The sequence below is a fragment of the Silene latifolia genome, unplaced genomic scaffold (genome assembly GCF_048544455.1).
Source record: "Silene latifolia isolate original U9 population unplaced genomic scaffold, ASM4854445v1 scaffold_96, whole genome shotgun sequence".
Taxonomy (NCBI): Eukaryota; Viridiplantae; Streptophyta; class Magnoliopsida; order Caryophyllales; family Caryophyllaceae; genus Silene; species Silene latifolia.
The window spans coordinates 336,302-408,390 of NW_027413827.1; the positions used below are offsets into that span (position 1 = coordinate 336,302).

Genomic DNA, 72,089 nt, shown 5'->3' on the forward strand with positions numbered 1-72,089 from the left:
ATCGCTTCTATCCACTTGGAAAAGTAGTCAGTCATTGCTAGCATGAAAACTTTTTTGTCCGGGTGCTTGAGGTAGTTTCCCTACTATATCCATGCCCCACTTCATAAATGGCCAGGGTGCGGATATGGAATGTAGTTCCTCAGATGGCTGATGGATATATGGTCCGTGAATCTGGCAAGCTTCACCTTTAGAGCTAAATTCAAGGCAATCGGCCCTCAAGGTGGGCCAATAATAACCTGTTCTGAGTACCTTGCTTGCCAGGCTCCTTCCGCCTTTATGATTTCCACAGTATCCTTCATGGATTTCTGATAATATCTGTTCAGCTTCTTGTGGTTCCAGGCATCTGAGGTACGGCCCAGCCTGCGATTTCTTAAAAAGCACGTTGTTAATAATAGTATATGAAGCAAATTTTATTTTTAGTGCTCTGGCATCTTGCTTATTTAGGGGAAGGATTCCCTGTTGTAGCCAGTCGTAGTAGGGTTTTGTCCAAGAATTGGCAATATATATTGGGAAACTTTCATCTTGTTTATTTATTGCACGTTCTAATAAATGTACGATGGGTATTTTGTCGAAGTCAAGGGGACTGAAGTTGGATCCTAGGCCGGCTAAGGCATCGGCCTGGGTATTCAAGTCCCTGGGAATTTGGTAAATATTAAAATTGCGGAATTTTGATTTTAAAATTTGAACAACTTCCAAATAAAGCATCATTTTTGAGTCTTTTGCAGTATATATTCCGTTTACTTGGTTGGAAATAAGAAGGGAATCAGTACGTACCTTTAGGTTTTACACACCAAGGTTAATACATACCTTTAATCCAGCTATTAGGGCTTCATATTCTGCCTCATTGTTGGTAGCCTCAAATGCACAGCTTATAGCTTGTACTATCTTATCCCCCTGTGGCGATTTTAGTACTACCCCCAGGCCTGTGCCTCTCATGTTGGCTGCACCATCGACAAATAGGGTCCATTCTAGGTCTGTTTGGTTGCTGGTCAGTTTATTTACTTCTTTTATTAGGTCGGGTTCTAGGGTTGGACTAAAATCAGCCACAAAGTCTGCTAGTGCTTATGACTTAATTGCTGTCCTTGGTTCAAATGTTATGTTGTATGTGCTTAGCTGGACCGACCATTTGCACATTCGTCCGGACAATTCTGGCTTCCTAAGTACAGACTTGATAGGAATATTGGTTCTGACTATTATAGGGTGGCTTTCAAAGTATGGTCTTAATTTTGTGCAACTCATAATTAAAGCTAAAACATATTTTTCAAGTAGGCCATACCTGATCTCTTCATCTAGTAGACTTTTACTTACGTAATAGACAGGGTGTTGTTGTCCGTCTGCTTCTTTGACCAAGACTGCACTGACAGTAGTTTCTGTGACTGACATGTATACTGTCAGGGGTTCATCTTTGACTGGTTTTGCCAGCAAAGGAGGAGAGGATAGATATATTTTCAGGTCCTCAAAGGCAGCCTGATGATCAGGGGTCCATTGAAAGTCTTTGTTCTTCCTTAGCAGACTATAGAATGATTTGCACCTCTCTCGACGATCTTGAAATGAACTCGTTCAGGGCCGCTATTCTTCCAAATCGGCTTTTGTATGTCTTTGACCGTCTTTGGTGGTTCTAGCTCAAGGATAGCTTTGATCTGTTCAGGGCTGGCTTCTATTCCTCTTTTTGTCACCATATAGCCCAAGAATTTGCCTGCTGAGACTCCAAAATGGCATTTTTGTGGATTGAGCTTCATATTGAATTTCTCCATTATTTGGAAGGCTACTTCCAGGTCTTTGACGTGGTCTTTTGCCTTTTTTGACTTGACTACCATGTCATCTATGTAGACTTCCATGGTATCTCCTATTTGGTCTTTGAACATCATGTTGACTAGCCTTTGATAGGTTGCACCTGCATTCTTTAATCCAAAGGGCATAGCAGTATAACAATATATTCCTCTTTCGGTGATGAAAGTTGTGCTTTCCCGATCTGCAGGGGTGCATCTTTATTTTATTGAATCCGCTGGAGGCATCCATGAATGTTAACATCTCGTGGCCTGCAGTGGCATCCACCATTGCATCGATGTGTGGCAGGGGAAATGGATCTTTTGGGCAGGCTTTGTTTAGGTCGGTGTAGTCTACACAAACTCTCCATTTGCCGTTTTTCTTTTGGACGACTACTACATTTGCAAGCCGATCGGGGTACATTACTTCCCCGATCATTCCCATGTCCAATAGCTTGTCAACTTCTTGGTTGATGATTTCATGCCTCTCTGCACAAATTTTCTTCTCTTTTCTTTGTACAGGCTTAAATGATTTGTCAATATTCAACTTATGAGTTATAATATCAGCATCTATACCAGTTATATCAAAATGTGACCAAGCAAAACAGGACATTTTAGTTTTGAGAAAGCTGACCAGATCGGGTCTGACCGAGTCTGGTGCATCTGACCCTACAAGTACCTTCATGTCAGGGAATTCTGCGTCCAAAATGACCTCTCATGTTTCCATCTGTGTTTGTGCAATATATTCTTCCTTGACATGTGACTTTAATTGCTATGCAAGGGACTTACCTGACTTTGAGGGTTTCAAAGCCTGGGTGTAGCATTCCTGAGCCGTCCTTTGTTCTCCCCTGATGGTGGTTATCCCCCATTCGGTTGGTATTTTCACACATTGATGGTATGTTGATGGGATTGCTTTGACGTTGTGGATCCATGGTCTGCCCAAGATTACATTATATGAGGATAGGCAATCCATTACCCCGAATCTTTCATACGAAGCCACGCCTTCCACATAGGTTGGCAGGCTAATTTCCCCCAGGGTGTTCTTTGTTTCTCCGCTGAATCCAACCAGGACGCTGGATTTCTTGATGATCTTTCCTTCATCTATCTTCATAGCTTTGAGGACGTCAAGCATCACCAAATTGATTGAACGCCTCCGTCTATCGGATTCTTGATACCTTAGTCTGTGCCAATTTGCATGGTGATTACCAAGTCGTCATGGTGTAGATCGATATTCCCCGCAGTCCGAGTCATCAAAAGTAATAGCAGGCAATGACTTGGACTGGAAGGGGGTCAAGTCTAGACTCCTTGGATATTCTTTTGGCGTAGAAATGGTCGGACCACTGATTTCGATCCTCCATTTATGAACTTGACTTCATAGATGGGGGGAGGAGGAGGAGGATCTCTGCCGTTCCCTGAATCTCTCTTGTTTTGTCCTTCATCTTTGTTCTTTGGCTGCTGGATTAAGTCCTTCAAATAGCCTTTCTTTAGGAGATATGCCACCTGTTTCCTGAGTTGGATGCATTCTTCTGTGGTGTGCCCGATGTCCTGATGGAAGTCACACCATCTCGTTGGGTCTTTCCTGGGGTTGTCGGATTTCTTGGGCCATCCGACCGTATCTCCCGGCTTTCCAGCGTTTGATTAATCCTGCAGTATTAATAGAGAAGTTATATTCAGGAATAGTTGGAAGGCTAGAAAGGTTACCTTTGTGTTCTTGTGCCATGTTGACTTCAGATCGTTCAGGCCTGGAATAGGGTGCTGATCTGGGGTTGCCTCCTTTCTGGTAGGAGCTTTTCCTGTTAGTGTGTCCACAGCCTTGCTTTCCTCCGGACGAGTTTGTTCTGAAGTTGAGATCTTCCTCCAATCTGACATGTTCTAAGGCGATGGATTGAACAGTGTCAAAGGTTGGGCATGCTTTCTTGGTTAAATCTGCATAGATGTCATTGTCAAGCAAGACTCCTTGCCTAAAGGCTTCTACCGCTGTCTCTTCGTCACACCTGGGAATGGCCACCTTCTCTTTGACAAATCTTGCCAAGAATTCTTTGAGAGATTCTTCAGGAAGTTGTTTTACCCTGAACAGGTTACTGGGTCTCTTGGCCATATCTCTGCTGCTTGCGAATTGTTGATTGAAGGCATTGATCAGTTCTGCAAAATTCTTGATACCTCCATTTGGGAGATTAATGAACCATTGTAATGTCTTTGCTCCGGTCGGGTTTGTACCAAAGCCTTTACACATGCAGACCTGAGTTCACCGGGTATTGAGGCAACCAACATCTTCTCGTTTGAATATGGCAACGTGATTTTGTGAATCGAGGGTCCCATCATAAGTTCTCATGGATGGGACGGTAAATTTCTTGGGGAGATCAATCTTTGCAATTTCATCTGCAAAGGGTGAATCTGCAAAGTCAACAACTTCTACTTCACCACAGTCCGGCACTCTAGGTATATTTTCTATTTTGTTGTGGAGTTTTTGGATTTCTGAAGCATAGCCATCATGATTGCTTTTCTTGATTTTGTTTGTTTCATCATTGGGAATGATTTGGGTACCGGATAATGTATCCTTCTCCGGAGTTCCAAAATTGGAAAAATCAATGTTTTTGATAATGGATGAGAATGGGGTTCCTGGTTCGAATCTGGTCTTGGAGCCTGAAGCCTGATTTTCCAATTTTTTCCTCAGGCTAGACTCAGATTCCTTCAGCCTATTGATTTCTGCTTCTGCTTGGGCTGCTTTCTCTTGAATTGCCTCCAATTCTTTGATTTTAGCCAGGGCAGCCGCTAATTGTTGTTCTGGGATGAGTTCCACCATTTTTGTATGTGAATATTAAATGGAGAATGGTAAAAGGAATTTTTTGATTAAAGAACTAGATGCACCAGGGTGGGCGCCAATTGTTTTAGCAGGATTTCCCCTGAATGGATCCGGCTTGATTAAAGAATAATTTAGGTATCTAGTTCTATAAGTTTGGAATATTGTGAGTGAATAACAAGGGAAGACTGAGTATAAAGAATATCACTTGTATTATTTTAATAAGCTGAATAAATTTGTATATATAATAAGAATATGTGAGAAATAATGAAAGGTAAAATGTGGAGTAGCTAAATAAAAATCAATGAATGATGAATGAACTTACAAATGCCAGATTACAATATTTATAGTCCTACAAATGTTAACGTTGTATTGATCTCAACGTCCCTCTCTTTTCTCGGAGTTGTTGCCAGATTAATAGGGCACACTCCCTATTAATCCGGTTTGACTCGTTCTACTCTTAACTAATCTATAGCTCTTCTTCTTTTATACGTCTTGATTCATTGATGATATAGTATTATAGTTAGACTTGGTCTTCCTTGAGAATAGGACGTGGTTATTAGCTCATACAACTGCCTTTCTTGTTTATCTTCTTAATCCAGCCTGTTTGAATGTCCTGCCAGGCTATTCTGCGCTTTCCATCAGGCTTCTCTTCCAGGATTTAGTATCCTGCTTACTATAATATTCTTCAATAGCCAAATAGTAGTTAGATTTGTCCGATCTCTGGTTGCCTCAATCAGCCTAGTAAGGTCAGGCCAGGTTAGAGTCAGACCAGGCTAAACTGGGCCTAACACACGTATCAGAGGTCAAGGTGGATAAATAGTGCCTGGTTCAATTTTCAATTGGCAATATTTATAAAAATGAGATCTTGTGTGATTTGGTCTCTATGGATGCTTGCTACCTACTGTTCGGTAGACCATGGGAATTTGACAAGAATTCTATCCATCAGGGAAGGAGCAATACCTATTCCTTCAAGTAAGGTAGCAAGAAGATCATATTGACCCCTCTACCACCAAATCAGAAGAACTATGGGAGTCCAAGTGTGACTGATAGACTAAATGGGGTTTTATTTCTATCTGAAGTAGAGATGGTCAAGGAAATGCAACAAGAACAGCATGTTCTTATCTTGTTGTCCAAGGAAATTCATGAGGTTGTGGAGCATCAACTGCCAGCAGAGGTTAGACCATTACTGGAGCAATACCAGGATGTCTTCCCTGCTGAATTACCTAGTGGGTTACCTCCACTAAGAGGTATTGAGCACCAGATTGACCTTGTGCCAGGATCTGTACTCCTTAACAGACCTGCATATAGGTGTGATCCTGATGCTACAAGAGAATTGCAGATGAACAAGGGATTTGAGAGAGAATCACTGAGTCCCTGTGCTGCTCCAGCACTGTTGGTACCTAAGAAGGATGGCACTTGGAGGATGTGTATTGAAAGCAGAGCCATCAACAACATCATAGTCAAGTATAGGTTCCCTATACCTAGATTGGATGACATGCTGGATGAGTTAAGTGGTGCCAGGATCTTTTCTAAAATTGATCTTAGGCAGGCTTATCACCAAGTGAGAATCAGGGAAGGTGATGAGCGAAAGACTGCTTTCAAAACTAAGCAAGGGTTGTATGAGTGGTTAGTTATGCCATTTGGTTTATCAAATGCCCCCATCACTTTTATGATATTGATGACTGAAGTGTTGAGGCCTTGCTTGGGGAGATTTGTTGTGGTGTACTTTGTTGACATCCTAATCTACAGCAAGTCCACAGGATAAAATTTGAGCCACCTTGAGAAGGTGTTCCAAATCCTGAGAGGAAGCAAATTGTTTGGAAAATTAGAGAAATGTACCTTCTTGGCTTCTGAGATGAAGTTCCTAGGATACATCATCTCTGGAAGAGGGATTTCTGTGGATCAGGATAAGATTGATGCTATTAAAACATGTCCAATCCCTAAGAGCATCACTGAAGTGAGAGGCTTCCATGGTCTTGCTCTCTTTTATAGAAGATTTATCAAAAACTTCAGTGCTGTTGCTGCCCCTATCACAGGATGTATGAAGAAAGGAGAGTACAAATAGACAGAGAATGCTCAACAAGCATTCAACTTGATCAAAAGAATACTGTGTGAGGCACTTGTTCTCAGACTACCTGATTTCAATTGTTTGTTTGAGGTAGAATGTGATTCCAGTGGTGTTGGCATAAGAGCTATATTGATTCAGGAAAGAAAGCGTGTGGCCTACTTTAGTGAGAAGCTAAGTGGAGACAAGCTGAGCTACTCCACTTATGATAAAGAGTTCTATGCAATTGTCAGGGCTCTTATACATTGGAGCCATTACCTGAAACCAAAACCTTTTGTGCTGTATTCGGATCATGAAGCTTTGAAGTACATCAATGGTCAGTACAAGCTAAATCACAGGCATGCCAAATGGGTTAAGTTCTTGCAATCCTTCACATTCTCAAGCAATTACAAAGAGGGTAAGCAAAACATTGTTGCTGATGCACTGTCTAGGAGATATTCATTGCTGACAATAATGGAACAGAAAGTTCTTGGGTTTGAGTTCATGAAAGAGTTATACAAAGATGATCCTGGTTTTTATGAGGACTGGTTGGCTCAGACAGAGGGGACTAAGATCCAGGGAACCAAATTCTTGCTGTAGAAGGGTTTCTTGTTCCATGGGAACAAGCTATGTGTCCCAAGAGGCTCATACAGGGATCTGTTGATCAAAGAAGTCCACTCTAGTGGGTTAGGAGGTCATTTTGGGGTCCAAAAGACTCTAGAAATCTTACAGGAGCAGTTATACTGGCCCAAAATGATGGGGGGATGTCCAGATAATGCTCAGAAGGTGCTCCATCTGCCAGCAAGCCAAGAGTTCATTTTAGGCAGGCCCCTATACCTCATTACCAGTGCCAAACAAACCATGGGAAGATATGAGCATGGACTTTATCATAGCCTTACCAAGAACTCAAAGGGGAAATGACTCGATGATGGTTGTAGTTGACAGGTTCAGTAAAATGGATCATTTCATAGCATGTAAGAAGACTGAGGATGCTGTGAGTGTTGCTGAGCTTTATTTCAGTAATATTGTCAAGATACATGGGGTTCCTAAGACCATAGTCTCAGACAGAGATGTCAAGTTCATGAGTTATTTCTGGAAGACATTGTGGAAGCTGCTTAATACCAGGTTCCTATTCAGCACATCACACCACCCACAGATAGATGGCCAAACCGAGGTCACTAACAAAACCCTAGGAAGGATATTAAGGTGCATTGTTAGCAAGTCTTTGAAAGACTGGGATTTGAAACTGCCACAAGCTGAGTTTGCTTTCAACAGAGCTCCTTCATCTGCAACTGGTCACAGTCCATTTGAAATAGTTTATGGGATCAATCCTCTGATGCCCCTAGATCTTTCAAATGTACCTAAGGAGGAAGTAAACTATGATGCTAAGAAGAGGGTGGAATAGATGCTGAAACTCCATGAAGCTGTCAAGAAACAAATTGAGAAAGCCAATGACAGGTATAAGAAACAGACAAAGGCTCCTAAACAAAAGAAAGAATTCATGCCAGGTGATCTTGTATGGATCCACTTAAGGAAGTAAAGGTTCCTTGCTAAGAGGAAGAACAAGCTGATGCCTAGGGCATAGGGTCCTTTTGAGGTCATTGAGAAAATTGGTCCAAATGCTTACAAGATAGACCTTCCTGGTGAGTATGGGGTGCATGGGACATTCAATGTGGGAGACCTGAGTCCTTACTATGGTAAATATGATGATGAAGAGGGACCAGGCTTGAGGTCAAGCCCTTTTCAAGAAGGGGAGGCTGCAGCAGGAGCTGGATCAGGGGTTCCCAAGTTCCAACCCTGACCAGACCACAGTCCAAGTCCAAGCAACATCCACTGAACCACCCCTTACTCAACAAGTCAAGAGGTTCACCAAGTCTAGCTTTCAGCTGCCCATATGGCCAGCTGGAGGAGGCCTTAACTAAGTCCATCACAAGTCTCAAACATCCAAGATCAACCAAGAAATGCAGGGGAAAATTCAGCACAGAAAACAAGTAAGAACCTTAGTCACATGCTGCTAGAAGGAGTTGATAAAGCATAAAGCAGACTTTCTATTTTTGGTGAGGCCATTGTGAGGCTATTGTAGGAGGACCACTGCACATCCTTCCACGAAATCAACTGCAAGAAAACTACAAGAAGCCTTGACTTTAGGAAGTACTCAGCTAGCCAACAATAGCAACAGCAACCTGTGTACAAATGACAAAGCACCAGACTGCACCCTTGCTTTATTTTCAGTCTGTTTTCACCCATTGTTGTTTATTTTCACCTAGTAATTTTATTTTCCAGTTTGTAATATATTTAAGACAGTTTGTACACATCCTAGATTAAATCTTGGCCCTTTGATTGTTATGTTTCGAACTGTAACTTAAGAACAAGGCCTATATAAGGACCTGTGTTTCAACTGAAGAAAGCAGATTGTTTTTGAATGAAAATTAGCCTTGAGACTTCTCTCATTTCTTTCAAACTTGTGTTTAAACTGTAGTTTGTAACCCTAGCCTAATAATTAACCTGTGATCGATCAAAGTCAGTTTGGCATCATTAAGTTGAACCTGTGTCTATCTGTGGTTCAGTTTAATTGTGTTGGGCAAAGTTCAAGCTTAATCTTGTGTTCAACTGTGGATTTGAGTCTGAATTTTGTTAAGTTATAATCTTGAATTTTCTGTGAACCTTCTGTGGTAATTTAAGGTCTTAAATATATCCTTTCTTCACACAAACCAGTCACAAGGCCAGCTGAGTCAGTTGTCTGTAATCTCAGGATTTTCAGGCTGTTTCAGTTGATATTAAAAATACTTAGAATTCTTCTAAATTCATGAAATTTGGCTCAGTTTGAGTTTGATATCTAAACTAAAATATCATAAAAATTCAGAATTTTTCAAGGTCATTTGATATTTTTAAAGTGTCCTGTAAGTTCCAGTTGCATTGTTGCCTGTCCATAAGGTTTACACTGCAAGATCAACCTAAGAAACTCCAGCTTTCGTAACCCTTCACACAAAACTCCATGTTTCTATCAATCATAAATACGAATCGTTATTCCTTCTCAAGAACTAAAGGATGTATCCAGCGGCTATCCATTGACCTTCACATGGATTGACTTGTCTTGTAAAAAGCTTATTAGTGCTTGCGCATATCTTAGCACATTAGGTCGATCCAATGGCGGAAACATTGGGAATCGATTTCATGTGTTCAACAATTTCGGATTCAGTGGGTAACTGTGAATGGTTCAAAGTAATCCCACAACCCATTGGAATAAAATCCCTCTTGGATTTATCCATGCTGAAATGACGAAGAATTTAAGTCTCTTGACTTAATGCCAATATCCTTTTAGGTCTATCTCTATAGATCCGGATATCAAATATGCGATGTGCCTCACCTAAATGTTTCATCTGGAAATGATTTCCAAACCACCCCTTTACGGAGGTAAGCATCGGTACATCATTCCCAATGAGTAATATGTGAAGATAATTTTGCTCCCACTAAACTCCATGTGTAAACATGGTTCTTGGACAACTCGAGTGAAACCATTCTCTATTATCACATGATTTAGAAAAATAATTTTTACAATCTCTTAATGCTTTGCTTAAAACCACATATGGATCCCTTAAGCTTACTTAGCATGTTAGGACTCTCAGACTTAAACCTAAGATCAGTGTCACATACACATCCTCTTCTAACTACCTATTTAGAAAAGCTGTTTAATATCAGTTGCCATGTTTCATCAAAATGAAATGCGGCAATCACTAACATGATTTGATTGGATTAACATCACCATGTTCATCCATGCTATTCTATACTTGAAAGCTTTACTTCAAAGAGACCAATATCTTAAAGTAATTATTCTTAGTTTTGCGTATAGAATCTATCACGGATTGTAACACCAAGACTTCTTTGCAACAAATTTCGATTTGGATCACTAGCAACAATTCACTCGATAGATCATAGTTCTATTACTTTCTAAAAGCAACTCTATTTATAACACGTGGATGTCTTTTAGAACATTTTCTCGTGTCATTATTCTATAAAATAAGTTTGTAGCGATTTTCTCCCACTCTATCTTTTTAGAAATACACCTACTTTCCAAGAAGATAGCTTTATGAGCTACAAACAATTTTGTTCTTTTTAATGCAAAAGAGCATTAGGCACATGTTATCCTTGAGTTATCTATTAAGATATGTTACCATTTTAGAGACTAATCCCTTCCGTATCTTGTATGGAGTCTCGTTTGTGATTTATATTGCGCGTTTTCGCTTTAAACAACTCATGCTAGCATTGGATTTCTAATCCCCAAATATGAGTTCAATAACTCATTTTAACTCTCAATCGATCGATCTTACATGATATGGTGCCATGAATCTTTTAATTGGGAATCAAATTCAATACTTAGGTCTTAAGCATATTGAACAAATCATCATTTTTCAATGTGATCAATGGAGTTGAGTCAATTCTTATTATGTTATAGATATTAATAGAGAAAGAGGAAAGATGTCTTAAAACTTAAAATGCCATTGCGATAAATCAAATTGACTACAAATATGAGATGAAGGAAAAATTAACATTTATCGTAAATAAGACTTGTAAACATATTAGTCAAATTTAGCATTTATATAATGACCTCCACCCAATTATATAAACGATTCCAAGACCTAAATTCATATTAACTCGGTTGTGAGCCTACGGGCCCTCTACATCCTTATTAATATAATTTGGTGGGTTAACTCATTTAACCGATTCTACACTTAGAACTCTCGGTCGATGAAATTACACTAATTCATCTTTAGCCCGGACCTATTGAGACCACGGTCCCTCTAATACTTCCGTTTCAGATCAACCAAATTTCGAAATATAATAATATTTTATTACCCCACTTACCCAACGTAAAAAGAAAGCACCCCGGTATAGTATAATACCATATTGTACCCCTAATGAAATTGGGATTCATGGGTTCCTACTATTTGGTAAGGCTAAGTCTCAAACTTTTAAATTGTGAGAAGTCTTGTCAATTTATTATCTATCTCTTTTAAGTGAACTAAATTAGTGATCTATCGATAATTATAATTGACAAGGTCGATAATTCAATATAAAAATGCATGAGATGTTATGGCGATTTGGCATGCATGCAAACATATAAAATAAAACATGTAAAGAAAAGCAATTTCCTAGTATGGCCTTCCACAAAATAGAAAAACTAATTATCTATTACAAATTTGGAAACCAACTCCTTTGTTCCTTTGAACTTCATGTGGCTCGCCTCCCAAGGATACACCGTCTTGATCGGAACTTCTTTCCAAATGGCACCGTCTTTAGGAAACGCCGGGATAACAAAATAATAATAAAATACATAGCTATTTCTATTATATATTTGTAATAAAAAATAAATCTATTAAATTATAAAACGGTGATGCGAGATCACATTAAAATTACAACCAAATCGATATTCCCTTACATTACGGGTAATACCGATTAAAACTAAGGCCATACTAAGACAAATTACATCATTCAAAAAATTACATAACTTTAAATGACATTCATCCCTAAAATATGCAACAAAATATATGTATTCAAACATGCAAAATGAATGTGCCAAATCGTCTTACTAGATTATATCGTATATAGGTCGGTTTTTATGGAAATACGTGATATTTAACTTATTAAAAATCACTAATTAATAATTAAATCAAATTTAAGTCCAAGTTAATTATCCTAACTGTTTTAGGACTTAAAAATTAGTCGTCACTAAAATTTGACAATAATCCCAATTAGTTATACATTATAGCTCATATTTAACCCTTTTACCATAACTTTTATGAAATAAATTCAAAATTAATTACAATAATCTAAAACTTTGAAATTTAATTTTTTGAACATTCTGGAATATTACCATAACCTTCATAATGTCAAAAATATGGGTTAAAATTTTGAATTAATTTAGAGAAAAAATAGTTGCGATTTATCGGTTTTATCAAATAAAATGCCTAAATCATAAAAAAACTAATCTAATCAATTTTCCAACTTTACATGTGATATGTAGGACATAAATCCAACCTAAAATAATTTTCTCATGCCATATAAATTAATTTAGCTATTTTTTCTTATATAATCTCGATTTAATCCAATTTTAACCATTAAAATCATAAATCATGCAAAATTAATCAAATTAATCTCAAATTTTACATACAATAATTAAAATATGCACTTGAGATCATATTAAAATTTCATTGTCAGATTCGAATTTTAACTATCTTTAATTAATAAACCATCATTTTACTCATTAAAATGTTATTATTATACTAAAAATCATAAAAATGAGCAATAATTTTTTATGCATGTATACATTCGAAATTTTTGATGCATGATTAATTTTCGTATGCTTTAGGCATTTTATTTGATAAAACCGATAAATCACAACTATGTTTTTCTCTAAAATGACCTAAAACATTTAAGGACCAGAATGTATACATGCATCAAAAATTTCGTATATATCTCACTTGCACAAATTTTTCGGTTTTATTTTAGTCATCTAATAACTCGTAAAAAAACCAATAAAACAATTTGCATGCAACAACCAAGGCTCTTGATACCAATTGTTAGGTTCTTTAACCCTCTTATTAGACTCTTCTAATATAGATCTAAGTTACTTATTAAATTAGATGATGAGAATCTAGTTGCATGCAAACAAAAACAATAATAAAGAAAGAAAACAATGTTTTTCTTACATTTGAATAAATGGAAATATGGGCACAAGGAAGGACTCCTTCCAACCTTGTTCTTGAGCTATGAATATAAGGATGATCCTCCAAGTTTTAAATTAGAAACTCTCCTTTTGATTGCACCCAAAATTTTACCCAAATAATCCTTAATAATATTAACTAGATATTATTAAGGAATTAATCCCTTAATATTATTTTTATTACTACTCTAGTAATTAGATAATAATAATGTGGTTGTGTGTAATATAGAGAGATAATTGCATAAGATTAGAATGAAAAAAATGAGCAATAAACTTGCCCTTAAAAAGGCACCAAAACCATCAACCCATATCCAATAGTGGGCAATTACTTTTTCTTATTTTAATCCATGCAAAGTAGGTAATGATTATATTAGAGTAGGTTATTGTCATAAGCATGCAACTAGGTAATGATTACATGCAAGTTGATTATAAAACAAAATGCAAAAATAAAAATGTTGTCTAACAACATAAGTATTTCAGCCAACATGTATAAAATAGACCATTTTGATTTTGTAATGTTTGTCACACAAATATAAGAATCATATATTTATTTATCTTACATAAATAAGTATTAGTTTGATCATATAACAATTATATAATATAAACTAATAATTAATATACACTTAACTCTTAAGTGATAATTATGTCATTATATTAAAATATAATGAGTTCTTTAATGTCCAATTAAATTAATTTACAACCCTTTGTAAAATATAATCAACAAATAACCTCTACCTCTAAAAATACAAAACCTCGATTAATTTAACGAATTAAATTAAATCTTATTTAATCACATTATAATAAGATAAAATTTCATTAGTCAATCATCGCTGAATAATAAACTTGTGTTGACTCGAGTTCTAAACTCGAATTCAACAAACTCACACAACTAAATATATATATACATCAAATATACATATATAAATATAAGGGACTGATCAACCTGTATCAAATACATTTGATCAATTAATAATTTGGGTTCCATCCTATAGGTGTGACCTCAAGGGATCAACTGATCACCACTGTCAAACGACAGTAACTCTAGTCAGCCAATCGTTACCAATAAATGTTGATCAGTTGACTATATAATGTATCATCCCTTATGTATTCTTATTATGAGATTTAAATATGTGATCGCACTATGGTTGAGGACACATACTCCAACAGTGCATTCTTGCATTTAACCTGATTTATGAACTCTTTCACTTAGCAACCACGATCGATCACTAGAGGCCCCTATGCGGGCGAGATTGGTGTCCAATTAAAGGACTTCCCATTACGTACCCTTACCTCTTAATCAGAACCTTTAGATAGTGGACGACGTTATCCATGGCAACGAGAGTCATTCTAGGCATAGAATATTAAAGGGGGACGAGTCCTTATCTTTAGTATCTGTGTCAAGCACCGCTTCATGCTTTGTTTGACCAAGGTATAATGTGGATCTCGAACGGTGTCCAAGAACTCCAAAATTACTTGGTGGCGACTCTGAGCATCTTTACATCGTCTCGAGACCTTCACCGAGATGAAACTGTCCGATCTAAAGCGATCCGGTCAAAAACATCTTACGTCCCCAAACGTGGCCTTTTCAGACCGCTGCATGTCCGCAGGCCAGCGTGCAGTGTCCACAGTCCTGAGTACCTGTTTTACAAACTGCGGCGGCTGTTTGGTGGGCGGTGCTGCAGTGCCATCAGTGGGTTGTGGGTACCGTGGGTGTGTCCCTGGTACCGGTGAGGTGATTGCGGAGTTGTGGTGGATTGTGCCTTGTGCATTTCATTGGTGTGTCGCATAATCATATACAAGTGTCGTGTCTTGAATATTTATATTACTAAAATATACGAGCGTCAGTTGTGCGTAAATTGTTACCTATTTTCGGGGCGGCATGTGTTGATCCATATGATATTTCCGATTATATGGGGAGCCGTTTGAGTACAGGTTCATATTTGATAGCGCCAGGGATCATGGGCAGAGACATGGTCATGTATAGAAATCACTTGTATTAATATTCATTTATTCATTATGTCATTCACTAAACATGTTATTTATATAAGAGTTTCTTAATTGTAATTCCGATTTCACTGTCTCAGGAAACCGAGATGGTGACACATCCCGATTACCTTGGTCAGGTAAGAAGGGGGTGTTACATTGTTGGTCCTATCTTGTTTTGTCTATCATGTTTTTGGTCGTCCGTTTGGGAATGTATTGGGCTTGGCCTGTGCTTGTGAGGAGAGACCCGTTCATTTGATTCGGTTTCCTTCTTGTAATGATGATGGTTTTATACCACTTCTATACAATTCTTACATTTCACCAAAAAAAAAATATGAGCACATAAAAGTGATTAAATATTGTTGTTTTCCTTGCCAGTGAAATAAAAATTTTAATTTTTTTTTTAATAAATTTTCTTCAAGACGGTATAAATTTGATTTACTTGTTCCTGAAACTATTTTATCACCTAGGCGTCGTAGAAAATGGAGAATTCTAATGTGTTTGAATTCAAGTAATAATAATGGTATGTATAGGAATGCAGTATCTTATACCAGGAATCATATCCAAAACTGTAGTAAATTTTTTGATGAAAACAAAGATCTTAGGCACGAAAACAATACAGTTAAAGTTATAAACTATAAAGTCTTTCTTTGGCCTAATTATCGACTAGAAGATTTAGCCTGTATGAATCGTTATTGGTTTGATACTAATAATGGCAATATGTCCTAAGAACAAAATGGGTCAAATAACACCCTAATTGCGTAGATGGGACAAAATTTTTGCTAATCTCTACAATCTGTTTTTGTTTTATGTGTGATACTTAACTCATCTTAAGTTTAAGACGGATATGTTCATCTTAAATGAGAATTTATGATATTTTTATATGGGTTTTCCTACAAATTGAAGCTGAGGTAGATTTTTATTACTCGTATTTTTTTAAAAGCGAAAGCGAAATCCAAAAAAACAAGATAAGAGACTTCTTCAGGTCCGTTGTCCACCCAAACACTCGTACAATAATCTAGCAGCAAAAGATGAGTCATTTTATGTGTCACCCGATCTGCCCTTCTACTTAACCGTAATTTATCGAAACTCTTAGAGCTGGGAAAAGCTGACCCGACCTGACCCGCCTGAAACCCGAACCGATACAATCCGAAAATTGGGTGAACCGAAACCGAACCGACTCGACCCGAACCGACTCGATAACCGATAGCAGCATTATTTTTTCCAACCCGACCCGTGACCCGATATTTTCTCAACCCGATTGATGACCCGATAATGAACTCGCTTAATAATGGTTTAAATAACACCAAATTTACATTCATCTTAATTATTTTTACTTAAAACAACAATTATTATACCTACCCATTATTTAAACATAAAATTACCATCTAAAACCAAATATATAAGATAAAATATAAAATATATGCTGATAACCTGACCCGACACTGACCCTCTAATGACCCGACCCGACTTGCCACTCGTTGATAACCCGACATGAACCGACCCGACCGAAACTCGTTACTGAACCGACATAACCCGAACCCGATATGACCCGACCCGCTTTAACCCGACCCGTAACCGATCCGAGTGACCCGATTGCCACCTCTAGGAACTCTTAATGATTCCTCAAATTTCTCTACCTATCAACCCAATGCAATTTGTCGTGTAAATTATTTTTTCTTTATATTTGAAAGTTGCAAACAACCAGCTTCCAAAGTTACCTCTTCATCACTGGTTCAGTAGTTAGCCTCCTCTTGGCACTTCCCCATTCGCTCTACAAAGTAAGGGTAAGATTATCAGTCACTAAAACTCTGTCACGTTAGCTTTCAGCTAACTTTTATTATTTTTATATTGCTCAGACTCATCTCAGACTTTATACATTATCGATCAGACTCACCTCAAACTCTACTTTTTACCCTACTTATTTTTTTCGGCTTTTAAAAAAAATGAAAAACAACAAAAAATGAAAAACAAAAGAGGTACACATGTCAATAATCTTACCCTAAAAACCCAAAAGCACTACCACAAGTTCTATAAGGCCGCGTCAATATAAAGCTTCAAGAGCCCGTATCAGGGGGACACCATTTTGCGTCTCGCCCCGTAAACATGATCGGCAGTTTCTCATTGGCTCCGTTCACAATTGTCTCTGGAGGCCTCGTCATTATCTCTATTTCTCGGGAATCGGAATCGGATGGTCATTTGACCCTATTTCTAAAATTCTTTCCAAATCCCCTATTTACTAAATGAATAGGCGAACTCTATCATTTTCCCGCCAAAAAGCATATTCTAAAAAAAGGAAACTAATTATACTTATGTCCATTCACTAAATAAGGAAACTAAAATTACAATTTAATTCATCTATTATATTTTCATTAAAATTAATCTTTTCATCAAATTATATTATTTTCATTAAACTTTAAACTATATTATTTTAATTAAAATAAAAAATTTGATATAAAACTATAATAAATTGCTAAATCTTTTATTAATCCCATTATTAGGTGATGAGTTGACCCATATTATGTATAAAACGATCGTTGTTATTACTTTCGTGACAAAGAACAACAACAACAACAACAACAACATCGGAGCCTTAATCCCAAAATGATTTGGGGCCGGCTGACATGAATCATCCTTTAGAACCGTCCATGGGTGAACGCACACCTCAAAATGCGAAAAAAATGAGCGAAACATAATACAAAGTCAAAGTAAACTTATAGGTTTTAAAATCGAATTCCGGATTTCTTTTATAAAAACTTAAAATTTAAATCGAGAATAAAGACTAAAACGATTTTGAAAATCGAAGTAGAATTTAAGGATCCGGAATACTCCCTCCCATCCTGACAAAAGGTTACAGTTGCTTTATCACACTTATCGAGGCACGTTTTGTAACGTGTATATCTTTAGTTACACATTATTAAAAATTATAAAAATTTGATATTCTTATAGCATTCATGACGATAAATCAAACAAGATCTCACATGACTATATTTTGTCTTATAGATTAAGAATAATATCAAAGATTCCCTACGACCATGAGCCAAAAAGCAACGGTAACCTTTGATCTGGATGGGAGGGAGTACCTTAAAAGTAAACCAAGTAAAATATATAAGAAAGTGGTTGGTAAAAAGGTGTAATAAAGGAGAGAAGAACAATTTTTTAAAAAAAATTAAATAAAAACACTAAATCTGTCAAATAACATCAAATATTAAAAATCCACATGTATCCTTTCCGTCCATTGTGCCCTCTCTGTCACCATACTCTCCTCAAGCCCCAGAAATCTCATATCGTGCTCTATCACTCTCAACCATGTATGTCTCGGTCGCCCTCTACCTCTAGGGACCTTTTAAGTTCTCCAAGTCTCCACTCTCCTAACTGGTGCGTCGATAGGTCTCCTTCTCACATGGTCAAATCATCTTAGTCGATTTTCCATCATCTTGTCCTCTATTGGCGCCACTTTTACGTTTTCTCTAATCACCTCATTCCTTAATCAATCTTTCCTTGTATGGCCGCACATCCACCTCAACATACGCATCTCCGCCACACTCATCTTTTGAACTTGACAAAGAAAATTGAAAAAAAATATATAAATTGAAACTCATTATTTTTATGCTATAAAAATATTTTCATCAGAATATATTTCAACTCATGACTCAATTCTTTTAACTAATTTTCAGTTCTAACTTTTATTTATCCTAGCAAAATATAATGATGACAAATATAAACAATTATAAGGTATCAATATTATATAAATAATTTTATATTTTATAAAATTATTAAACTTTAAATACCGTGCATTATATACACGGGGTCTAAACTAGTTAGCAAGTAGAACAATAAAAATACGGAACGAGGGACTTTTGTTGGAGTATGTGTCCTCAACAATAGTGCGATCACATGCTTAAATCTCATATTAAGAATACGTAAGGGATGATTCATTTATATAGTCAACTGATCAACATTAATCAGTAATGATCAGCTAACTAGAGTTAGACATTACTGTCGTTTGACGGTGGTGATCAGTTGATCCCTTAAGGTCACACCTAAAGGACAATTCCCTTAATAGACAAATTGATTAATTGTATGATGATACAAGTTAATCAATTCCTTAAAATTGAACGATTCAATTGTAAGAGAGAATATTTTATTTCTTATTGTAATTGGATTAAATAAGATTTATTTGGTCATTTGTGTAAAATGGACCTCCATTTTATTTTGTCAATTTGTCACTTGTCACACAATATGTCACATATAGTATGTTACATGTTATTAATTAATTTAATACATATTTATCAAATAAATATCATTTTATACATTAATTAAATTACATACAATAAATTGTCTAGTGATAATTGATCACATAAATAAAATGGGTCATATAATTATAATTCACAACATATTGTAATTATAATTAACCATTCATTCTTTTTACAATTGTTTCACAAACAATAATCAATTTTAGTAATAAAGTATTTTAATTACTAAAATAAATCTTATTTAATCCAATTACAATAAGATATAAAATATTCTCTCTCACAATTGAATTGTTCAATTTTAAGGAATTGATTAACTTGTATCATCATACAATTAATCAATTTGTCTATTAAGGGAATTGTCCTTTAGGTGTGACCTTAAGGGATCAACTGATCACCACCGTCAAACGACAGTAATGTCTAACTCTAGTTAGCTGATCATTACTGATTAATGTTGATCAGTTGAGTATATAAATGAATCATCCTTTACGTATTCTTAATATAAGATTTAAACATGTGATTGCACTATTATTGAGGACACATACTCCAACAATCTCCCACTTGTCCGAGACAAGTGTGCGTCGCCAATTTTCTTGTCCTATTACTGTGACACCCCCATACTCCAAGTGCCTTAGCAGGACCACTCAGGTATAAGAACGTCACCATCTCGGTTACCCGAGGCAATGATAATCATCAGACAATAAAGAAACATACTTAAATAGTAAATAACGTTTAACGTGATTACATGCCAAAAACCAAAACTGATAAAGAGATACAAGTTCTCCAAAACTGTCTACTATCAAAAGACTATAAAACTATCAGACACAGCGGAAGACTTCTAAACTGCATCGTGGTGACTCCTCCCAGTTATCCCATACGCATCACCTCATACTTGCTCAATAACTGCTCACCACCCCTGAATGGATCACCACAGTTTTTAAAACATTTAAACGGGGTCAGTACTGATTACATAAAAACAAATGCCACAAAGAAACAACGTCACAAACAGCTCAAGCAGCTCACACAAATTCCCAGTCTCCATCTCCAAACTCCACACAACTGACTACACACTAAAGTGTGTAGTCCTGCCAGAGTACCCATCGCAACAAGTACTCCACGCCGCCAGTGGGGGACCGCAGCCGTACCCACCAAATCCCCGCTCATCTCCATCGAGCGATAAACTCAAGTTCATTAATGTGCACATCCTCTTTGTGACGGGTTCCACGGAGGGCGAATCAAGGGCGTGAAGCCACTCCCACAAGTGACTCCACTGAGCCAGGGACGTGCCCCGAAGATCACAGACAGATACACAACAACAATGATAATATTCAACAACCGTCACAATACCAACATTATACTTTAACTACAATCATCACAAAGTCACCAACCACAACATGTAATTAATACTGAGTAGGGAAACCCTACCTGGAAAGCAAACACCACAGACGATCAAGCGGCTAAGTCAGAATCTCTCCTCAACGAATCCTCCTCCTATCATACATACATACATACATACAATCACAACCATATTCACATAAATCACCCGAAACCCCCAAATCACCCAATTAGGGTTTAACCAACTTTAACAAAACATTATAAAATTTATATGAAAAGCTTACCCTCGACACAAGGATCACAACGGCATAAAGAACAAGATGATGCAACGAACGTAGCCTTGGGGATTTGCTAATGATGCGATGAGATGAACTTACGTAACTCCTTTCTTCTCAATTAGGTTTTTAGAATAGTTAAAAAGGTTTAAGAAAAGTGACGGTATCATACTCGCATCATTAACAAAACCCGTCAAAACTCAACCTGTAAACTCACTTACTCGATCGAGTAAGGCACTTACTCGATCGAGTGCCCCATACTCGATCGAGTACCCAACTTACTCGATCGAGTACCCTACAGGCAGACTACTGTTTTGCGTCAAAAACTACTTACTCGACAGAGTAAGCCCCACTCGATAGAGTACCCAAAGACTCATAAAACCGTAGTATTACAGTTTTCCCTCCTTAAAAAGAACTTCGTCCCCGAAGTTCAAACCACAACAAAACAAAAACACACTGACACCCTCCCGACACAACAACAAAAACAAAACTCAACATAAAACTCCAAAACATACTTACCAAACCAAACTCAACCCGACTCAAAACATACACTAACTATATCAAAATACAACAACGGAACTAAGAACTTAAAACAAAACTTCAACCTATAAAACGTGAACTCTTAACACCAACTCCACCAACTATGCCTACCTCCACATCACGGCTCACGATATCATATCAACTACATCATAGTCTCCCTCGACACCAACTCCAAACACTACCAACTACTATCCACAAACGCTGCTAGCTCCGTAACATATTATCCACTAGAAAATCCAATAACAAGACACTTATAAACATCAATCGGAATGTTACATTCTACCACCCTGATGTAACCATGATTAGCGCATATTTAGCCCCCGAATTAGCCTTATTCCCATGCTTTTTAGTGCATATTTGGGTCATTTATTGTCTTTTGTTCTTTGTTTTGCATATTCTTTGAGATTTTGATCCCTTGGTAGGAAAGGAGTAAGAATCTTGCATTTTCATGGCAAAACGAGACTAAATTGATCGAATCCAATGACCAAGCATCAAGGAGAGACAAGATTAGAAGGCCTTTGTACATATTATAGTAGATGAGCAATGTTGAGAAAGGATCCTTGAGTCCCCAAGAAAAACCCCAAGGAATTTATGAAGAAAAGGGAAGAAAAGAAGAAGAAATGTTGCTGAGGAACAATCCGTGCGGATTGTCTACAATCCGGCCGTCCTCCACATGCACAATCCGTGCGGTTTCTCACAAAGACGCTCGGGTTTGCAGCCACCACAATCCGCCCGGATTCACCTGAAGCCGCCCGTGTTCCACCGCCAGAATCCGCCCGTCCCGACTCCAAAACGCACGGATTCTGTGACAAAGACAATTTCGTCTTCTCCAAGCTACAAAGAAAGAAGCCCTTCCTTCGAAAAATACCGGCTCCTCCCTGCTCAATCTAAAAAGTGTAATTACTAGTTTAGCCCTTAGTTAACCCTAATGCATCCCTCTAATTTCCACTATAAATACCCCATTAGTCTAATTAGAAGAGCATGTTCTTCTTATCAATAATTAGAGTAGTTAATATCAATCAAATCTCTCTTTAGTATTGTAATCAACAATTAATCAAGTTCTAATACAAGTTTTATTTCCTTAATCTCTCTTTTGTTCATCCTTTATTTTGGGTAATTAAAGATTATTTGGGTTATTATTGGGAGATTGACAACCTCTCAATCAAGCATCAAGTACTTCTTTTCACTACTACAGAATTCATCAAGGACATCAGTGGATGGACATCGGATTTTTGAAAAAACAGATGTAATAAGTTTGCACATCGGATTTTTATAAAAGTCTGATGTAATTATATTATATGGACATCGGTTGTTATTTTCAACCCATGTCCATTATAATGGACATCGGATTAAATTACAACCCATGTCCATATAATCCTCAATTTGGGCGCAAAATGAAAACAATTCCCCCGCCCCAAATTATTTTCACTAGCATACTGAGTCAATCTATTATACTTACTCCATATCATTCTTTTTTTTAGACAAACCCAAACCCAAACCCTTAGCTTACTCATCCCTTTCTTCTCTATCTCATCGTTCATCCCTTAGCTTCTTCACTTCAAAACCCGATCAAAAACCCAAAATCCTAGCTGCTGCTGCTGCTTCATCGTTCATCCACTAGTAGAAAAATGACATTAGGCATGTACAAAAGGCTACGGTCGTTGAAAATAACCGTAGCCTTTTATAAATGGCTACAGTTGTATACTAACAACCGAAGCCATAAATATAATTCGAAGGAAAAGACTACGGTTCAAGCATAGAACCGAAGCCAAATGTGATGAAACGGCCACGGTTATTTGTAAACCGTATCCATTATTACTTGTCTTCCCATCTTTTATTTGTAAACCTAAACCCTAAGTGTCCTTCACTACCCCTCTTTTATTCTAATTCCCATCTCCCTCAACACCCAACTTCACCATTATTGCTCCTCACCTCGACATCCCATCCAAGTCTCTATCTTCCCATCCTATTTCGTTTCTGCATTATCGCCATTGAAATCGTCACTGCCATACCGAAAATGGATGCAGGTTTTTTTCTTTTTACTTCTAATCGTTGATAATGAGTCTCGTCTTAAATTATGTTTAAAATTACATTATACTGACCTACAATATCTGTCAGTTCGTCTTGTTCGTATAGCTTTATCATTTGCTTCGATCAATTAGATTAGAAGTTAGGGTTGTTAGTTGTTGGCTAATCAGTACAATCAATTATTTTTTAGATGGGGTTCGTCTTGATTAATGAATTTCGCCGTTTGGCTGTACCATCGCCTCCTACAAGACGGTGATAATGCTGCTTGTCCTTTCGCCTCCACCAACAGTCGACGTCAGTTTCCGACTCTCCATTTGTTATGAAAATCGATTTAGGATTTCAGGTATATTTCATTATTAAGGTATTCGATTTTCAATTTTGTATGTATATATTTGAGGTTAAATTGAATAAGATGTTCACTTTGCAAATCTTTCATGGTATTTCGGTATCAGGCTGTTTGAAATTGATTGTAAAATCAGTTTGAAATTACGAGAAGTGTAGTTTATTTTTAAAAAATTACTAGATCTCTAGGTTGAATTTGACTGATAGCTGAAGTTTTGATTTCGGTGTCTCGGAAGCTGATGAGCCTTCATCACCCATACACGCTTCACCAGCTCGTCTACTACACCCTCTTCTCTGACTGGGATTCCGATTGTTTTGGGCATCCTCCTCTCTATTGGTTCCCTTCTCAATATGAATCCAGATTAGATACACTAATCTGGGTCACTAATGGAAGCTAATGCCCCAAGGCTTCTAGGCAAATCATACCAGGACCCCATTTCTCGTTTATCCACATTTCATGAGAGTAAATCAAGTTGTTGTTTACTTTTGCCTTGAATTGTGCGGATTGGGTGATGGTGTATGGTGGGTGTAAAGGAGGGATACATGTTGGGTTGACAATGTGAGATAGGTGGTGGTCATAGTCGAATTTGATGGGGCGATGTTATGGGGTAGCTTTTTTTAAAACGGTTTCAAGTAATCTTTTATTTTGTTATGACTGTGAAATTTAGCATTAACTATGATTTTTACTTTGCTTTTGCCCTCTGATAAAAATCAGCAGATATGAATATTCTTCTTCTTCGCTCAAAGTTCTCTTCCATGCTGCAATGTATTTGACATTATTATGGTGAGGCTGGGACGTTTGCCTACTGATTTGCTTCTGAGGTAAATATGCCAATTGTTTAACATGGTTTTCCATGCAACTATTACAATTGTAGTTGTCTTTCATTTCATTTTTCCTTTATGTAAGTTTATTTCTAGAAGGCCAAAAAGTCATGGACACTAGCTATTACATACATCTGATGATAAAGATGCTCCAGCACAGAGTGTACTGGCCAAAACGTCGTGGATTCAGTACTTTGATTCAATAACTTGAGTTTAAATGCCTTAGTGGTTTAAGTAGTTTGTATATTTTGCTTTTATTCAGCATAACTCACACATACTGAAGTGTGGTAAGTGATGATATTTGACATCAAAATGCTCCAGCACATAGTGCCATAATTTGAATGATTTTGGTGTTTTGGTGGTACAGGTTATTCATGAGAAGATGCGATAGCTCTCAAATTGTCATGCAGTGTACGATGATATAGATTTTCGAAGGTAATTCTCGATACTTTTATACCATATCCTTTGGCATAATAGTATGTCATTTTTGAAGATTTGTGTCTGTTTATAAATCTTGACTGTTATGTGCTTGTGCTACATCAAAAGTGAAACAAGATTTGACTCTGCTTTGCTATACGCATTGTGGGCGAACTGCGCCAATTCAATGAGCTAGCTCTTGCCCTCTTCCCTTAATTATTAGCTTATATGAAGCTGCCCTTGTGAGGCCATGTCTGACTGCCCCATTGTCATTAATATGCATTACAGGTTTTTCAAGACACCACGCCATATTCACAAGAAGAATTAGATGAGGTTCGGGACTTGTGGGCAAACTATTTTCTCAATATCTAGCCGTAGATAGCTAGCTAGCGTAGTAATGTATTAGGTAGTTTCATTTTGAAAAACTGATTACATGATCTGCAAGACCATATGTTATGTTGGCTGGGATTTGTTATGCCCTTTGTTGTTGTTCGTTAGTTGTTGAATTCAGATGACGGAGACGGTTGCGTTGTATGTTGATTGGGATCGGTTTTTATTAATTGAAATCGATCATTTTGGTTGAATGGCAGTTGGCATGTTTTGTATTAATGTTTTGGCATTCAAATTGGTGTAATGAAATATGAATTGGCCTGTTCTTTTCAAATTTAAAAAAAAAAACAATATAAAGGACAGCGGATTTATAAAAGTTCGATGTAATTCTAGCTTCAAAGGACATGGGCTTTCTATAAAAATCTGATGTACATTACACATATGGACATCGGATTAATGTTAAAATCTGATGTTCATTACTCATATGGACATCGGATATATTTAAAAATCCGATGTGCATATATTAATGGACATCGGTTTAAAGTCCCGTGTCCATTACACCCCTTATGGACGGGACTGAACTCTACATCGGCCTATAATCCGATGTCCATGTGTCTAGAAGTCCGATGTCCTTCATGATTTCTGTAGTAGTGTTTATTCTTGCTTTATTATTGGAATCGTTAGTAGGTAAAATTCTCTTAATCCCTTTTTAATTATTGCTAATTACTTTCATTTGTTCATCATGTTTCATTTTGTTGGTATGATTGACAACCTTACTAGCATGATCAACATGATAATGAGTGAGTAGTCTCTTAGCTAGGGTTAATGGGTGATTAGGGGAAACCAACATGGGGAATGATTCATGCTTAAATTAATATGCTTTCATGGTTTATTTGCTTGCTTTTTTTTATCTCAACTCATGCACATGTTATGTTTGATGAAATGTGAGCCTATGAATCCTTGCATTTTTTACCCATCACCTATCTTTTCAATGAGACTTGTAAGACATAAACCAACTCGAGTCTCATTAGACCATGCATGTTGTTGAGTAGGGAGGACTAAGTCGACTTGTAGGTGTTGTACAATCTAATCGATTCGGCTCTAGGACCCAAACTTTCCTAGGATTGTAAGATATAACCCAACTCAATCCATCACAACAATAATTGCTTGCTTATAATTTGAGAACATGTTTGTATGATCAATTCCCATGATTCCCCTATGACCCCATGACACCCTAGTGCTTTTTATCAATTGTTTACAACCCTTTTAATTCATCTTGCTTGTTTATTTTCATTGCTATTTTAGTTAGTGACCTTCTACATCAACCCAAATTGTGACACCCCTAAGACACCACTAGTTTCAATAGAAATCTCATCTCAATTCCCGTCCCTTGGGATCCGACCTTTACTTGCCTCTTTACTTATTGTAGAGTTGTTTGTGAAGCTATAAATTGTGATTTGATTCGGACGTGACCCAACGACCACATCTATTTAAATTGTGAACACGAAACCGACCGATCAAAAATGGCGCCGTTGCCGGGGACGGTGTTTACTTGATTTAGATTTTCTTTTATTGTTATTAGTTGTGTCTTTCTTTGCCTTGGGGAAGTAAAACTCCTCAAGGTTTGTTCTAATTGTTTTTGAGTTGTTTGATATTTTGCATGTCTAGAAGGTCACAAGGTGATTTGTTACCTTTTGACCGTGAAATTGAAAGAACCTTGACAAACAATAGGAGATTTGCTAGGAGGAATTTAAGTGGTATTAGTGAGGTTGTTCAACCAACTATTGAGTTCATCAACCCTTTTGCAAGAGAAGGTGAGGAGAGCCCATTACAAAATACCCCACAAAATCAACCTACAATGCCTAAGTTTTCATCACATTCCGTACCCACCGAGGAGAACCTACCCAATGGTACTCCCACACCACAACATTTGACCGGAAATTTTATTGCCAAATCCGCCTTTATCCAATTAGTCGAAAGGAGCCAATTTGGAGGGATGCCTAGTGAAGACCCTCATTCTCATATGGAAACCTTTTGTGACTATTGTGAGGCGATTTCTCAAACCGGTGTGACTCAAGACCAAATTCGATGGGTCTTATTTCCTTTTTCTCTAGTTGGCACCGCGAAACAATGGTTGAAGGGCCTTGATAAGGCCACTCTCGGAATAGATTCTTGGAAGAAGTTGGCTCTAGCTTTCTACAAAAAGTTCTACCCACCGGAAAAGACTAACATGCTAAGAGCTCAAATTACGGGTTTTAAGCAAAGGGATGAAGAATCTTTGTATGAAGCTTGGGAGCGGTTTAAGGGAATTTGTCGCTCATGTCCTCACCATGGACTTAGCGAATGGTTCTTGGTACAACAATTTTGGAACGGTTTATATGAAGATTCAAGGAACATTCTCAACATGGGATCAAATGGAATGTTCACCGAAGTTGATGACAATCAAACATGGAACAAAATTGAGGAAATGGCGGTCCATAACTCACAATATAGTATACCTCGCAAGGCTACTAGAGGAGGAAAGCATGAAGTGGACTCCGTTACTCAATTGGGTGCTCAACTTAGTGCTCACATTGACACAATCAATTTGAAGTTTGAAAAAGCTATGGCTAGACTTGAAGAAGCCTCAAAATCACCAAAGCATCATGTTAATGCCATGACGGCATCCTCATCAATCCCAAGTGGGATATGTGAGAATTGTGGAACTTTGGGACATGACCAAAGTGAATGTAGGGGAACAAATGAACAAGTAAATGCTTTCCAAGCATACAAGAGTGGTACCCCTTATTCCAATTATTACAATGAAAACACCAAGTTTCACCCAAATCTCTCATACAAAAGCCAAAATGTTCAAAATCCTCAAACAACTTACACCCCACCTCCCATGAGAAACCAAAATCAAAGACCCTTTTACAACCAAAACCAAGGTTACCAAAATCAAAATCCATACAATCACCAAAATGACCAAGGTTTTGATGTTCAAAAGCGGTCCTCCAAATGCAAAAGAATCAACAAGAATTTTTCACTCAAATGCAAAAAGAGAGTCAAGCAAAGGAAACCACCATCAACAACATCCTAGCTCACACCAAGATGTTGGAAACCAAATTGACTCAACTAGCATCTTCAAGCTCACAAAGACAAAAGGGGCAATTACCACCTCAAAGTAATCCCCCAAGACATGAAACGGTTAGTGCCATTCACTTGAGAAGTGGTACAAGGTATGAAGCACCGAAGAAGCAAGTTGAGGATGAAGTTGTGGAAGCTAGTGATAAGGAAGAAATTGTGCAAAACTCCAAGGATGGAGAATCATCAAAAGAAGAAATTTCAAAGAGAAATGAAGACAAGGTCAAAGAGAAGGAGCCCATTGCGATTAGACTTCCTTTTCCAAGTCGTCAAGCCAAGCCCAAATTTGATGACCAACTTGGAAAGTTTATGGAAATTGTGAAGAATCTGGAAGTCTCGATTCCTTTCACGGAATTAATCAATCACGTGTCGGCCTATGCGAAATACATGAAAGACATCCTCACAAAGAAGAAGTCGATCCGGAAACTTGAGACTATCGCCTTCACTAAGGTGAGTAGTGCAATACTTCAAGGGAGTTCACCTCCAAAACTAAAGGATCCGGGAAGCTTCTCAATACCATGTACCATTGGCGACACCACGATCAACAAAGCCTTATGTGATCTAGGGGCTAGTGTGAGTGTTATGCCGTACTCGGTGAGTAAAAGGTTGGGGATGGGAGAACTTAAATGCACCAATATCACACTCCAAATGGCCGATAGATCGACGAAGACACCATTAGGGATATGGGAAGATGTCCCCGTACGAATTGGGAAGTTTTTCATCCCGGTGGACTTTGTCATTGTTGATATGGAGGAAGATTCCAACATTCGAATCATTCTAGGAAGACCCTTCTTACACACCGCGGGTGCGGTGATTGATGTGAAACATGGTGAGCTCACTCTAGAAGTGGGAGATGAAAGCATAAGTTTTAATCTTGACAAGACTATGAGAGCTCCTCGTTTGCATGAACCGTGTTTCATGATTGATCATTATAGCCGGAAGGATGATAGGAAGAAGTCGGAACTCCAATGGAAGAAGAAAATTGAAGATGCTTCATTCAAAGAGCAAGTGAATTGTGACAAGGAGAGCTTGCAAAGCTCATCAAAATCAAGCAAAGAAGAAGAGGATGGCCTCATTGGCCAAGAAAAGAAATTGGAAGAGTTGTCTCCATCAAATCAAAAGATTTTCAATGATCAACTTAATGAAGTTTGTGGTCTTTGGGACGACGAATTTGAAGGGATTTTTAATCCCTACATTGGTAATGCCATCGAACAAGACCGACAACAAGAGCCAAGGTCTATTGAAGACCTCTACCATGATAATGAACAAGCTTTTGATTACTTTTTCAAGGTGTTGAGCAACATCAACAACACCTTGAACATGCCCCCCTGACATCTCATCAAGAATGAGAGTTTGGTGGAGTCCTCCCTAAACCACCATTTGTAAATATTTCTAACTCCGTAACTCGCATTTCAATTCTTACATTGCATTTTTGTCATCTTTGGATTTTTACACTTTGATCAAGATAATTATCATGTTTGAGAGAAGTGAGGGAGGGACTAATGATTTCAATTGATGTGTAGTGCTTTAGCTTAGTGTGGGGATGGCAATTGCCTAGGCTATCCATGCCTTAGTAGTGCCCCCACAATGAAGAACAGAAGATATGAAGAAGAATGGAAGAATGACAAGGGATATGCATTATACACGGATGGAACTGAATCCGGGTACAAGTGGGTCGAATCCGAGCGGATTCAGGAGAATCCGTCCGTCAAGCAATCCGGACGTGTTGGATAGAAGACGCACGTCCTGAAATGAGCTGAAGTTTTGAAATTTTAGACTGTAAGAGAATCCGGGCATCCTGAATACAAATCCGCCCGTCTCTGAAAATCCGCCCGTCTTGAAGAGAAGACGCCCGTCTTCTTGGCTGAGGAAAACAAGAAAAATCCCTGTGAAGGAATCCGTCCGTCTTCTGAAGAATCCGCCCGTCCCGTGTCTGCGAATCCGAGCGTCTTCACTGAAAGACGCCCGTCTTTAGGCGAGTTTTTCCCAACCCAGAAAAGGCAGAATCCGCCCGTCTTGAGCAGAAACCGCACGGATTGCCCCTCCAGTTCGAATTTTTCGGGCTTTATAAAACCCCTCCCACCTTCATTCCTTCATTCATAACACTACTCAAAAACATCAAAACCCTCATCCTCTCCATCACAAAAACAAAATCCCTCAACTACATTCACCAAAATCAAATCAAAACATCCTTTCAACAACAAATCAATCACTCCTTTTTCAATAAAAACCAAAACCAAGCACCAAATCTTCAACCTTTGAGTCGATTTTTGAATTCATAAAGGCAAAGCCTTTCATCTTTAAATCGATTTGGGTGCACTAGAAATTGAAGATTTTTCACTCTTTCTTGGTTAATTCATCAATGGCAAGGACTAAGGGGGCAACAAAGGCAAAGGCACCAAAGGCAAAGACACTTTCATTAAGGCAAAAGACTCTTCAAGCAAAGAAAGCATTGGCTATGGTGGTAGCAAACCCAAACTTGGAAGTGCAACAACAACAACAACCTCCCATGGGTGCAACAACATCTACTACTCCAGAAATTGATCAACTTGCAAACTATCCGGAGGTAACTTTTATTTCCAAAACCCATAGAGACACTTTTGCCAAGTTTGCTAGAAAATCATTTCAATCCACCAAGTTTATTTGTGAAGATACCTTAGATAAATTGGGTGTCCTTGAGCAAACTAGAGCCTTCTTTAAAGCCATGGGGTTGAAGAAATTGTTTGAATCAAAAGAATTAACATACCCCTCCCTTACCTTGGAATTTTTGAGTTCTTTGAAAGTCAACAAGGTTGAGTCTAGGGAGAACCTCGAGTTTCGTCTAGCTAATGTTAGTAGATGCATTTCCTTTAGAGAAATGGGTGAAGCTTTGGGTCTTAGTGATGAACCGAGTTATTTTAAGAATGTTGGCAAATATGACCCCGACCCTCTTTGGGAGGCAATTTCCGGAAGGAAATTTGAAGACTTTCATGCGAGTCGTGCTCTTTTAGTCCACCATCCGGGCATAAGAGTATGGCACAAGGTCGTAGGGAGCACCATCAATGCAAGAAAAGACACCAACCATTTCACCAAACTCGATTTTGTTCTTCTTGAGTCGGCTTTGAACATTGGAAGAGTACACACCAAGCCTTTTAACTTTCTAAGGCTCTTGGTGGATAGATGGTTAAATATTGATTGTGGGAAGAAAGGCACTACCGTTATTGTGAATGGAGGCCTAGTCACTATCCTAGCTAAATACTTTGATCCTAACTTCAACAAAGATAACAAGTATGAGGCGAAAGAAGGTGGTCATCTCGTTGATTTGCATACTATGATACACAAGTACAAGTGGGTTGCCCATAACTTTCTTGACACCAAGTATGGATGGCTCACTAGTGAGGCTAGTTCTTTCACTTTGCCTTCAAAGATTTGCCGATTGAGTGTCCACCGGACCAATTATCTACTTCCCCTTTCAAAAGAGGCCGAGTATATTATCCAACAACAAAAGGGTGAACTTGAAATACCCTCCTCTTCCATTGTCACACCACCTTACCCTTTTGAGTACCAAGAGTTCAAGCCGGAAGGTGTTGAAGCAAGAAATGATTATTTGACTCTTCTCATGAAAGAGATGCACAAGCAAGCCTTTGAGGATCGGAAAAATGCTTACATAGCTCAATATCCACCCCTCTTACACTTAGCTAGGCAAGGACTACTTGATCCTTCATGTCCTTTGCCTAGTTGGGCGGATAAAGAAGTCCTATTTCCGAGTGCATCTAGGGTTGTTCCGGGTGATAATGAGGTTGTTGGTAATGAAAAAGTTGATGATAACATTGGTGAAGAAGCAAGTGAAGAAGGAAGTGGCAATGAGACCACTTCTAATGAGTATGATAATGATAGTGATGATATGATGGAAGATTAGCAAGCTTTGGAGGCTCCTACCCTCTCAAGGTTTGTCTATTTCTCTCTTTGTTCTATTTATTTATTTTTCTTGATCATTGTTGGAGTAGTCCTAGCACCATAGAGGACTCACACCTCGGTACCATTGAGCTGTTCTCATTTTATTGTTCCCACTTTCAAAATCCAAAATGACAAATTAGTTTCATGCATTGCATAGTGTGTGCATGAACTACACCCATCCTTGGACATTAGCAATAATGTCTAGATCGGTTTGGGGAAGTTAATGCATACACAACGGGAGGTAATCTAAATTATCCTCTCCGTCATAAACAAAAACCATGCATCATGTAGTGTAGACTAGTGTAGCTTGCATTTAGTGTAGAAATCATGCATCATGTTTGCATAATTTCCCATCATTTTGGCCATTGAGGACAATGCCCATATTAGTGTGGGGATGGGGAATTCTAACACTTAATTATTATTCAAAAATCCAAAAAAATTGAAAAATTTCGAAAATCTTAAAAATTTGAAAAATTAAAAAACCCAAAAACATGTTTATTTCCTTTGTAGTGTAGTCTTGTATATATCGTCTTGTATATATTGTGTTTGTTCTATCCTTGTTCACATTGATTAACTACGCCACATCCGAGACATGAGGATATTGAAGACCGCATGGTATGATCTTTCCAATCTCCTTTTTCCTCTCTATGTTAATGACTATGTGGCTTTATTTTGATTGATGCGGTATGACAATGTGAATTTAGGATTTGCATTTAGTTTATATGTCATATTAGTTGATAGAATCACTTGTATTAGGATGTATATATTAGTTGCATCATGGCATGTAGTTGCATTTAGATAAAACATTTTGAAAAGTGCCTAATTGAGAACTTTGACAAGAGCAACTAAGCCATTACAAATACTTTTTCAACTTAAGACTTTGCCTACTAGAATGGTTGTAAAACACCCTAGATAGTGTCATACTAGTGTCTTTTGACCCATGACCCAAAGCCTAGTCAAGGGTTTGCATGTGAGTCACCTATCCAACCCCGTGATGCGATGTGGACTTGGTTAACTTGTCTAGGTGACCTTGATTGACCTTGTGGTAAGGCAACCCAAAAATACTTTCTATCAATAAGTTTGAAGTGCTCATTTCGAAAGTTTTGTCATGTGGAAGTAATTTAATGCCAAGGAAACCTCAAATGTTATTAAATGTTGAAATGTTGAGAAATTTAATTGTTTTGATGGAGGCGTACCACTTCGATGTGCTTTGGAGCGGGATCCATTGAATTGGGCCCCCACACGGTTGTGAATTCGGCCGCCCAGAGACAGAGTGACTATCACCCCGAAAAGCTATTGTCTAGAGGTTAACCGGTTGCCTAATAAGCGATTGGCGAAAGCAAAGGACACTAGCCCGGAAGGGACAAACCCCATCTTAAATTTTTGAAATGTGAAAGTGAAATGAGGACAATTTTGAATACTAGTCATATCCACCCTTTGTTTATAAAGATTTGAGCATTTCATTCCCAAAAAGCCTTTTTGTCAAGCCACTTTGTCGAGCTTGGGACGATCCATGACCTTTACTTTTGTAGAGAATTCGAGACTTGTCATGTCATATGCTACTAGCATCATAGGGATCATCATTCCACCACCATCCGATCGCTCTTGACGAAAGCATTTGGAAATTGAGGACGAAAGTAGTCTAGTTTAACACCATTTGGATGTGATTTAGTGCCATCCTCTTAGCCTTAGTAATTTGTTGAACTAGTATTTGTGAAGGATTACATGCTCTTAAATTTGTTCCTCTTTAGTGCCTCCGCTGCTTGATGAGGAAGTGGCTATTCCTTTTGTAGATGCATCCATTATGTGATTTTGTGTGCTTAATGTTTGGATGTGTCGCCATTTTTGGCAAGACCCACCTTGCCTTGCAAGAAGGCATCCTACCTCATGGTTGTCTTGTTGTGAGTTGAAGGGCGGAGTGAGACCCGCTAATTGTCTCATATCGGCTATGTTATTAGGTTAGTTTAAATAATGGTCCTAGTCTTTGTCACCTCTTTACTCGGGACGAGCAAAGGTTCGGTTTGGGGATATTTGATGTGACCATAATTAGCGCATATTTAGCCCCCGAATTAGTCTTGTTCCCATGCTTTTTAGTGCATATTTGGATCATTTATTGTCTTTAGTTCTTTGTTTTGCATATTCTTTGAGATTTTGATCCCTTGGTAGGAAAGGAGTAAGAATCTTGCATTTTCATGGCAAAACGAGACTAAATTGATCGAATCCAATGACCAAGCATCAAGGAGAGACAAGATTAGAAGGCCTTTGTACATATTATAGTAGATGAGCAATGTTGAGAAACGATCCTTGAGTCCCCAAGAAAATCCCCAAGGAATTTATGAAGAAAAGGGAAGAAAAGAAGAAGAAATGTTGCTGAGGAACAATCCGTGCGGATTGTCTACAATCCGGCCGTCCTCCACATGCACAATCCGTGCGGTTTCTCCCAAAGACGCTCGGGTTTGCAGCCACCACAATCCGCCCGGATTCACCTGAAGCCGCCCGTGTTCCACCGCCAGAATCCGCCCGTCCCGACTCCAAAACGCACGGATTCCTGTACAGCACAATTTCGTCTTCTCCAAGCTACAAAGAAAGAAGCCCTTCCTTCGAAAAATACCGGCTCTTCCCTGCTCAATCTAAAAAGTGTAATTACTAGTTTAGCCCTTAGTTAACCCTAATGCATCCCTCTAATTTCCACTATAAATACCCCATTAGTCTAATTAGAAGAGCATGTTCTTCTTATCAATAATTAGAGTAGTTAATATCAATCAAATCTCTCTTTAGTATTGTAATCAACAATTAATCAAGTTCTAATACAAGTTTTATTTCCTTAATCTCTCTTTTTTTCATCCTTTATTTTGGGTAATTGAAGATTATTTGGGTTATTATTGGGAGATTGACAACCTCTCAATCAAGCATCAAGTACTTCTTTTATTCTTGTTTTATTATTGGAATCATTAGTAGGTATAATTCTCTTAATCCCTTTTTTAATTATTGCTAATTACTTTCATTTGTTCATCATGTTTCATTTTGTTGGTATGATTGACAACCTTGCTAGCATGATCAACATGATAATGAATGAGTAGTCTCTTAGCTAGGGTTAATGGGTGATTAGGGGAAACCAACATGGGGAATGATTCATGCTTAAATTAATATGCTTTCATGGTTTATTTGCTTGCTTGTTTTGATCTCAACTCATGCACATGTTATGTTTGATGAAATGTGAGCCTATGAATCCTTGCATTTTTTACCCATCACCTATCTTTTCAATGAGACTTGTAAGACATAAACCAACTCGAGTCTCATTAGACCATGCATGTTGTTGAGTAGGGAAGACTAAGTCGACTTGAAGATGTTGTACAATCTAATCGATTCGGCTCCGGGACCCAAACTTTGCTAGGATTGTAAGATATAACCCAACTCAATCCATCACAACAATAATTGCTTGCTTATAATTTGAGAACATGTTTGTATGATCAATTCCCATGATTCCCCTGTGACCCCATGACACCCTAGTGCTTTTTATCAATTGTTTACAACCCTTTTAATTCATCTTGCTTGTTTATTTTCTTTGCTATTTTAGTTAGTGACCTTCTACATCAACCCAAATTGTGACACCCCTAAGACACCACTAGTTTCAATAGAAATCTCATCTCAATTCCCGTCCCTTGGGATTCGACCTTTACTTGCCTCTTTACTAATTGTAGAGTTGTTTGTGAAGCTATAAATTGTGTTTTGATTCGGACGTGACCCAACGACCACATCTATTTAAATTGTGAACACGAAACGGACCGATCACACCCTTAAAAGGAACTTCGTCCTCGAAGTTTACTCCCACTCAACATCATCATCCAATTGTCAACACTATCAAACTCATAAACATCCTCGCCCAACTGTCAACACTATCTTACTCATAAACATCCTCACCCAACTGTCAACACTATCGAAGAATTCTCACACTCCTGGACATCACACTACTACAAGCACGACCATGACCTTTAACAAAATCAATCACAACACAAATCAATCTTTTATTCTACATCAAGACTCAAACTTCCAAATCTACTACAACATGTACAACCATTAAACTTTCTTTGTCGCATCCTAATCCTCTTAAGATAAAAGTTACGTCCTCGTAACTCTCTAATACTAAATCCATTGTCATACTTCCAAAAATCCTCATCACCATCGCATGTGAAAGGTAACCGCCTATTATCTAAACACTCACCATTCCTATATCTTTGGCTCTCTTACTTAAACAGCTCTCGTACCTCAATTCATTCGGCATACCACCTAACCCATAGCACAAAATCCTTAGCTTAACCAAAATTTCAATTCTTCCACATTACCGCAACAAGACAAACATCTCTATATAAACTATATAAAAATCCTATGGCCGAAAGCCTAACTCACGATATACACTTGTTACGTACACTCACACTAGATCCTCAAGTTCTTTTCTTTCATTACCGCAAAAACCATACATAACTTAACATGACACTAATTCCCAACACCCTACACTCACTGTCCCAAAATCTGATTATGAACCACTTGCAGCGTCCAGATCAGTACAACACATGTTCCACCAATCATTTACCATGACTATGTCTAATGCCTCATCTTAAAATAAGATCAAAATGACTGTAACAACCTCTCACAACTGTGTCCCATCAACCGAAAATCACTATACCATGATAACTCTCTTCCATACCATACTCTACCCTCACTCCCAAACTGAAACTGGTAAGAAACATCAATAAACAAAACAACCGTCTATATGTACAAATCGAAACTCATAGGAAGCAGCAGCAAACAACACAACAATCTATGTATAACTGGTATGTACTTTTGAGAACTCATATCATAATCATCCCGCCTACTCCACCACAACCGGTGACGGCATCACAACACCGTCACCAACAGCCGCTGATACGTGCATTTTATATAGTCCTTTTAGGCCTTTTTATGCACGTATTTCTATGCTATTATCGTAGTTTTATGCTACGAAATGCCCCGAATATGCTACTTTGGTTTGTTTTGTCTTATTTGCAGGAATGAACCAGAAAGTAGTGAAATCGAGCCTTTTACCGTCCGTTTAGCATGCATTTGGAGGAAGAGTGAATTTGGAGCGGGAATGTAGCTATTTTGAGATGCGCAAAGAAGAAAGATAGCTAGGCGAGCAAAGGAAGAACTTCAAATTATTAGTGCCTACTTTGAAGAGCCATATCTTAAGTTAGACAACTGATATTCAGGTGATTCTAATTGGATATGAAAGCTTGTCCTCTTAGCTTTCCAACGCCACTGGAATCGCCCTGTTTGCCCAAGTAACGAAGAAATGGCAGCCGTGTGAAGTTCAGTGCGCAAAGCAGGAAATGTGCGCTGGAAAGTACTAGATCGAGTACAATTATGTTCGATCGAGTCCTTTTTCTACTCGATCGAGTAGATTCAATTTAAGGTTTACTCGATCCAGTATATTTTCTACTCGATCGAGTGGTTTGAGCTTACTTTTGCTCGATCTTGTGGTTTAAAATCACTCGATCGAGTAGTTTCTTATTGGGCTCGGGCTTTTTAGTCTTAATTCGTTATTAGGTCAAATAAAAATCCTATTTTCTATAAATAGGAAGGTTTAGACGTCATTTTAGCTCCTCTCTTCCTCTTATCATTCTAATACACTGTTTTCCGTTACTTTCTGCTCTGCCTCTTATTTTTCGGATCTTTACTACTGTAATTTTCTTCCTTTCCCTTTTCTCTTTAATTTAATTAATGCTTATTGTTTTTCTTCCCTTTATTCTTGTTCTTTCTTTATTTATGTCTAGCTAATTTCTCTGCTAGGATTAGGGTAGTCAATGGACTGTTGTTAATTGCTGATTAGGTTTATAGATTTGTCGTTGTTGTTTTAGTCTATGTTGTTAATCACTGCTATAATATTATCCTGCTAGTTGAATCGATGCAATTAGCCTATTTAACTTTGGTAAACCTTGACCTGGACCGAAAGGTTGGAAGGGGTGAGACCCGCAGTGAACAATAGGATGCTTTAGTGAGGGCGAAAGTTAAGCTAATAGCATTTTAGGGCGAATTGAGACCGAAAGGAGATATTCATTGCCCCTTAGACCGACACATCGACTAATCTGTGACCTTAGCTGCAATTGATTACGTTCATTGATGACCCGAAATCCTAGTTTTTTCTCTCTCTTTTTAATTTCTCTTATTCCTTTTTAATCTTATTAGTTTAGTTAAAATATTTCAAAACCCCCAATAGTGACATCAGACAGACCGAGTAGACAAGTGAATAGTGACCGCCTCCCTGTGGAGATCGACCCTACTTATCGCTAGCTTCTGTTAGTTATATTTAGGTATTTATTTTTGGTACAGAAACGACCGTATCAAATTTTGGCGCCGTTGCCGGGGAGGCAACTATTTTATTTACTTGTTTTATTTTGTCTGTTTTTAGCCTCAAGGAATTTATTCCTTGAGACAGTTCTTATCTTTTTCCTTGAGTGTTGTTTTGATAGGCCCTACAGGTCCTACCTAGACAGTTCTAGGTGAAAGATCGTCAAAGGGAAGGCTTGAGTACCTTTGACCCGTCACCTATGTTCCATTATATGGCGCAGCAGGTGACTTACTGCGGGAGATGTGGCGCTGCTGAGCACAATGCAGCCTTTTGCATGGCAGAAAATGACGAGGTCTACGAGTTCAGGCTCCGTGGACGAGCTAGCTATTCCTCTGTAGTTGTGCCGCCACTTCCACCCTATTAGCGAGGCTATCACAAGCCTCCTTTTGTCTGGCCACCGCAACAACAAACCCTTCCTCCCGTTGAAGAGAATGAAGGGGCTGCTGAGTTGAAGTCTATATTAAAAGCACTTATGCTTCGAATGCAAGAAAGCGATAAATCTAAGGAAGCTCACCTCAAGTTACTTGAATCTCAAGTAGCTCAATTAGTTGCCGAGTTGGATTATAGCGACTCAGAGACGGAATATGCTGTTTTTCCTGTCAGTAGTCTTTCCCATGAAAGGCCCGAGTTGTCTAGTGATGATGAAGACATTTATGACTCGGAAATTGAAGGTGATAATGAAGATGAAGCTTTTCTCAAGCACTTCACCACGGTCCAGCCTAACCCACTCGATCGAACAGTCCACATTGCTCGATCGAGTAAATTCTATGATGAGGAAGTCGATCGAGTAGATTTAACCACTCGATCGAATAGTTTGTGTGAAGAAAGCTCTCGATCGAGTAACAATTCTACTCGATCGACTGATTTGGCCAGTGAGAGCATTGATTCGTCATGTGGGTTTTTTCTAGATGACGATTTTGATGATGATAATGGATACGGTGAATCTCCCCTATTCAAAGCCGAGTTGGATGCACTTGAGGCTGCGATTTACGGGATGAAATCCACTGAGGAAGGTGACGAGGAGGCAGCTGAGTCGGTAATTGCTCCTAGCACGGAAGAGGTAATATCTTCCTTTGTCAATGATTCCGTCATTGAGAGCGACCAATCTGAGGTAGTTAACGATAATTTTATTATTGTTTGTTTAAGCAGTACATTGCCTCATTTGACTTATGCTTCGCATTTTAATGCTTTACCCCTCCCCAGTTGGTCAATTAATTTAACGATTTTTCACCGTCCTTATCATTTCAATTTCGTTAATCTGAAACGATATCCTAATTTCTTATTAATTGCTCCTGAGCTCCTCTATTTTGTGGATAAATTTAGGAGCTGTCATAGGAAATTTGTTAGGCTTAAACGGTCGTACATTTTTATTTCCTATTTCTTTATTCCACTGTGGTGCTACTTACAGTTTTGTGTAGGACATGCGCAGCTGTTTGATTGGTTGCTGCGCGCTGTGAGCTGTTTTGATTATGACTGATTAGAGAGGCTCGAAGAAAAGAAGGTCGAGCTGGGACCTGACTGAAACTAGCGCTACCCGGGAGGCAACCCGAAGATTTTATTTTTAGTTGTTTTTCAAACATTTCAGTTTTTATTTTGTTTAATAATCGGTTCTCTTGATCGAGTTTTCTTGCTTTGATTCGCTTCCTATGACGCCACTATGAAGCTGTTTGCGACCTCCCATGTTGCTGGCTGGTTTGGGGAGGTCCCTTCTCCGCGTTATCTTGTAAGTTTTCCGCATCTTCACTCTCCTTTTTTAGTTTGCATTTCCTTTCCCTATTTTTAGGTACAATGAGGGCATTGTACGGTTTGGTTTGGGGAGGTTATGCATCCATATCTGTGTCTGCATTCAGCTTTTATTGCATTCCTGTTATCACGTTTAATTTTCATATTTCATATGCATTGTTCTTCAAAAAAAAAAAATAATAATAAAAAAAAAAAAACGAAAATTAATAAAATATTCCCGTTTATTTTTGCATATAGGTTGAGTCGGAACGGTAGATTTCCGTGATGAAATTGCACTTTAACTTGTTTTTTTTTTTACTTGAGCCTTGCACTTTATTGACAGTTATTAGCTGAGTCTTGCGCATATCTACGAGTTTTTGTTCAAATTTAGCTGACTGTTTAGACTTGACCTGATAAATTGGCAACCTACTCTATAAATTCTGAGTTTTAGAGCCTTATAATTGGTGACATTCATGACCGGTTTACATAGGAATTGAGAGTAGTACTCCTTGCATAACATGTTTATTACTTTTGCACATTTATGAAATTCGATTTCTTGTCAAATGCACACATTCGGGTTTGTGGTCGGTGTCACATGCAGGGAGGTGCTTGCAATTTTTCCCTTTTCTTACATTTTTCACCCATTTAGCTCCACTTAAGCCAAATTTAGCTTCTTTGACCCATTAGCTACATCCAAAACTGAGCTTGCCTAGTCGAGCTAGTTTAGTTTGTCTTTTGTGGTATATTTTTTTTCCGTCTGCGGTTTGGCCCGTGTGTATTTTTATTGGAGTTGGTGGAAGAGAAGGAAAGGAGTATGAAAAAAGAAAAAAAAAAAAAAAAAAAAAAGAGAAATTTACGAAAAAAAATGAAAAAAATCAAAAATCACGTTCACAGGAAGAAACCAGAGGAAGAAAAGTTTGAAAATTTTGAGCTGGTTGAATTTTGAGATCGTTTTTTTTTCACTTTTATCTTGTGACGGTGTGACACCCTCATTTATTGCGAAAAGTAAACACGTAATTCTACAGAAAAACTGACAGGATATGTTTGTAATTGGTTCAACTAGCCAAAAACCTGTAATTTTTAAAACTTTTCTAAACCATTCACAAACATTTCCGGAAAGGAGGATGCCAACACCGCAAATGCTAACGAGACTAATTTACATAACTATGCTAAAGCTGCGAGAATAAAGTGATACAAACCAAAGAGAAAGAGGAGACATATGTCCCTAAAATGTATGTGACATAAAAAGGGTTTAAGGGTCACAATGAAATAAAACCAGTCTAGGTCCCAAGGTTACTTTGCTCGCTAGCTCGTCCATGTACCCCATATATGCATCACCTACCTGTCATTCGCATTTTATACAAATACGAAAGCCACAGTCAGTGGGGAGTAACTCCGAGTTCTCCCAGCCACGAAATGTCATAATTAATATAACATGTAAACATAAGAATATGAATACGAATCACACAATGCCTGAGCATATAGATGCTAGACAATCATGCTTATCATGTGAACAACAATATAACAACACATAGTCCTAGCATGTGAAAACTAGACCGACTCATACTACACTATCATGTGAATCACATAACATCCAGGAATCCAAACTCTATCAACCATAGCCGGCTTGCATCTCACCTTCTATGATTCATAGAATCACCATACAAGAAAGGACAATATATCAAAGACAGGCATAAGTTCTTAGTACGGTCAATAGTCACTTTGTAACTCAAGTCTATACCACGAGGTAGGGAAGGTAATCGAACCGGTATCTTGGCTCGTGATTACTATTAAGAAAACATGGCCAAGAGACAACACAACCCTAGCCTAAAATCTGCGCAGACCTAGACATGCGGATACACACCACCGCACCCAAGACTCACAACTTTTTTTAAAACAAAGTGAAGTGAGTACCCTAAGGACACCACCGAAGGGTCGGCTAGTACTTAAGCTGACCCCATACTATCAAAATTAGTACCTGAGGTCATGCCCCAACTTGGATAAACATCCACTAGTCGGGAAACACAAAGGCTATCAAGCGGTGAACATATACTCGTCAGAGACTATAAAGACCTATCTATGATGAAGGCCGAAATACTCACCTAGGACCTAGTCCCACTAGTCCCACTTGAATACTTTAGCCCACACCACACACGACTCACCACACAAGTCAAGTAAGACACCCACTTAACCTTAAGAGGGCAAAAAGTCCTACTTACCAATATAAATTCTAGCATTCTATCATGTGAAAGGCTTATAATGTCTATTTACGGCAGATAAACCAACAGTTCCTCAATAAGTATTTCCAATTCTAACAATATTAACCAAATTAAAGGCTTCGGGGAATCTAGGGCCGTTTTTACAATATAAAAAACTACTTAAATCAACTAATTACACATGTGAGATAAAAATATAATGAATGGCCTAAAACAAGAAAAAGGCCGACTATCTAATTCATTCAAAATTTCATCCAACCGAATTTTTACCCGCAACCCCAGCCCTGCGACAGGTACGGGTTAAATTGCGGCTGACCAATCACTCAATTGACTGACATCGTGTCAGTCAAAGGGATTAAGGCTCAGTTTTCGGCACAATCAACAAAGCATTACAATTATCGCTATACAACTCATTTTGCTATTTCCAATTTCTATCATGTGAAAAAAATGAAAGTAAAACATTATCAATCACCTAAACACTTAACAAACAACAAGCACCACATCTACTACTAATGTGACATTAATTCGTCGAGTAACTCGGAATAGTTACCTTACGCTAGCAAAGAGACAAGCAATAAACTTGAGAAAGCTTCTAAAACCCCAAATTACTCTTCATCTTCAACCACTTATGAGTCACCTAAAAAAAATTATGTGAAAGGACGATATTAACGAATTATCTTTATATAAAATATGAGACGGAAATTAATTTAATTATATTTTAAATAAACCAAACTAGTGTCAAAACAATTTATAGATACGGCCCAAACTCGCGACTTAGCCAGGCTACTGCCTAGGCCACGGCCAGGCCACGGCCTGGCCACGGCCGTTAGCCACCTTAGGCCACGGCTAGGCTAACCGCCACCGGCTGCTAGGCTACAACAGGCCACGGCCAGGCCAACAAGAGCCACTCCCTCTTGTCCCAAATTGTCTTAGGACGGTTTCCCGTGCCAAACCACGACGGATATCACCCAAACAAAAGACCCAAACCCAACATGTACACGTACTTGAGACGTTAGCAAAGAGGTTGGTTCAAATTAACATAAAGAAACCCGTCAAAACTGCCCGCTAAAACTGCTCGACAAAACCATTTTCACTATTAAAGAAGCTCATTTGTGACCGTCTTAAGACGAAATTTTAAGCATTAAAATGATAGAATTCACCCAATTAAATTACCCAACATAATCACCCACTTCACCATGAATCCAAAGGTACCAACTTTTCTCAAAATGGATAAATAAAACTTGTATAAAACCGTCTCAAACCAAAACCACATGAACGCTCAATTATGAAAATTTCCCCAAATTATGACCATACGAGTCTTAGTCAAAGAAATCGACAATTCAAATGCAATACGAAGAAACTAATCCCACTGATAGTAACATATACAAACTCGACAACAATGTCATGTATCATCGTCAATAATAAAGTCTAATTCTTCAAAATCACATATCCAAGGCTAAATAATAATCTCACTACAGCCTCATATATTTGTAAAGTCTCAAACCAAACCATTACTTTCCTTATACTCTGGACACGCCTTCTACTTTTACAATGGAATATATCACCCGCATAATTATGCTCCTTAACCAAGCTCTTAGTCTTATCTTATAATTAATCAACTCCACTTTAGCCCCATACAAACTTTAACAATCCCATCTCACCAACAGCAAACTAAGCAAAAATTAAATATAGAATAATACTTGTAATATAGAATACAGAAAACATAAACGATGTATCTCAATAAAATTTCAAAGATTCACGGAAAATATAACATACAACCCCGAACAATAATAAAATTATTATGATCGGTAGAATCGTGTTACCTTAAACGCCCCTTATTCTTTGAATAAACGGTCCACAAGGCACGAGCCTCACCCCGGGTCTTCGAATCCTTCAACTAGAGTAAAGAAAACGAGATAAAAGAGCTAAAAATAAGAACTTTCATGAGGCGGGTCAAACTGAAATTACCACAAAAATAAGATTTTCTTACCTTGAAAGAAGGAGGAAAGAAAGGGGAAAAGATTGGTATAAAAATTATCGAATTTGGTTGAGAAAGGAGGCGGGATCTGAGGTTTGAATGATCGGAAAATGACGGACTGATGTTGTTGCTGTTGAATTACGCAAAAAGGGAAGGGGAAAAGAAGGGTCAGGGGAAACGGTGAGGGAGTAATAAAAATTAATAATAATAATAATGATACACCAGCTAGCTTGCTAGCTTCTAATTATACGTACGTTTCTTCATCGTTAAGTAATTTCGTTCGTTTTTAAAACCGTTTCGAGTTAATAAAATCGGTTTTTAATAAAAGTTTCAGTAATAAAACGAAATTAATAATAAATAAATTTAATGAGTGAAAATAAAATAAACTCAGCTAGTTAACGGAAATAATACGATATCAGCTTGAATCGGAATTATTAGCGATTTTTACTAAATTAGCGGAGTTTAACGAAATTTGATAACTTAGCAAAATAACTCAAAATAGCTAATTGGATGACTTTTCCTAAATCCATTTTGAATCCACTAAGGGACGACTTTCATAAAGGACTCGTAAAAAGAACGGAAATTATTAAATAAATAAACCCGAACTAACTCCAATAAACTCGAACTAACTTTAAATAAACTTATTAATGATTATTAAAATTAACGTATCGAATTATGATTAAATTAATTAATTAGCTAAGCATATATATATAAATCGTTAAATGATGTAATTAAATTCAAAATAGCAATTAAAAGAATTTTATCCAACTTAATAAAATACGGGGTGTTACAATCACCCCATCTTTTAAAAAGTTTCGTCCTCGAAACTTGAAAGTATAAATGGAAGGTTATGAAAATAAACTGAAATTGGAATCGGTAACCAAAACATTTTAAAGGTTATTTATCGTAAGAATCAAAATTCTTTCAAAAGTTTCAAATAAAATTTTCCGACAGAACCAGATTCTTATCTAAGGAAAGAAAATGTTCTCGTTACGTATTCAAGAACATCACATTACAAATCAAAGATAAGGTCAAAAGGCAAATCATTTGTATAAATCAAAAATCAAAATACCTTCAAAAACATTAATGAAGAGTTTTCAAAAATATAAGTCTCATTCATGGAACGGAATTGCTCTTGTCGTGCACACAAGAACGCTAACTTTCCAAGTCAGAGACAAATTTAAAACAAAAACTATTCGCCGACAATCGTAGAACAAGTTATCAAACGTTTCCAATAACTAGTTCTAACATCCGATCAACGTTAAAATCAAAATAAGAGAAAGGTAATCTACTCAAATTTTCTTTTGCAAAAAGCCAAAGTAGAAATAAAGGTTTCACCTTTAAACTAAAAGGGGAGTTAAATTCCTGAAATATAATATTAAACTTTGACAAAGGCATTATGATTAAATCAAAGTGAATAGAAATTGGATAAAATTTAAAGAAATCTCGGGTTTAGAAATTAAAATTACGATAAATGAGTTTATATTCAAGGAAGAAATAGGGAACTAAATCAAATTTTCATTTTCAAGTCTTCAAAAATAGGTTAGGTTTGCAGAAGTGACATAAACTTTTAAGAATGAATCGAAACTGGTAGCTTGAAAGTTTAGAAGTTGTACAAAAAGGAAAGTAACTTAGATAGCATAAAAACAAAGTATGTTAAGAGAGCTCAAACTTAAGCCACAAGAGAGCTATAATGACTTTCATAGGGTAAAAATTGAAGTCAAAATTACAAGGATGTCAAAGATAGAGTTTCACAAGATATGAATGTCAAACTTAAAGGAGGAGCAAGATGAAGCGAGGAAAGGAGGTATGAGCGGTAACGCTCATGATCAAGGAGAAAAGAAAATTGAATAACGAGGAAACTTAAGCAACATGTCAGGGTGTGAGACTAAAAGGGTCGAATCATAAAGATTACTAGTTAACAACCAGTAAGAGGTATTAGAATTAGGGAGGTATACAAATGTAACTTCCTAGGAAGAAGAATAGAGAGTTTAGAAGAAGGATAGGCACCAAGAGAATAAGAATAAGGCGAGATACAAAAAGAACGAGAAACATCTTCAAGGAAGTAGAAGCATTCTTCAAAGGTTGAACAAATCTTCAATCCTCAGCAATAGGCACTAACTCTTGATCTTCGTAAAATATAAGTGTCCTTTCAATGGAACGGAGATACTCTTGGCGATCACTCAAGAACATCCATATTCCAATTCAAAGACATAAAAATACATTTTTACACCAACAAATGATAAAACTAATTATCAGACGTCTCCAATAACAAGTTTTAACACTAATTGACGTTAAAACCAGTGAAAAATATTAAAATATTTTCAAAACCTTTAGTTCAAATTTTTTTTAATAAGGGCAATAACTCCATTAACTATAAATAAGTTCACGGTCATTGATCTAAGAACGCAACAATTATTAAATGACAATCAACAAACATGTTAGTACCTAACAAAGAGCAAACACAAAGAGACTACAACATAAGATCCTAAATCTACCCATCTTACCCATCTCTCAAGTTTATTATTTTAAGGTCAAGTTATTTATAGTGGGGTGCACAAACGTGCGTCGGGAGCAAATATGCTCTAATACCAACTGTGACACCCTCATTTATTGCGAAAAGTAAACACGTAATTCTACAGAAAAACTGACAGGATATGTTTGTAATTGGTTCAACTAGCCAAAAACCTGTAATTTTTAAAACTTTTCTAAACCATTCACAAACATTTCCAGAAGGAGGATGCCAACACCTGCAAATGCTAACAGACTAATTTACATAACTATGCTAAAGTCTGAGAATAAAGTGATACAAACCAAAGAGAAAGAGGAGACATATGTCCCTAAAATGTATGTGACATAAAAAGGGTTTAAGGGTCACAATGAAATAAAACCAGTCTAGGTCCCAAGGTTACTTTGCTCGCTAGCTCGTCCATGTACCCCATATATGCATCACCTACCTGTCATTCGCATTTTATACAAATACGAAAGCCACAGTCAGTGGGGAGTAACTCCGAGTTCTCCCAGCCACGAAATGTCATAATTAATATAACATGTAAACATAAGAATATGAATACGAATCACACAATGCCTGAGCATATAGATGCTAGACAATCGTGCTTATCATGTGAACAACAATATAACAACACATAGTCCTAGCATGTGAAAACTAGACCGACTCATACTACACTATCATGTGAATCACATAACATCCAGGAATCCAAACTCTATCAACCATAGCCGGCTTGCATCTCACCTTCTATGATTCATAGAATCACCATACAAGAAAGGGCAATATATCAAAGACAGGCATAAGTTCTTAGTACGGTCAATAGTCACTTTGTAACTCAAGTCTATACCACGAGGTAGGGAAGGTAATCGAACCGGTATCTTGGCTCAGCGGTTACTATTAAGAAAACATGGCCAAGAGACAACACAACCCTAGCCTAAAATCTGCGCAGACCTAGACATGCGGATACACACCACCGCACCCAAGACTCACAACTTTTTTTAAAACAAGGTGAAGTGAGTACCCTAAGGACACCACCGAAGGGTCGGCTAGTAGTTAAGCTGACCCCATACTATCAAAATTAGTACCTGAGGTCATGCCCCAACTTGGATAAACATCCACTAGTCAGGAACACAAAGGCTATCAAGCAGTGAACATATACTCGTCAGAGACTATAAAGACCTATCTATGATGAAGGCCGAAATACTCACCTAGGACCTAGTCCCAGCTAGTCCCAGCTTGAATACTTTAGCCCACACCACACACGACTCACCGCACAAGTCAAGTAAGACACCCACTTAACCTTAAGAGGGCAAAAAGTCCTACTTACCAATATAAATTCTAGCATTCTATCATGTGAAAGGCTTATAATGTCTATTTACGGCAGATAAACCAACAGTTCCTCAATAAGTATTTCCAATTCTAACAATATTAACCAAATTAAAGGCTTCGGGGAATCTAGGGCGGTTTTTACAATATAAAAAACTACTTAAATCAACTAATTACACATGTGAGATAAAAATATAATGAATGGCCTAAAACAAGAAAAAGGCCGACTATCTAATTCATTCAAAATTTCATCCAACCGAATTTTTACCCGCAACCCCAGCCCTGCGACAGGTACGGGTTAAATTGCGGCTGACCAATCACTCAATTGACTGACATCGTGTCAGTCAAAGGGATTAAGGCTCAGTTTTCGGCACAATCAACAAAGCATTACAATTATCGCTATACAACTCATTTTGCTATTTCCAATTTCTATCATGTGAAAAAAATGAAAGTAAAACATTATCAATCACCTAAACACTTAACAAACAACAAGCACCACATCTACTACTAATGTGACATTAATTCGTCGAGTAACTCGGAATAGTTACCTTACGCTAGCAAAGAGACAAGCAATAAACTTGAGAAAGCTTCTAAAACCCCAAATTACTCTTCATCTTCAACCACTTATGAGTCACCTAAAAAAAATTATGTGAAAGGACGATATTAACGAATTATCTTTATATAAAATATGAGACGGAAATTAATTTAATTATATTTTAAATAAACCAAACTAGTGTCAAAACAATTTATAGATACGGCCCAAACTCGCGACTTAGCCAGGCTACTGCCTAGGCCACGGCCAGGCCACGGCCAGGCCACTGCCTAGGCCACAGCTAGGCCACTGCCAGCTGCTGCTAGGCTACAACAGGCTACGGCCAGGCCAACAGCAGGCCACTCCCTACTGTCCAGCCGTCTTAGGACGGTTTCCCAGGCCAAACCACGACGGATATCACCCAAACAAAAGACCCAAACCCAACATGTACACGTACTTGAGACGTTAGCAAAGAGGTTGGTTCAAATTAACATAAAGAAACCCGTCAAAACGCCCGCTAAAACGCTTTCGACAAAACCATTTTCACTATTAAAGAAGCTCATTTGTGACCGTCTTAAGACGAAATTTTAAGCATTAAAATGATAGAATTCACCCAATTAAATTACCCAACATAATCACCCACTTCACCATGAATCCAAAGGTACCAACTTTTCTCAAAATGGATAAATAAAACTTGTATAAAACCGTCTCAAACCAAAACCACATGAACGCTCAATTATGAAAATTTCCCCAAATTATGACCATACGAGTCTTAGTCAAAGAAATCGACAATTCAAATGCAATACGAAGAAACTAATCCCACTGATAGTAACATATACAAACTCGACAACAATGTCATGTATCATCATCAATAATAAAGTCTAATTCTTCAAAATCACATATCCAAGGCTAAATAATAATCTCACTACAGCCTCATATATTTGTAAAGTCTCAAACCAAACCATTACTTTCCTTATACTCTGGACACGCCTTCTACTTTTACAATGGAATATATCACCCGCATAATTATGCTCCTTAACCAAGCTCTTAGTCTTATCTTATAATTAATCAACTCCACTTTAGCCCCATACAAACTTTAACAATCCCATCTCACCAACAGCAAACTAAGCAAAAATTAAATATAGAATAATACTTGTAATATAGAATACAGAAAACATAAACGATGTATCTCAATAAAATTTCAGCAGATTCACGGAAAATATAACATACAACCCCGAACAATAATAAAATTATTATGATCGGTAGAATCGTGTTACCTTAAACGCCCCTTATTCTTTGAATAAACGGTCCACAAGGCACGAGCCTCACCCCGGGTCTTCGAATCCTTCAACTAGAGTAAAGAAAACGAGATAAAAGAGCTAAAAATAAGAACTTTCATGAGGCGGGTCAAACTGAAATTACCACAAAAATAAGATTTTCTTACCTTGAAAGAAGGAGGAAAGAAAGGGGAAAAGATTGGTATAAAAATTATCGAATTTGGTTGAGAAAGGAGGCGGGATCTGAGGTTTGAATGATCGGAAAATGACGGACTGATGTTGTTGCTGTTGAATTACGCAAAAAGGGAAGGGGAAAAGAAGGGTCAGGGGAAACGGTGAGGGAGTAATAAAAATTAATAATAATAATAATAATGATACACCAGCTAGCTTGCTAGCTTCTAATTATACGTACGTTTCTTCATCGTTAAGTAATTTCGTTCGTTTTTAAAACCGTTTCGAGTTAATAAAATCGGTTTTTAATAAAAGTTTCAGTAATAAAACGAAATTAATAATAAATAAATTTAATGAGTGAAAATAAAATAAACTCAGCTAGTTAACGGAAATAATACGATATCAGCTTGAATCGGAATTATTAGCGATTTTTACTAAATTAGCGGAGTTTAACGAAATTTGATAACTTAGCAAAATAACTCAAAATAGCTAATTGGATGACTTTTCCTAAATCCATTTTGAATCCACTAAGGGACGACTTTCATAAAGGACTCGTAAAAAGAACGGAAATTATTAAATAAATAAACCCGAACTAACTCCAATAAACTCGAACTAACTTTAAATAAACTTATTAATGATTATTAAAATTAACGTATCGAATTATGATTAAATTAATTAATTAGCTAAGCATATATATATAAATCGTTAAATGATGTAATTAAATTCAAAATAGCAATTAAAAGAATTTTATCCAACTTAATAAAATACGGGGTGTTACAGACGGTCTCACTCCTCCGTCTTATTCTTACATTTTGGAGGAGATAGTGTGTTTGGACAGTGAGTTGTGTGCCAATGAAGGGCACTTGTGTTTATTTTTCAGTCAGTTGAGATTCGGACGATCTTATATAGTCCTGTTTAGGAACTAGCTTGGCGCTTTTACCTTCACATTTCCATAATTTATTTTGCCTTTTCTCACCTGAACCTCACTTTCCCATATTATTTGTAAGCCCTCAGCTGTGACGGACATTGTTGGTTGGAATGTATGTGTAGTACTTGAATCGTCTATCATTTTTGTTGCATGCATGTTATGTAGGTCGCAGTCCGAGTGACTGTTTTCTCTTTCTCTCTTATACATATATTTTCACCCTTTGCTTCATGGGAGAAGAATGACCACGTGAGAGTCTGATTTTGTTGGTCTTGCAGGGTTGATAGGTCAGCTTAATTTATGGACATCTTATAATTCGTTTGCGTAATGACCATTGTAGCTGTAACTGTTGATTTTAGCTTGCATTAAATTGGTTTAAGTGGGCATTTGTAGCTAGCTCTGAGTTATCTTTACCGTTCCATTAGTTTGCATTTAGTTTACTCGAGGACGAGTAAAGGTTTGGTTTGGGGAGATTTGATACATGCATTTTATATAGTCCTTTTAGGCCTTTTTATGCACGTATTTCTATGCTATTATCGTAGTTTTATGCTACGAAATGCCCCGAATATGCTACTTTGGTTTGTTTTGTCTTATTTGCAGGAATGAACCAGAAAGTAGTTAAATCGAGCCTTTTACCGTCCGTTTAGCATGCATTTGGAGAAAGAGTGAATTTGGAGCGGGAATGTAGTTATTTTGAGATGCGCAAAGAAGAAAGATAGCTAGGCGAGCAAAGGAAGAACTTCAAATTGTTAGCGCCTACTTTGAAGAGCCATATCTTAAGTTATGCAACTGATATTCAGGTGATTCTAATTGGATATGAAATCTTGTCCTCTTAGCTTTCTAACGCCACTGAAATCGCCATGTTTGCCCAAGTAACGAAGAAACGGCAGCCGTGTGAAGTTTAGTGCGCAAAGCAGGAAATGTGCGCTGGAAAGTACTAGATCGAGTACAATTATGTTCGATCGAGTCCTTTTTCTACTCGATCGAGTAGATTCAATTTAAGGTTTACTCGATCCAGTATATTTTCTACTCGATCGAGTGGTTTGAGCTTACTTTTGCTCGATCGAGTGGTTTAAAATCACTCGATCGAGTAGTTTCTTATTGGGCTCGGGCTTTTTAGTCTTAATTCGTTATTAGGTCAAATAAAAATCCTATTTTCTATAAATAGGAAGGTTTAGACGTCATTTTAGCTCCTCTCTTCCTCTTATCATTCTAATACACTGTTTTTCGTTACTTTCTGCTCTGCCTCTTATTTTCCGGATCTTTACTACTGTAATTTTCTTCCTTTCCCTTTTCTCTTTAATTTAATTAATGCTTATTGTTTTTCTTCCCTTTATTCTTGTTCTTTCTTTATTTATGTCTAGCTAATTTCTCTGCTAGGATTAGGGTAGTCAATGGACTGTTGTTAATTGCTGATTAGGTTTATAGATTTGTCGTTGTTGTTTTAGTCTATGTTGTTAATCAGTGCTATAATTGTATCCTGCTAGTTGAATCGATGCAATTAGCCTATTTAACTTTGGTAAACCTTGACCTGGACCGAAAGGTTGGAAGGGGTGAGATCCGCAGTGAACAATAGGATGCTTTAGTGAGGGCGAAAGTTAAGCTAATAGCATTATAGGGCGAATTGAGACCGAAAGGAGATATTCATTGCCCCTTAGACCGACACATCGACTAATGTGTGACCTTAGCTGCAATTGATTACGTTCATTGATGACCCGAAATCCTAGTTTTTTCTCTCTCTTTTTAATTTCTCATATTACTTTTTAATCTTATTAGTTTAGTTAAAATATTTCAAAACCCCCAATAGTGACATCAGACAGACCGAGTAGACAAGTGAATAGTGACCGCCTCCCTGTGGAGATCGACCCTACTTATCGCTAGCTTCTGTTAGTTACATTTAGGTATTTATTTTTGGTACAGAAACGACCGTATCAGCCGCACCGCAGTGCATAAATACCCGCTTCACAACACGAAGTACCGTGCCCGGATCACCACCTGAGGCACCACAACCACACCGATAGACATCACAACTTACATAATCCCATAAACACTGACTCAGCATAACTTCTGGGACAAAAAAAACTTACTCAAATCCACTTTACTAAATCACAACGCAACATATTATATGAATTAAACAAATAATAACCTCATGAATATCCTGCCCTTACCATATCACGGAATAACATATATCATGAATACATACAAGTATAACCAGTCATGCCAGATCACTCAAATTATTACCTTTTTAATCATCATTCCACTAGGTTACCGTATCCAACATATATTATAGAACATTCAGATAACAGCTTTATAACTATCACACCATACCACTTCCCGTGAGGTCAGAACCTCACACAAACATTTATATACATATTAGACCCGTAATGACATCCAACCAGTCAATCCCGATCACATAAGTTACCACCTGATAAAGGTTACCTTTCGCCCGAGCTTAAATCGTATGCCCCTCATAACACATTCTCCCGTTCACACAACAATCATTTCCTACCAAACGTAACCATAACATTAATACTTAACTACTAGCAACCGCCTCCTATAACCATACCTTATGCTCCCTCACAACCATACACATCAATCATGTCTCTACAAAATCAACCTCTTTAGAATGGCCATCTTTCCTATTTATCATCACCCTTAACCACTAATGACAACACCTCAATACTACCATCATTCGGACATCAAGCCTCTTACACTCATCTCTAAACATCACGGTTTCTTTCCTATCTTTCGTTAACATCCCAAATAACGAACATCAAACCCATCAACTAAATTACCTCAACATTATTTCCAAATCCATCCTTAATTGTATCGTCACCCAACTCACCACCAAGATCTCATATCGTGCAAATTATTTACTCGGCTTCTTACTTTTCTTAATTCCCCGAAACTCATGACTAATCATGTTGTCCTGAAACTCCTATATAACTGTTAACTTAAATCCTCATGATAGTATCATACATCTCGACGATTCCTTACTTTTATATCACATAACTCCGGTGAACATTTTCCTAGTTTTACTCCCCTCATTCTTTTCTTTTTACACTCGACAAAATCAATTAACCATTCAACTCCTTATTACTTCTACCTAACTCTTTAGTGCTCCGGTTACCTTCTCATTGCTCCAAAACTCACATCTTATTATTTCATATCAGTATCATCTGACTCTTTCTTACTATGGATTTTCTCTTATCATGCTATCACTCACACTTATCACTAATCAGTCCAGACCATCTTAGGCTATCACTCACACTAATCACCAATCACCCTTTTTTTTCATCTAGAATCCTAAAACTCATTTTATATCGTTACTTGCCCAAGGAAATCACACATTAGTTTCACCTCTTGATAATACAAATTCCCAAACTCACTCACTATCTGCAAATCCACATCGCGACATGTCTCCATTAAGTTCACTATATACCACTCTTCTCCATCCCTCTACAACGATCTTTCATTACATACATTCTTAACCAACACAATCTAACCATATCCCTCCATAATTCTTTACACACCTCAAGTCGCCACTATCCAATCCTTCCTTTCAATCTTTTCATTCTCACGTTCCTTAGACTTACATCATCCCTTGCCCACCTTCACTTACTTTTACATTACTCAACACACCATCATATCACTCATCTCATCTCACAAAACATGCTTCATGCCTCAATAAACCTTACCAATTTTCCTTTTTTTTTTCCACTATATACTACAATCACATATAACTCATGTCCTCCCACCGAACTCATACTCACCACATGTGCCACTCCTTACATCATGAGATTGGGGAACTTACGCATCAGGACCAACATATATGGGAAATAACGCATAAAGAAGAAAAATAACACCTTTGAATTAAACATAATAGGCAACGAAGTCAAAAGATAAGCATATGACCCGGAACAGGGGTCACTAGATCGAGTACAGGCCACTCGATCGAGTGAGTGACTTACTCGATCGAGTAGGTGAAGGTCAGAAGCACGTAAAACAAATTACCAGGGCAACTCGATCGAGTAAGGGTTACTCGATCGAGTAACAAGAGGTGCACTCGATCGAGTGAGGGCCACTTGATCGAGTACCCTACGCATTTATCAGCACTGTCCAATTTTCGTAAAACAGTCATAATTCACTCGTTTCTTGGTCGTTTTGGGCGCGTGACCTATCGTTAGAATCGTAAAAGATCAAGCTATCACCTCCAATTGGAATAACATCAAAATCATTTATGCATCTCAAGTTATAACAGTTTAAAAACAACTTTGTTGTAATCAGACGACATAACTATTCGATTTTTACTTCCAAACAACTTAAACAACAACAAGGTAAACAAAAACAACTCAATACTCATAAAACCAGTATCCCTAACCACATGTTACTATATAAAAAAGCCAAACAACAAATTCCATCATGCACATACATTATTCAACTTACCACTCATGTAATGCCCACATGCTTTTATTCTATAACCTTACATAAAAACAATGACAATATATATAACATAAAATTCCCATTCATGTGTTACTAACCTATCAACATTATAAAAATCGACTTCAGTCATATAAACATGCCTAAATCATGAAATCATATTTTTAAGCAACATTATCCATCATCCATCATACACTTTATCTAACGCATGCATATAGTATACAGCTTTATTATATAACTTTGCGGAACAAAATCATGTATAACCATATCACATCGCCTAATCTCATGTTACTAAGATTGCCACATTATAAATAATTCATCCTGCAATACATTATTCATCACATATTATCATATATGAACTACTTCCTTTTTCCACCACATCATTCATCATTCTCATATACTTTTCCAACAATTCCAACCAACATTGTAAACCAACTATCATTCAACATGCTTTCAACCAACAACATACAAAATCACACTGATTCATGCCACACATCACTATATAGGTACAAAATTCATAAAATAAACACATAGTGATCCCGACTCATATCCCATGGTGTCCGGTTCAAAATTGTAGGGCGAGTTCGCGAATTTAGGACGTCTCCCAAGTCTTTGCATTAGCTCCTACAACTTCTACCCGGGTTCATTTTATTTTGACTCCCTATGTTCATTAGGTTCATTGGTTACAGGTTTCAGGATCGTCGCTCTGATACCACTTTGTGACACCTCCATACTCCAAGTGTCTTACCAGGACCACTCAGGTATAGGAACGTCACCATCTCGGTTACCCGAGGCAATGATAATCATCAGACAATAAAGAAACATACTTAAATAATAAATAACGTTTAACGTGATTACATGCCAAAAACCAAAACTGATAAAGAGATACAAGTTCTCCAAAACTGTCTACTATCAAAAGACTATAAAACTATCAGACACAACGGAAGACTTCTAAACTGCATCGTGGTGGCTCGTCCCAGTTATCCCATACGTATCAGTTCATACCTGCTCAATAACTGCTCACCACCCCCGAATGGATCACCATAGTTTTTAAAAAATTTAAACGGGGTCAGTACTGATTACATAAAAACAAATGCCACAAAGAAACAACGTCACAAACAGCTCAAGCAGCTCACACAAATCCCCAGACTCCATCTCCAAACTCCACATAACTGACTACACACTGAAGTGTGTAGTCCTTCCAGAGTACCCATCGCAACAAGTACTCCACGCCGCCAGTGGGGGACCGCAGCCGTACCCACCAAATCCCCGCTCATCTCCATCGAGCGATAAACCCAAGTTCATTAATGTGCACATCCCCTCTGTGACGGGTTCCACATAGGGCGAATCAAGGGCGTGAAGCCACTCCCGCAAGTGACTCCACTCAGCTAGGGACGCGCCCCGAAGATCACAGACAGATACACAACAACAATGATAATATTCAACAACCGTCACAATACCAACATTATACTTTAACTACAATCATCACAAAATCACCAACCACAATATGTAATTAATACAGATTAGGGAAACCCTACCTGGAAAGCAAACACCACAGAAAATCAAGCGGCTAAGTCAGAATCTCTCCTCAACGAATCCTCTTCCTATCATACATACATACAATCACAACCATATTAACATAAATCACCTGAAACCCCCAAATCACCCAATTAGGGTTTAACCAACTTTTACAAAACATTATAAAATTTATATGAAAAGCTTACCCTCGACACAAGGATCACAACGGCGTAAAGAACAAGATGATCCAACGAACGTAGCCTTGGGGATTTGCTAATCATGCGATGAGATGAACTTACGTAACTCCTTTCTTCTCAATTAGGTTTTTAGAATAGTTAAAAAGGTTTAAGAAAAGTGACGGTATCATTATATAATAATCTCGCATCATTAACAAAACCCGTCAAAACTCAGCCCCTAAACTCACTTACTCGATCGAGTGCCCCATACTCGATCGAGTACCCAACTTACTCGATCGAGTACCCTACAGGCAGACTACTATTTTGCGTCAAAAACTACTTACTCGACAGAGTAAGCCCCATTTGATAGAGTACCCAAAGACTCCTAAAACCGTAGTATTACAATTACAATCTCCCACTCAATGTAAGGTGTCTCGTAGGTCGTACTTGCATTTGATCATATCTTGAGTGGTTTCCTCGATCTGGAGAGTAACTGTCTGACCGGAATTATCTACCGTAGATACCTTCCGAGCGTGGCCACGCATTTTCAGTTCACTTCTCCTCGAGTGGCCTTGAGATTTTAAACAATCCTGACAAGGGGGTGGACAATTCCTAGCGCACTATTCCCTTCGTTTAGCCACAATTCATCATAACCCAAAGTATACTCATTTGACCTCAGTTACGACAGTCGTAGAGCATAAATCAAAGCCAATCAGAAATTTGTGCCAACTTGGGCGAATAGTCTTTAGTCAAAAGAATTGACTCATAAGAATACTATAGCAGCTCTTGCCACGACCAGGCTTTATGAATTACCAGAACTCTATAAGCCGTCACTGCCCGACAGAGTGTCCCATACAGTCTGCCTATGTGATCAACTAGTTATCCCATATGATTCTATGGCACTCGAACTTGCCATCAGTCACATCACACTCTAATTACTTCGAGACGTCACCTCCTTCAAGTAACCAGGGGCGTATACTATGTCAATCCAGTTCACTTTAATGGGTTTCAATTTGTCTCAACAACCCATTTGGATATAACAAAGTAATGGGTGAGTTTAATAAAACTAAAACGATAAATGCGATTATCATATATGAATAGTCAATACACTATTACTACTTCATATCTTATAATCTTTAGTGTACCTTTTACACTTAGTTGAAATGCAATAAAAGCTTGGCAAGTGGATATACCATATATCCATATATTCCAACTTTATACATTTTTGTTTCCTTCTATTCAATGTTATTTTTAATAACATGAATTTATCTAAGTGTATGTCTAGTCTTCTTACTAGACTTGGGCTCTTTAACTTGAATGATGCTCCCACTGTTATCACATAACATGTGATAAAGTCATTTGTAGAGGGATTCACTCTTATTCCCTATGTTGACCATTTTATCACAATTTACTTAGATTTTGTTTGTAGAATTTGCAATGGTCGAAACTAAAACACTTTTCTAGTCTCTTACTCCTAAGTCAATTTAAAACAGCCTAGGATTTCAACAAATCCTTTTTCAGTTTGGAAACTAAAGTTTGTGCAACCCTTCAACACATAACTCATTATATCATCCACACATATGAACGAATCCTTAATTCACTTCAAGAATTTCAAAGGATGTTCTTTAAGGCTTTCACAAGACCATCTTATGAATTAACTTGTTATTGATTTATTATGCTCCAAGCATATGCTTCATCACGGTGTATGCATTTAATGGCATACATGATCGTTCTAATGGCGGAAACATTAGCAATCGACTTCATGTGATCAATAACTTATTAGATTCAGTGAATGACTATGACTCTATCATAGTAATTCCACTTTCATCAACATGAATAACCTACTCAACCTTGTTGATGTTAAACAGATATGAAAGAACTTATCATCATAAGACTCTCAACTCTATGCCAATATTCTCTCACATAGATTCGGAAATCTAAAATACATCGCACCTTTTCCTAGTCTCCCAATCACTCTTTCACAGAAGAGAGCATTAATACATTATTCTCAATAAGTAATATGTTATCAACATATAAGACATGGGAAAATAATACTGGCTCCCACTTAACTTCATGTATAAATATGATTCTTCAACAATGTGAACGAAATCATTCTCAATTATCACATGAACGAAAAGTATAATCCTTTGATGCTTGCTTAAGATCATTCTAGTATCGCTTAAGTAAGCTATGCATAATCTATTAGGATTCTTAGATCTTTATCTAAGGTTTTGTGTTCCATACATATCCTTCTCTAAATTCCCATTTTAGAAAAGCGAATTTTTAATATCATTTGCCATTCTTCATCAAAATGAAATGTGGCGATTCCTAACATGATTTATCTTGATTAGCATCTTCATGTCGATCTATGCACTTAAGTACTCTAAAGCTCTATTTACTTTAAAGAGACCATCGCTTTAAAGTAAATCTACCCTTGAGTAACAAACTTTGGATTGTAATGCTATGGCTCGTATGCAACAAGGTCGATTTGGGACAAGGTCATAATACCATTTCGAAAAGAAACATTTTAACAATAAGACATGTGTGTTATACTCCCACTAAACTATACTCCCACTCTATCTTTATAGATTATAGATTCATTACTTTTTAAAAGTAACACAATAACTATAAGTCATGTTTATTATGATCTAATCTACCCCCACTCTATCTCTTAGAAATACATCTATCAGCTTAAGAGATAGCTTTGTGAGTTACAAACATATATGGTGAAGTAATTGGAAGTTTGTCTAGACTGATGTGTTAGCACATAAAAGACCAGCTCTATCATGGCAGCTTGATTCATGTCATATGTGAGTCTGATCCATGTCATTTGTTAAATAGACTCTCAATTTCAGGTATCTCCTGGTTGACCATTCGTTTTTAATAACGTATCCATTTTGGATTGCAAATTCCCAAAATTGAGTTCGATAACTTAAACCGACTCATATTAGTTTGATCTTATGGGTAATGACACTAGGTCAAAATCCATATTTAATAAATCAAATTCATTACTTAGATCTTTGCCACTACAATCGGATCATAATGCCTTAGTACTTTGTTCAATTGGTTCTCTACGTCATTTGGAAATTCTTTACATTTCTCAAATGCTTTACTTTATATTTGATTAAGTAAATATACCCATATCTACTTAAATCATCGGTAAAAGTGACGAAGTAGTCATAAATTCCCCTTGCGGTGATGCTCATTGGAACACATACATCGGCATGTATTAGTCCTAACAAATCACTTGCTTGTGTCCCTTTACTACTAAAGGGAATATGAATCAATTTTGCGAAGGAGACAAGATTCGCATTTACCATATGATTGAAAATCAAATGGTTCAATAAATCTAGTCGACACTAGCCCTTTAATGCGTTTCTCATTTATGTGACCTAATCGAAAAAGCCAAATGAACAAATCATTTGGATCACTAGTTATGAGTCCTTTTGTTTGTATGTTATAGATATCTTTAGTTGAGTTGGAAGTGTCTAAAACATGAATACTATTAAGAGAAGTGACTTGGCTCCCGGCCATGTCAATTTTCAAACAAAATACAACGATTGTTTTTTATGGCGAAAGAAAAATCCTTCCATGTCTAACATAGAAATGGAAATAATGTTTTAGACAAAATGGGTACATAATCACCATTATGTAGATGCAATTTAAAATCATTTAGCTAAGGCAATCACAAGGGCTCCCTTTGAAATGGCGGCTACTCTAGTTCCATTTGCGAATTGGAGATCCATGCTATCCTTGCTAAGTGCTTCCACACTCCTTAACCCTAACTGGAATGACAAGTCCAGCTTTGATATCTCCCAAATACTTGGGGCAATTTCGCTTCCAATGGCCCATGGCATTACAATAATGACATTCTTCGTAAGATTTGGCACCCTTCTTGGCTTTGGTTGTGGTAGTCTCACTATCCATTTCCAATTCATTATCAGGTTTGGGTTTCTTACCCATCTTTGCCTTTCCTTTAATAATACCATTACTCCTTTCAGTTGCAAGAACATTCTTGCTAGAACTCCCACTGAATTTAATATTTCTCCTTGTTTCTACAAATAAGGATGCCTTGGGATTAGTGAGATTTTCTTCACAAGATTTTCTCACTAAAGAGGCGGGCATTAATATTGGAGTGGGAGGTGTGGAAGTGGTAAAGTAGCAAAGATTTCCATCCTGACCAATGCCAAAGAGTAATTATCTAATCGTATCGTTGTCATACTCGGAGCACTTTTCATCGAATAATTGGAGCCATGAATTAATGGTGATTGGTGTAAGAGTATTAGATGAATCCATTGCGTATAAATAACTACAAAAATGGAAATGTAGGAAATAATTAACATCCATCGTTTTAATAATACTTGTAAACATTTTAAACAAGTTTTAAGCATTTATATAGTGACCTCTACCCAACTATTATAAATGATCCCGAGATCCAAATTCATATCAATTCGGGCACGGTGATCCGATTCATCCCTTATCAATATAACTCGGTGGATTAACTCTTTAATCGATTCTACTTCTAGAACTCTCGGTCGATAAAATTACTTTAATATTTATCTTTAGCCCGGAACACATGCGACTACGGTCACGAATACTTCGTTGAGCTCAATCCAAATTTCAATGTAATAACATTTTATTACCCACTTACCCAACGTAACAAGTTTAGCACTCCGGTGAGCCGAGCCTACTTCCTTATGAAATTGGGACTCATGGTTTCTACTATTTGGTAAGGCTAAATCTCAATTATTATTTAGTGAGAGGTCTTGCCAATTTATTATCTATCACGTTTTAAGTGAACTAAAGCGATGAACTACGATAATTATAATTGACACGGTCGATGACTCGACATGAAATGCATGTGTTGTTATGGCGATTTGGCAATGCATGCAACATATTAAAATAAATGCAAAGCAATAATAATAAATTCCTAGTATGGCCTTCCTAAAATAGAAAATCAAATAATCTATTACATATTCGGAAACCAACTCCTTTGGTCCCTTGAATCTTCAAGTGGCACGCCTCCCAAGAACATCGTCTTCGTCAGAACACCTTTCCGAATGACACCGTCTTGAAGAAATTCCACGATTACAAATAATAATAAAAATACAAAGCTATTCCTATTATACATTTGTAATAAGAAAAACTAGTAAAAATAAAAGTGATACGAGATCACATTAAATTAAAACTGAATCAATATTCCCTTTCATTACGGATAATATCGATTAAAACTAAGGCCATACTAAGATAAAATTACATAATTCAAAATTATATAAATAAAAGACATTCAACAATTGAAATATGCAGCATTATGATATGTGTCTATCATGCCAAATTATGTGCCAAATTGCCCTATTTAACTTATATCGATTATATAACCCGGTTTTATGGAAATGCGTGATAATAACTTATTAAAATCACAAATCAATACTTAAATCAAATTTAAGCTCAATTTAATTATCCTAATACTCTTAGGACTCAAAAATTAGTCATCACTCAATTTTTGACAATAATTCAACTTGATATAATTTTATGCTCATTTTGACCTTAAAATCATAACATTTATGAAATAAATCCAAATTAAATTACAATAATTTTGAATTTTGAATTTTAAATTTTTGAACATTCTGGAATAATTCCATGACACTCATAATGTTAAAAATCATGGTTAAAATTTTCGAATTAATTTCGAGAAAAATATAGTTGCAATTTATCGGGTTTATCAAATAAAACATCTAAAGTATACAAAAATTAATCCAATCAATTTTATAACTTTATATCTGATAAGTGGGATGTTAATAAAACCTAAAATAATTTTCTCATTCCATGCAATTCGTTTTAGCTATTTATGCTAAAATAGTCACTATTTATGTCATTTTTACACTAAAAATTCATAAATCATGCTAAATGAATCAAGTTCATTTCAAATTTTACACACAGTGAGTAAAATATGCATGTGACAACATATTAAAATCTCATGGCCCATTTCGAAGTTTAACTATATTTAACCATTTTACCTCCTTTTAATCCATTTTTATCTCATAAAAATCATAAATCATGCAATATTAAGCACATTAATATGAAATTTTACACACAATAAGTAAAATATGAATGTGAGGTCATATAAAAATTTCATGGTCGGAAACTAAGTTTAACCATTTTTAGTCATTTAACCTCCATTTATACCATTTTTATCACATAAAAATCATAAATCATGAAATATTAATCACATTAATACGATATTTTACATACAATACATAAAATATTCATGTGAGGTTATACTAAAAAATCATGGCCAGTAGTGAGGTTTAACTATTTTTAGCGAATAAAAGTTCATTTTACTCATAAAAATGTAATAAAATCACTAAAAATCCTTAAAATGAGCAATAAATTACCATAAATCATAAAAATGACCTAAAAATATTTTAGGACCAGAATATATAACATGCATCAATATTTCGTGGCTTTATCTAATAAATCACAAATTTCTAGTTTTATATGTTAACATTTTAACTCAGAAAAACAATAACCGATTATGCATGCAACATCCTATGCTCTGATACCAATTGTTAGGTTCATATACCTATTATTAGACTCTTCTAATAGTGAACTAATTAACATTTTAATATATGTTCTTAAGATCTAGTGGATGCATAACTAAATAAGAGATTAATAAGAAAAACAATGTTCCTTACATTGTTATATGGCTCGAAAAATGGCACAAATAAGGTCCCTTCTTTATTTGTTCTCGAGCTAAAATATAATGGATGATCCTCCAAAATCCCAATGTAGAGATCCGCCTTTGACTGCGTCCAAGATAAGTCCCTTAAACTATTATATTAATTAACTAGATTAATATATTAGTATCCTTAAATTAATTCTAATAATATACTTATTACTACGCTAGTAATCTTATATTATGATTAGAATTTATGATGAACAATTTATTGTATTTTCTAAAACAAATTTAGAGAGATTGTGAGAGAGATTAGCAAGAATGCATGTATATTGAATGAATGATAATAAGAGAACAAATTCTCTTAAAAAGAAAGAGGGGGAACCGGTGGGGTGTAGGCAAAATGCCAAAGGATGGTATCTTCCTTTTACTTTTGGCCTTCACAAGAAATAGGATGTGTAAGACTAATTAGAGTAGGTGTGTAAGGCTAGTAAGGAATAGCCATGATTATATGTATTTTATCACATAAAATAATATCACCCACAACCCACTATAATCCCTCCATTTTTCGGGCATTTGTGTAAAATGGACCTCTATTTTATTTTGTCAATTTGTCACTTGTCACACAATATGTCACATGTAGTATGTTACATGTTATTAATTAATTTAATGCATATTTATCAAATAAATATCATTTTATACATTAATTAAATTACATACAACAAATTGTCTAGTGATACTTGATCACATAAATAAAATGGGTCATATAATTATAATTCACAACATATTGTAATTATAATTAACCATTCATTCTTTTCACAATTGTTTCAGAAACAATAATCTATTTTAGTAATAACGTATTTTAATTACTAAAAAAATGGAGGGATTATAGTGGGTTGTGGGTGATATTATTTTATGTGATAAAATACATATAATCATGGCTATTCCTTACTAGCCTTACACACCTACTCTAATTAGTCTTACACATCCTATTTCTTGTGAAGACCAAAAGTAAAAGGAAGATGTCATCCTTTGGCATTTTTCCTACACCCCACCGGTTCCCCCTCTTTCTTTTTAAGAGAATTTGTTCTCTTATTATCATTCATTCAATATACATGCATTCTTGCTCATCTCTCTCACAATCTCTCTAAACGTTTTTTAGAAAATACAATAAATTGTTCATTATAAATTCTAATCACAATATAAGATTACTAGTGTAGTAATAAGTATATTATTAGAATTAATTTAAGGATACTAATATATTAATCTAGTTAATTAATATAATAGTTTAAGGGACTTATCTTGGGTGGAATCAAAGGAGAAATTGTGATAAAATGGTCAACATAGGGAATAACACTACTGCAGAAATTATATATAGAGGTGCTCGTTTTGCGGCGCTTATATAAAAACTATTGATTTGGGATTTAACTTCTACTAATTTAAGGCGCTTTTACAAACCACTCCTATATAGCGCTTCCTACAAATTTTAACCCTGAACTAATATATACCAAGGACAACCTAATAAACCACAACTGCACCAAACCCTTTAAAAAAAACTCTGCAGATTTTCTCCTCTTAACTAATAAGGTGAAACATCATCGCAATAGCTTAGCGAATTGTCCCATTGAGCAAGTTTCATAGAGGTATTGTTTCCTTTCTTTAATTGATGTGCATGTTTTAGATGATAATTATCAACTTTTGAGAAATCTTGTTTCGTTATTGTTTTGTTTCTTTCTCCCATTGAATTTTTAGGGTTTTCATTGATGCAAGCAGTTGCCACTGGTTCTACCTCTTCCGAGTTTATTACTCCCTCCCATCCAAACCAAAGGTAACACTTAACTTATTCGGACCATCCAAACCAAACTACCCATTCCTTTTTTGGTAAAAAAAACATTACTAAAAAACCCTCACATACCCTTATTACTTACATACAACGCCATTATGTTTGTGGTTCTCTTTCAATTAAAGTACAAGGGGGTCTACTATATTTCCAATATTACCCTTACTTGTTCCATTTTTTCTTAAAACAAGTGCCCCCTCCCATGTTACCTTTTGTTTGGATGGGAGGGAGTATAATTTACGGGTGAGAATAATTTCTGAAATTATAACCTCTATTGAACTGAATTGTTGTAATTTTGTTTCTATTGTATCAAATGAGATGAATTATTTGCGGACAATGCCCGCGGGAGCTGCGTCCGCGGGATCCACAGGGGCATTATCGACTCGAGGTTCCTTCGAATCGAATTAAGATAAATTAGAGTCTCCACCAAGTTTTATGGGAACTTGGAACCGTTCAAGTGAACTTTACACCTTTTATCGAAAAGCATAAAGTCAATCGACTACGAGTGATTAAAGATAAAGTCTTGTACCCTATATCACTCGATTTGAATGACTCTCGTAATTCAATGGTATTTAGACAGATCCACAAACCATAGATCTTGAGTAAGGGGTGAGGGTACGTGTTAGGAAGCCCATAAGGACACCTAACCCCATCCGTCAATGACGGCCTCTACTAAGTCAAGTATTGGATTTCAAACAAGGACGTAGCTACTACGATATATGATATGCAAACATCGTTTTAAAACTCTAACATGTGAGGTTTCTATGTCGATTTAGATGCAACTAAACTAACTTTGTCAAAGTTGTAATTTAGCATGTGGGTTGATTGATCTAACAACATACAAAACAAAGCAAACAAGGCTTAAGGGGAATGGGGGAGCCGTTGGGATCTGTCCTATTACAACCCAGGCATTTCATGCCGACACATCAAGACATTAAAGATACAACTCGATCTAAAATACAACGCTATACACAAAACCATACACGACACCCTACACGGCCAATTCAGCCTAGGAAAACGTGCACAAGGGGTGGCCCACGACTTACATGACTCACGGCCTTAGGTCACTCCCCGTAGTGCGTGCTTTCGCTTAATCTTATCGAATTAGACATTAGGTCACACACCAAAGCATGCATTAGCATAAATCGGGTCATGTCGCTTTAAACAACATGCGATTTACTACGCTCTTACATGAATTGGAGCACAACCATCTAACCAAATGAGACTAAGGTTTTTGAAGAGGTTTTGATTCGATAAAAGTAAAACAAACTTGAAAATTACAACTCGATAAACAAACTATAAATTACAAGCTACAAAACAACAAAGAACAAATGATATAAAAAAACGAAGCAAGAATGAAAAAAGACACGGCCAAGCCACGGCTACCCTAGTTCCTAGGTTAGGTTCATTAGTTAGATCAAATGATTGCGAAGCGAGTTAGAAAACAAGTTAGAAAACGACGTTGATCGATTGAGAAGATGTCGCGCGAATGTGCATTCTACACGGCCTAAAGCGTCCAATTAGGTCACAATATTACAAGATTAACGCTTACTCATTGAGTGTTAATAGAAAGGTGCTAATCACGCACTCCTATGCTAGCGAGAAATCAAGTGAAAAGAGAGATGTATTCAATTAGGTTATAGAATTGTTAATCAATTTTAATAGCTATGTCGATGCCACCTAACATGTCTAATTAGGTTATTAAATCGGTCTAAAGTCATCTAATTGAATCATAGGTTAACAATCAGATGTTTAACTAAGATGCAAATGGTCTTTGGGCAGGCCGAATTGAGCAAAACGAGCGAGGGGTCAAAAGCGAGGAACAAAGTTAAAATTCGTTTTTATTAATGCCCTACCTTGAACACGAGGATATGTAAACGAGCGAGCACAATCGCCACTAGCGAGTAAGACCTTTTAAACTCCAGTCAACGCGGGTGTTCATGGTGGTACTTTAACTCATACTTGGACTAAACTAGTTTCATAGTTAACGATATCAAACGATGCATAACGATAAACAATATACAAAACGAACTATAAAAAACAAACATAAAAAGAACGAAATAAAAGGGAGAAGAGGAGGATTTGATGCACCCTCAACCAACATGTATCGTTGACACCGTCTTGGGTTGTAATCGATCGTAGATTTTATCTCGAGGGGCCGTCGTCGACGAAGGAACAAAACAACAACACGTTTTTTGGTAAATCTGGACAGCAACTTTCAAACTGCAATTTATCACTCGTTTCTCAATGAAAATTAGATTTGAAAGATGTTTTGAAAACTATAAAGAGAGTAGAACAGATATCTTAAAACAAACCACGCTCGTTCTGAGGTATTGGGGACGAAAAACGAGAACAAACAGAACTGGACAGACAAGAAAAGCCGCGAAAACAGAGTGTATGACACTCTATTTTCCGAGGGGATTCGTGTGCTCTCAAGGTCAATTTGGCTCGTGAATCTTTGTCTAAGATGTATATGGATGTTATATGGTTAATTAGGAGCAAGAAACTCGAGTTTTAATGGATATTTGAAGGGGGAACGAATGGTATTTCGAGAGAGACACAAACTGTTTCTCAGTTTTGTTGTCTCAGTTTTGTCGAGAGTTTTGAGAGGCAACTAGGGTTTTTTTGTGGAGATTGATGCTGGTGCGTGACGGTAGTATGTATGGAGAACTTAGAGGATTGAATGTATGGCAGAGGGGAGGTATTTATAGGGAGTGAAAGTAGGGTTTAAGAGGGCAACAAGTAGTCGGACTGCTCTGTTTCGCTGCTGCTGTCCAGCAGCTTTCGTGAGCTGGTGTAGGGTTTATGAGGGGTGTTTCTTGGTGGTTAAGCTAGGGTAATATGGGTAGGATCCTAGGTTATGGTTTAGGGTTGATGGGTGCGGGTTTAAGTGGTGTTTGGAGCGGGTTTGGGGTTGTTTAGTGGACTCGTGTTGAAGGGCGACGGGCTAGTATGTGCTGCTGTTTTGGATGGGTTATTAGCTTGATTGGAGGGAGTTTGGACGTGGTTTGTTGGTGGGCTAGATGACCAGGAGTTTTGGGTTGAAGGAGGGGGTTGAATGACGGGTTTCAGAGCTGTTTTGGGGCATGCAACACAGAGTACGAAGGAAGGTATTGGGCTGCTAGTATGTCGTGTTTGGGGCTCGAAAATAAGGAGGTATGGACGTGGGTTATGGGCCAGGAGTTGGTTCGAGTTTGCTTCAAAAATCGTGCCCAAATCAAGTGGAAAACGAGCTCAAAATCGCATATAAAACCGTCGTAAAAAACCGAGTTCTTCAAATACGGGTTATAAAACGATTTAAATTGATTTTTCAAATCAATTAACTTAAGAACGATTTTTCAAATCTAATATTTATTTTATTTTCAATAAAATAAACTTACGAAAATAAATTCAAATTAAAACAATGAAATGAATTCACTTTAATAAAACATTAATTTAAATATCATTTAAATTAATAAAATACTTAATCGACTACGCCCATTCTACGCCGTAAAACGAGCTCCAAATAATGACAATGCCAACTAGCAAATACATGTCGTCCTATCATCATCGGGTGTTTGTCGGGTTCTCTATAAATTCCAATATCGACGGATACGGGTATCTACAGAGCCCCCACTTTGACTGAGGCTTGGACAAGGCGAAAGTCAAAGTATACCCGAAGTCTCTCTCGACCTGAGGATTCCGAGGGCCGTTTATAGTCCATTAGACTTGCGTATATAAGCTTGCCAGCCATAAGAAGAGATCATACCTGAAACTTCGCTGGGATTGACTCTTGATTTTGTTGCGTCAAATTATCATCGTTGGTCGTCGACCCATAAACTTACAAATATGATGGGTTGAGTCTTATCCTAAGGCGCCTACGTATCCGTTTCTGACGAAATCAAACCCGCGTCGTAGTTCGGCAACTGCTGACACATGCCCAAAGTTTATCATCTGCTGGCGTTTGTCCAAAATTCATCATCTGCTGACATTTGCCCAAAATTTATCATCTGGTGGCACTTGTCCGAAATTCATCATCTGTTGACACTTGCCCAAAGCTTATCATCTGCTGGCAGGTGCCCAAATGGGACGGGAATTTCCGAGGAGGTCGCCGCCGCTTTCATCATTTGCTTTCAGCTACGGAATTCTTCCATTCCATACTCTTGTATTGAATTAAATTCTGAGTAGATGTCATCCATTTCATCTTGATAATGGTCTCTGAAGCCAACGGCTTCAGAGCCCCCAGTTAAAGCATATCCTGCTATATTTGAAACGCAAAAAAATGTACGAGCAATAATCATCACATAAGCACATTGGGATCATCGACCTTGAAATTGGATCATTTGAAAGATTGGGTCATCGACCCGAAAATTAGATTTGAAAATTTTGAATAATTAGGTCATCGACCCGAATTTTGAATTTGACATCACTTAGAAAGTTGGGCCATCGACCCAAGGTCTGAAGTTGAAGTGTTGGAATGTTGGGTCGTCGACCTGAAATTGAATTTGAAAGACTGGGTCATCGACCCGAAACCTGAACATGTTGAAAATTTTGAATAATTGGGCCATCGACCCAAATTTTGAATTTGACATCACTTTGATGTTGGGCCATCAACCCGAAATTTGAATTTGAAACGAATCATTTGGATGTTGGGTCGTCGACCCAAAATTTGATTTTGAATTTTGAGATTTGAACCATCTGTCCATAATTCGCAAAAGAAGTTTTTGAAATTTTGAAATTCTGAAATTTTTGGCATTTTGAAATCGAACCTTGATGGGTGAGCACGAAATACGACTCAGACACTTTGTATGATCCGTAAATAACGTGGGCGTAGCCCGCTACTGTAAAACAAAAAAAGGAAAATAAAACCATAAGTGTGCTCGGATTTTAATTCAATTATTGACTTGTTGAGGGTAGAAATGTAAATTGGCCATTCTGGCGCCAAAAGATGGCAAATGGGAATCACAAGGTCGTCGACTTAGGAAGGAGATATCGTATGGCATGAGCGTGCTCCCGAGGGCATATGGGAATCAAGATCACTTGACATTGACAAGGTGGATTAAACTCACGGAGCAACAACGATGGCTTCGCCCAGACACTAAACACAGACTTATTTTATGAGAACAATTGGGCATCACACATCACTCTTGTTGGGAACATTCTGTCACTCTTCTCCTCGCCTCCTTTCTTTTCAGAGAGTTTTCATCATTTCTTGCCCCCGCCTTCTTTCTTTTCAGCGGGCTTTTACTATTTTTCTTCCACGCCTTCTTTCTTTTCAGCGGGTTTTTCATATTTTCTGTTCCTACCACAAACCCACATCTATCTGACTCAGCATCTTTGCCTACACCGTTAGATAAAGCTCATTCCGAGACTTGACATTACTCATCTGAACCTATATCCTTATCCTAGCCTACATGGAGTGCTAAGACCGACTCAAACAAAGGTGGCTTCATTTGGACTTGGTTAAGACCCGTAAGAAACCGACAAGATGACAACTTGGTTGATGAGTGGATTGAATCCCTTATTCTGAAGGACTGCCTACGTATTCGCGTGGAGCGAAATCAAATCCAACGTAGTTCGATCATGGTGCATAAACATGGCATTTTGATTGTGTGTACACACTCGAAGGTTTCACCTAAGATATCATGTCGTATCCCATTCTAGCCTGTAAGGTACCGTAAAATCCCATGTCTAGGGTTGG

At 37.2% G+C, this 72,089-nt stretch overlaps 1 long non-coding RNA gene and 1 other non-coding gene across 3 annotated transcripts; one reads left to right on the forward strand and one right to left on the reverse strand.

Annotated features, from left to right (window-relative positions):
• Positions 1-23,595: 23,595 nt before the first annotated feature.
• Positions 23,596-25,381, forward strand: LOC141640678 (uncharacterized). 2 transcript variants are annotated; one of them, XR_012543114.1, is made up of 4 exons: positions 23,596-23,747; positions 23,998-24,091; positions 24,806-24,912; positions 25,280-25,381. It is a non-coding gene; the product is annotated as an uncharacterized LOC141640678 (long non-coding RNA). The 2 variants fall into 2 exon arrangements; XR_012543115.1 differs by having other exon boundaries at positions 24,809-24,912.
• A 2,508-nt stretch (positions 25,382-27,889) lies between these two features.
• LOC141640699 (small nucleolar RNA R71) lies at positions 27,890-27,996 on the reverse strand. Its single transcript, XR_012543134.1, has one exon. It is a non-coding gene; the product is annotated as a small nucleolar RNA R71 (small nucleolar RNA).
• Between the last annotated feature and the right edge of the window lie 44,093 nt (positions 27,997-72,089).